A 72089-nucleotide genomic window follows, 5' to 3' on the forward strand; every position below is an offset into this window, starting at 1 on the left:
AAGAGGAAAAGCAAGAAGAACTAGTACAGACCATTCCTCAGTATGTCAAGTTGAATCATGATCCTAAGCAGATCATAGGAGATAAGGATGCATGAATCCTTACAAGAAGAAAGATCAGAGAAAACTCATGTATGATATCTGAATTTGAGCCTAAATCATTCAAAGAGGCTCATAAAGATGAAGACTGGATCAAGGCAATGGAAGAGGAACTTGACCAGATAGAGAAAAATGGTACATGGTCCTTGGTACCCAGACCAGAGCATAAAAATGTCATTGGCACCAAATGGGTGTTCAGAAACAAGCTGAATGAGGATGGCATAGTAATTAGGAATAAAGCCAGATTGGTGTGCAAAGGATATGCTCAAGAAGAAGGAGAAGACTATGGAGAAACCTTTGCTCTTATAGCCAGATTGGAAGGAGTTCGTATGCTTCTTGCATATGCAAATTTTAAAGGATTCAAGGTATATCAAATGGATGTAAAATCTCCATTCCTAAATGGTGTACTTGAAGAGGAGGTGTATATAGAGCAACCAAATGGGTTTTCCCTATATGAAGATAGTGATATGGTGTGCAGGCTACATAAAGCCTTATATGGTCTAAAGCAGACACCTAGAGCATGGTATGAACGTCTACATTCCCATCTTGTGATGATTGGATTTGAGAGAACAAGTGAAGATAATAATATCTACTTGAAGTCTGAAGGAGATCAGATCCTGATCTGTGAGGTTTTTGTTGATGACATTATCTTTGGTGGAGATGACAAGATGAGTCATGAGTTTGTTGATGAGATGAAGAAAGAGTTTGAGATGTCACTCATAGGGGAGATTAAGTTCTTCATTGGACTATAGATCCAACAGATGAAAGATGGAATCTTTATCACTCAGTCCAAATATGTCAAAGAGGTGTTGAAGACCTTTGGCATGGAAGATAGCAAACCGGTTGGTACACAGATGGTGACCAGTTGCAAATTGTCAAAAGAGGATGATTCTGCACTGGTTGATGAGAAGGAACACCGATCAATGATTGGTAAGTTGCATTATGTAGTGCATAGCAGACCCGATATTGCACATGCAGTTGGCATTACTGCAAGGTTCCAGAAAAGTCCAAGAGAATCCCACTTGGTTGCAGTCAAGCGGATTCTTAGGTATCTAAAGGGAACAATTGACTATGGATTGTGGTACCCATACAACAATGATTTCATTCTGAAAGTATTCATAGATGTTGATTGAGTAGGTAATGTGGATGACCGGAAAAGCACAACCGGTGGTGCATTCTTTCTCGATGGTAGACTGGTCTCATGGATGAGTAAAAAGCAAAGTTGTATCTCTAAGTCTACAGCGGAAGCAGAGTATGTTGTAGCTTTCATGAATTGCACTCAGACAATCTAGATGAAGCATGTTTTAAATGGCTTCAAAATCCTTGTATCTGAACCGGTAAGTATATTCTGTGATAACACAAGTGCTATCAATATTTCAAAGAATCCGGTTTCACATTCTAGAACTAAGCATTTTGAGCTTAAGTATCATTTCTTGAGGGAAAAGGTTCAGAATAAAGAGATTGCACTGGAACATGTTTCCAGTAAGGAGCAGTTAGCAGACATATTCACCAAGCCTCTCCCAAAGACTACATTTGTTCATTTAAGAGGTGAATTGGGGGTACTGCCCCTTCAAGAGGTGAACTAAAAGTATTTGTTCCACATCAGTCAGGTATTGCATAGTCAATTTTTTGTTGATTGATGTGTTGAAGGATGCTACTCCTTAGGGGGAGCAGCATAATGGAACAGGGATGCTTGTGCCTCCAATTTGGCATTGTTGTCAAAGGGGGAGAAGGAGTGAAGCAAAAAAGATATCTGTAGAAAATGGGGGAGAAGATGTGAAGCGGAGAGATATCTTTGTATATTGTCGTCAATGCCAAAGGGGGAGATTGTTGGCATTATGTGAACTGGTATGAGGACATAATGATATTGTATGTTGTCATTGATGTCAATATGTGATATGATGTGAACTGGCATATGTGATATGATGTGAACTGGCATATGTGATATGTGAGAAGAGAGAACCGGCTTATGTGTGAACTGGTATATATGCCAAAGTGAAGCAATATATTTGTTCAAGATGAACCGACATGTCAAGGTGAGCCAACATGTAGTTATGGGAACCAACACATGGAAGCATTGTATGACTACCGGTTGGTAAGTAGTTTCCACTTCAGGATTTCTGGTTGGAGTACCTCAAGCCTATGTGACTCAATCGGTGATCTTTGTGTGATGAGTTAGCAGTATAACAGAGAACAGATCATGTTTCCATGTAAGCCCTATGCGCGTGAAGGATCTTGCATGAAGAAGACTATCCCTATCTACCTTGGGAATGTGCGAAGTTTGTCAAATGATGATAATGTGTGATGGGTTATCAGCCGCCATGAAATCGATGGATAATGGATGATGGAGAATGTCTTGAGATCGATTCAAGAATGTTGCATTTAATGTAGTATGATTCAATGATCAGGATTGAACCGTTTGAATTGATTAACCTAACAGGTTTAGGGTTTAGGGTTTTTGCTACCGACCTGTCTATTTCCTATAAGGTCGATGTTGTGTTTCTTTCCAAAGTTGTTGGCAAAAGTTGTATGTGTGTATCCAAGGGAAGTGATTCGTGATTCTTGCCAAAACAAAGGAGAGAAGAGATACCTACAAAGTGAATGTGTAGAAGGTGAAGAGGAGCCAAAATGGATCTACATTAGCATTAAGTGTTGTTACCAGATCATTGTAATTCCTGTTGATCTTTAACCACTTCAACAGTTGTGAAATCCCTTAACAGGGTAGCCTTAACTGGCTTGATACAAATCCTTTAATAGGGTAACTCTAAGTTATTGAGTTCTGGGATGATATAGAGCTCTGGAGATCCTTTAGCTATTGAGTTCTTGAAATCCTCTAACAAGGTAACCCTAACTGGGTTTAAACCTTAACCGAGTATTGTAGCCATCCCTTGATCGGGTGATCCCTAACAGAACCTATTGTATCTGTCTTTAACAGGACAAGGCTCCTAATAGAGTAGACTTCCAAAGAGTTCAACAACAAGCTTGTGGGTATTCATCCCCACCGTAGTTTTTCCCAGTTGGGTTTCCACGTGAAAATATGTGTGTCATGTGTGATGCTTTTATCTTGTGATGCTTTGTTATTGCATGTTAAGCTTATGATGGTTTAGTGTTTTATGCCTGTCCATAAAACATATTGAACTAACTATTGTGAAGATCTGATGATAGTTTACCTGTTCATGCATGAGGGTGTAATGGTACTATAGTATTGAGCTAAGAGAGTAACCAATTTATGATTGTTTTAGTTGTTCTAGGTCTTATCGGTTGCGCTCTGTTTCAACCAGTATCACTGTTTGCTAGTCATTCGAAGTATTTGCTGTCAAACTAGTTTTGGACTGTATTTTTTCCTATACTGATTCACCCCCCCTCTCAGTATTGGTTTGGTACTATTCATTCATCATTGAGCTATCAAATGTGTCCTACTACCTCCCTCATCAAGTAAAAAATTTCTGGCATAAGATGTTAAGAGTTTTAATGGAATACCTAACGATTGATGGTAGGTTTTCAAAGGTTTACAATTACCATTTTGTCATCCTAAACCATTTTCACCATGGCTCAAAGATCTCTTTGCCTTTCTATTTAGCTTCTTCCCTTAATGATAGCCTAGCCGACCATGCCAAAAAACCTAAATCCTATCCCATTTCTCACCAAGGCCTTATATTGTTAATTTATGAGCATTTGAAGGGTAAAGCTAGGGCTAATAGGGAAGATCCTTTGGTGGAAAATGCCCACATTTTTTAGGGTCATGATGGCTCTGAGTCTGATGAAGATTCATCTTATATTCCTCTGCATAAGAAAGTGAGGATTGGTGATGAAGCTAAAGATGACATAGTCATGGCTAGTTCAAAGGAGGAATAGGGGAAGGTGGTTGATGATGAGGCAGAGAGTGAGAAGAAAGAGGCTGAGGGCAAGGAAGAGAAGGTGAAAAGAAAAGAGTATGTTGAAGAGATAGAAGCAAAGAATTACCCTTATGTCTCAGATAGTAGGAATGAATCTCATCACATTACGAAGGAGGGAAACCCTAGGTCTATGAGCTCTGTTCCGGTTATGGAGACTGCAGATTCCATTTTGAACACTGCCAGAAATAGTACTCTGGAAATTTTCAACTTCCAGAAATGGGTGATTGAAAATATCTCTAGTATTCAGAATAAACAGAGAGATTTGGATTATAAAATTCAAATTTTGATTAAGGATACCAATACTAAAGGTAAAGAGGATGCAACGATGGATACCAGTGAGGCAGAGGATGAAAAAGAAATGTAGGATTGGCCGGAAAAAGATATAATTAAGGGAGATTTGAAGCATCTTGAAGATGTGATCAAAATCATCAAAGAAAAGGGAGAGGTTGATAATGAAATTATTGTCAATCGGATTACTAAAACCGAGAAGGCCTTGAAGAAATTTATGAAACATAGCCTTGAGGTTTTCAAGGTGTCATCTCAAAACATGAATGCTTTGGTTGCTTGTATGGAGAAGAACAAGAAGAACAAAGAGATGGTGATCATTGATGATGTGTCGGCCACTAGTTCTTCTCCTCACTCCTCCAGACAAAGAACTAGGCAAACTACCAGTGATCTAGAGATGAAGACTAAAGACACCCATCAGATGCAAGAAAACAAAGACCTGAAAGAAGAAGATAATGCTATGATGATATTGGTTAAGGATGCAGAAGAGTCTATAAAGTTTTTTATCTAACATGTAATCTGGTCTTTGGTTGCCAGTCTCTTGCTAGCTTTTTGTTGTTCTTTTCCTTAGCTATTGTTTTCTGTGCTGGTCTTTTGCAGCTTTTCTTTCTATGTCCCGTTCTCTCTAGTTTCTTTTATGCTTATCTTCTTGTTTTGTAAGCGGGTTTCGAGTCCCTTAAAACCTGATTTTCTTTAATAAAAAATATAGGAATATATTGACATCAATGACAACATATTCCAACGACTCTAATATCCAACATGGAAATTGTGAAGATATTTGTAAATCCTTCTTAAGTCCTTCTCAAGCTCTCACCTCTCTAGATTTCTCCCTCTCTCCCTCTCTCCCTCTCTAACTCTCTACAGGTCTCCATCCATATTAATTATTTGCAAGTCTCTCCATCCCCCTCTACCTCTCTCACCTTTCTCTCCATGTCTATGTCTCTTGCATCTTTCCCTCCTTTTTTAGGTCTCTCACCTCTCTCTGGGTATCCCCTCTCTACTTTTCTCCCTCTCTCAATATCATCCCCCCTCTCTCTATCTCTATCCCTTTGTTGATACTTCCTCCTCCCCCTAATTTCCTCTCTCTCATTCTCTCTTCCCTCTTGAAGTCTCTCCCTATCATACTCTCTCTCCTCTCTCTAGGTCAACCACTCCCTCCCTCTCTAAAACTTGAAATAGAAAGTTTAGTGATTTTAACATATCAACCTAGTCATTTCCTTAATCTTGACTATTTATAATTACCCCCTCTCTCACACACACACATTCTCTCTTCCCTCTCTAGGTTTCTCACTCCATCCCTCTCTAAAACTTGAAATAGAAAGTTAAGTGATCTTAGCATATCAATCTAGCCACTCCCATAATCTTGATTATTTATAATAGCACAAACTTTTCATCACCATCTATACTTCTCCCCCTCTCTCTCTCCCTCCCTCCCTCCCTTTGTTGATAATTCCCCCTTCACCCTAATTACCCCCCCCCCCCCTCTCTCTCCCTCTCCCTTTGTTGATAATTCCCTCTCCCCCTACACAAACTCTCTAGAATGAGTAAGATCATCATTGATGTAGAAGTGATACTCACTTAATATCATAAGGGTGTCATAAGCATGTACACTTATTTAATTTGGTATTTTTTGTATTATTGTTGCACTAATTAAACAAGGCCTATAAGTTATGAATTAGGGATTTAATATTCATCCCAAAAGATAATGTCACTTAAGACAAAATTGGTCCTATACAAGTTCATGTTTAGATCTCTATTAAACTTAAAGCCTTACATATTATCACACCTAATAAAGAGGATCATTTACATGTTTCATAACATTGCATCTAATCCCAAAGTAAAATAATTTATTATTGGACTTGTTGTAAGGACCATATATGTTGATGTCTATGTTATACACATTGTTTATCATGGCCCAAAACATATTCTTTAGAATTTCCAATAGTAGCTAATTACTTTTGACTAAAAATGACAAGTTAAAACTTAAAGAATGGTAAGAGGCATAAGTATTTGTACACACCTAAATTTATCCTTTAATTAAATAAATATTTATTATTTATTTAGTTATTTTATCCTAATGTTTTCTATTAAGTAAATAAATATTTAATTCAATTAATTAATTAATTCACTAAGCCTCTTCTTTCTAATTTAAATAAAAAATTATTTAGATCTCTCCTCTCCTAAATTAAATAAATTATTTATTTATTCAATTTATGTAACCCTTTCCTCTACTAATTAAATAAAAAATTTATTATTTAATTAGTTCACTTACCTTTTTCCTCTTTTAATCCTATTCCTCCAACTTCTTCACATAGATCATAATCTAAATTTGCAGACATGCAACAAGTGTCTATTGTCTCTTCATGTTCACTTTGTGCTTTTCTGCAAAGTCAACTAACCTCTTTATCTTCTTTCTTTGTATTTACTTACCCTCTAATCCTATTGAGTCTTTTTCACCTATTAAATCTTGGTCATTCACAATTTAACCTCTCAATCTAAACCCTTGACTCTATTGGAGATTTCTATAAAAGAGGATTCTTCCTTCCATTTGAACAACACATTGCTTATCATACTTACATAATGCCAAAATCATTCTAAAGAATACCTCATCACAACCACATATGTTCTTCCTTGAGATATTGTGCAAGTGCAACATAAATTTGAGAGCAACACCATCAAATACAAGATCATGGAGACATTGGTAGTTTCTATATTGAGTCTATATTGAGTTTTGTTGAATGCATTTGTAGATCTAGGGTTTAGTTGGACCTTATTAGGGTTTACAAATATGTTCGAATTTGGCATAAACAATATTAAGTAGATTTTAAATTTTGACATTTAATGAGAATGACCTAGATATGTTTAGAGGAATGCAATTAAAATGTTAGATATGCTTAGCTAATTACATTATTGCATATGATGTTTTTTTAATTTTAGAGACATTGTTGCAATTAGGGCTCTTAAGAGAAAGCATTGGTAGGGTATGACATAAAATGTTGGGGCAAATTGGGAAGAAAACTAGGAGCATTCCTAGCATAAATGTGTTCACCTGGATGTGTTGGCACTAATAATTCAACCCCATGACACTAAACAAAAATTAGGCTACCTTATATCTAAACATTTTTGCATCAACAAAAAAATTATCGCCCCAAGAAAATGGATTTGATTCTTAAAAATATGAGAGAAATTATTTTAGAGGTGTCAAGGTATTGATAGATGTCTGAGTGCAAATAGGTGTCAAATCTAGCATTAGGAACATCCACATTGTAGAACCTCCAAAATTTAGGTCAATTGGTAGGACTATGGTGCTAATTGACACAATCTATGGGCTTTTACCTATTTGAAATCTAGAATTGTGCACATGAGTCTACTCTCTACAAGTATATAACACTTCACTATCAGATATATAACTTGCACACTAAAAAGGAGGCAAAAGTGTTGTGTTGTATAGGGGCTTGCCTAAGTCAAACCCCAAGTAGGAATTAATATTTTCAAAATCCCATTCGTAGGAATATAGTTAAGAGTGAGCACTAAAAGTTGTATTTTGTTTTCAATTTATTGATGGGTTTTTTCTCAATGATATTTTAAATTGGATGCATCTTGAAAATCACATCACTAAGCATGCACATCACATAACTTGCACAAAAATAATCAAAAATAATTTTTTTCAGTGTGTAAAAAATGAATTGCATCTAACAATATTATTATTTTTTTTTTCAAAATTGGACAAGTAGGTCAAAATTTATTAAAAAAATATAGCACGTCTCTGAGAAGTATGAAAATAGTAGCAAAAAAACTAAAAATAAATATGTTATTGTAGTTCAAAATAAAATACATGTGAAATTATGGTGGTAATTTAACTAAGACTTGATATATAATGTGTAAACTTGATGACAAGGAAGTTGAGAAATGGGAATGGAAGAAAAATCATGTTAAAATGACGCAAATGAACCTCCCAAGCCTAAGGATTTTCATCCAAGGTTAACGCTTGTCATCCAAGCCTAAGTACAAAACAAAACATGTGTGTGCTACTTGAGTTAAAAACATGTACATATTTTTATGTAAAAAAACACATGTTTTTATTTAAAATCAAATAAGAAAAACACATGCTAATTCTTTATCTTTTATAATTGACATTGAAAAAATGACTTTTACCTTTCTTATACTTTAAGTTATATTGTATGTATATATTAGCAGGATGTTTGAGAATGGTTTCGAACCTCTATAAAACATAATGTAAAATAGTTTAAAGTTGATCATTCTCTTGCTATCTCTCTATCTCATTCTCTTTGTCTCCCCTAAGCTCTAGACCTATCTATTTTCCTATCACTCTATTCCCCCCCACTCTACCTTTCTCTATCTCACTCTCCCCTCTCTTCCCCAAGCTTTATAACTTATAATTTCTAAAACTTCTAGTCAAATTTCAATAATCACTTAGCTCCTCTCTCTCTCTCTCTCTCTCTCTCTCTCTCTCTCTCTCTCTCTCTCTCTCTCTCTCCCTTTTTCTCTCGTGTTCTCTCTATCTCTCTCCCTATCTCTATCTCACTCTCTCCTCCCTCTCCAATCTCTAAACCTATCTCTCCTACTCATCACTCTACTCTCTATCTCCCCTCTCTTATCTACCTATCTCATACACATTCTATCATCTCTATCTTATCTCTCCCGCCACCTCCCCACCTCTCTTTCTCTCCTTATCTCTCTAAAGGAAGACCACAAAAAATCATGAAGGAACTTTTTCAGCTTCACATTAGAGGCATTGGATAGGGGCCAACAAGAGGAATAATAAACATGGGTGGCTACAAGAACTTTAGAGAAAACCTAGAATTTACAAACCAAAGAAAGAGTATTAGTATTCTAATAAGACAATTTCTTCTCAATTCTAGTGAGGACTACATTCCAAAGCTCCATAGGTGAAGCTTGGAAGGAAAAGAGAATTCTTAGAAAATGAAATATTTCTCGATGACCAATCCACTTCCACCCATACCCCAAAATTTAGGAAGGTGTGGGAGGAAGGATTGATGGTAGCATTGAGTTTTATGCCATTAGATGGTAGAACCAAGGGCCGGACAATAAGTATCTAAGCATCAAAGAGCCTCCTTTATATTTTATTCTCTTTAATAGGTGTGAGAAAAGAGCCATCCATGAAATGCCCATTAACCAGTTGGTAAGGTGACTTATGAAAGTAAATTAATCGAACTCTCCAAAACGAGATAGAGTTTGCCAAAAAATTCCAAAATACTTCAACAAAAAGAACATACAAATATGGAGCAAGGGGACGCCCCTGACAGATGGAACAATGGATCCCAAAAGCAAGAAACTGGTAGCCATTGATAGTGATGCATGTAGAGACATCCCCAAAGAACATTTGAATAGATTCAATAAAGTGTGGGCCAAAACCAAGAGCACCCAACATGGAAAAAATAAAAGGTCACTCAATGCAATCATAGGCCTTAACAAAGTCAATTTTCCAAAAGAAGGCTTGTTTCTTAGAGCGACAGTCCCATTTGAAGCTATATTTAATGGATCCTATTTGTTTTCGATGAACAATCTATGGGAGAAAGTGGTAGAATTTTAGAGCCAAGGCCTTGGCTATATGTTTGTAGGAGACATTAAACAACGTGATTGACTGCAAGTTACAAATGTCCCGTTGTTCACCAAAAGTGATAACCCAAGAACACCTGCAAATCTTTCTATGAAATGGCCAATTTCCGTCTACAAAATACATCAGGGCTTGGACAACATAACATAGGATCCTAATTGATCCTCCTGCACTTCAGGTTCTGCTAGACCTAGGGGGGGACACCCTCTTGATGCACTAAATACAACGATTACAGACACGTAACGGCATCAACATTAAGCAGATAGATCATTTCACAAGCTCAACAGGTTAGGAAACATTACAGATTGGCTAGATCTGTATAAACAATAGGATGAAATAGAGCTTGGAAAGAATGGAACACAAACACCCCTAAACATGAAGGGAAAATAGATTTATCTTTTAAAATGTATATCTGAAAACATCCCCAAACTTGCAAGACCAGTGCCTTGTTCATTGGGCAACAGAGTCACAGACATAACTACAAATATGAATCATAGATGCAAGCTTATTTTCCTTAAACAAGATATTCATGCATCAATACCTTATATTAATGCACTATTTGATTCATTCACAATTTTATCAGATCTGGAAATATATTTCATCATTTATGATTGACTACAGAGTTTAAAACCTTCCTTGAAGGATACCTATAAACAATCACACAATTTCTTTGAAATTGACAAATCTTATCCTCCTTGAGGATTCAATTCATAATAATGAAATACTTACACAGAGACAATACTATGAGGAATTTACTCATGCCTGACACAAGCAAGTCCTGCAACTAAAATCACATTTACAACATTGCCCTGCAATCTCTATACCCTGAAACAAACCAAAAGCAATTACAAATTTGGGTCATGACATTCAGAAATGGAAGCCATCAAATCTGGAGCATTTTTCCAAATTTCTGGAACCCTTACAACTGAGAAGAATTCGGAATTAAAAGAGAGAGGGAACCAAATCAAATCTGTAACTGAATTGCCAAGTGTCCCTTCTCTAACTGAATTTTGTTCCCGTGAAAACTGCATCCAAAATATCTCACATTTTCCAAAATTAACTTCATAATCGGATTCCTCGCTCCGAGAGCTTTCCGAAAATGATGTTAAGCCTGGAGCTTCATCTTTGAAGAGTTCTCTGGGTGACTGTTTAGAAGTTTCGTTTGCCAGTGCGATTTGATTGAAAGTTTCTCATCCTCCCTCCATATTCCAAACACCATGCTTGCAAACTGTGTTGATTCTCCACTTCTTACATTCAACAGTGACAATTGCATCATTACGAAACCCACAAAAAGAAACTGATTGCCAGATTGGTCCAATTGCTGGGAGAAAACATCGTTTTTACTTTGGCATGTACATGATAGTCTTCAATGTTTGTGAAAGGTGAAAATTTGGTTCTGTTGCAAAATTGCATGACAGTCAGAAAATGCACGATGGCCCAACGGCAACCCAAGTTCATTCAATCGTTTCTCAAGAACTTCATATCGCCCTCCCGTTGGCTTCCAGACATCAATACTCCTACCTTTGGAACAAGCACATCCATGGAAGCGACTGTCACTCCATCATCATTTAAGTTTGATGTCCTCGCTTGTGCTCCCATATCTGTCTCCTCATGGTACATATTTAGATCCTTGTTGATGAATTGAGTGCTTTGGAAAATTTTTATTATCATAGCTTTGGGGCTTGCACTGAAGATATCTTCCGTATCGATCTGAAGCTCTAGGTACCAGAGTTGGGGATTAATAAAAAGAACACAAGATATTCCCCCAATCATTGACATCACGAAAAGCATCCCAAACAGGAAATATATGAGTATATCAATCTTCTTATCCAATCTACTTCTCTTTGAAGGAACATTCAAGGCATTCATCATGACCTTTGTTTCATGTCCTGTAAAAGTCACAATTCCAATAATCCAACTGGTGTTTTGTAAGCTGCAGCCTCTTAGCAAGATTTGTTCAGCTGAAATAGGAAATGTTTCTTCATCCATTACAAGGTTTCCCGTGAAAGTATACAACGAATCATTTGGATGCTCACAGTGAATTTCCTCTCTAAAATTTTGGGCTTCATATGGAGTAGCATACTTCCAAGTATTCTCTAGAGCCCTTCGCGTTTTTAGATTTGACTCGCCATCAAGATTGGATGTCTCTATGTAGCAGAGTCCCTCATCATTGGAGCTTGACAAAAGCAACATATCTGCAGGAAAATACTCTTTGGACTTAATCTTTACAATACTGCCAACAACTAACTTGCTCCAAGCAGTGTGCACCCAAGTATCTCCTTCTAAGACCTCAACAAAAGAAGAATTAATTTTCCTGTCATTTTGAAGCGTCTCCAATCTTCAAAGGCTTCCTTTGAAAGTGAAATGGAGAGCACCAGCACCAAAGGAAAAATATTTGTTACAGATTGTACAACACTCTGGAATATCTATCTCCATACTCCATGTCATTGCCTTGAGACGAGGTAGAGAAACCAGAGAGCTATCTCCATTGATGTCATCTTGTGGTGGTTGTTGGGGAACCAATCTTGAAGAATTCAAATTTCCAGAGGGCATTCCCAAAGGAACCCCAAGTTCACAGCGGTTGAAGGGACGTCTGTTGTTTCATATTACCTTAAGTCTCAATGCCTTCTCCAAGCTCACTGTTGCTCAAACCATTTACACAGGCCACGGCTGCATCATGAGTTGAAAAAGAAACGAACCCAAAGTCTCTGCGCTTTGCAGTTGGCATGTTATCAATTCTTCGACTAAGAACGGCCCTCCGAGTGTACAATGATGCCCAGACACGTGCAACTGCACTTGCAAATACCTTTGGGTTTGAAGCCCTTACATTTGGTATAGAGTCATAAAGACCAGCTCCAGACATACCAGCCAAATCCTCAACATTAACACTTGATCTAACAATGAGCCTTGCATCCGATGGGAAACATTTAGCAATGTTTTCTATGATGGACTTTGGTGGTTTTTGAGCTGCAACTAATGCTTGCAATTCAGAGCATAAGTGATCCAACTCGCCCCCTTCTACTTTTGCATTTTCAACCTTTTCAAGAAGCAATTGGAACTTTTCCAAAGATTTACTAGCTTCAAGGGAAGACTCCATGGCCCCAAGAGGTATAACTCTCCCTTCTGGCACACAGAATGATGCAGGAATACCCTGGTCACTATAGACTTTCCTACTGAGGTCAGCTAATGTTGCTAGCTTCCCACAAGAAGCAGCCTTTGCACCAGCTCTGTCAATATCAGCTTTAGAAAGATCTAGCATGACACCTCCAGGACTTGCAACTACCTGGTTTTGAAAAAATGGACGTGTTTTGGGTGAGTTGGTAGAATGAAGTTCAGTGAATTTATCACCCACAGTTACTACCTCTTTCTGTACTTCATCATTTATCAAAAGGAAAATTGCACACTCTGAGAACTGGACAATTCGCCACAAAAATTAGTGCACAAGCATGGGCCAGGTCGGGCCCCAAAGTGGGTCCGACTAAAAAATTTTCGTTTTCAAGCTACTGGCCTCTGGAATATCTTCACGGACCTCAAATATATCTCTGGGAACGATCGGCATCGTTTTCGGATCATAAAATTGCATTTTACATCCTTCAGGCAATTACGCCACAATTTTCGCATTTAATCGCGAAGACGTAATTTTCAAACCTGTCAAAACACCTTTCTGGAGCTCGCCATCTGACAGGCGTGTACTCTGATATACAAGGATGACTTCTACCAAACGGTTTCTCAAGAAGAGTCCCGAGCAAAGAAATATTAATTTCCAAAAACGGCCAATTGGCTTTGTCGACACTGCGGACCTGATGAAGTCAATGTTCTGGCAACACATGATGCCTTTCTCAAAAATATCAAACGACCTCTGTAGGCTCTCAAATTCGGAACATAGGTACCTTTAAGTACATATTAAATCTTTGAATTCTCAATTCAATCACCAGACTGACAGGATGCAAATGGCGTGCACACAAAAATGGCAACATTAACTGATCTAACACTGGAGTGCGGATAACTGAAAATGATGGCAAAATGAGCTCTTTCGAAAACCGATCAAACGGATTGGTAGAGCCTTGAAATTTGAAATGTAACTCATCATTTATACCAACATCAGCCCGGAACAAACATTATGGCATGACGCTTACTGAGGCAACTTTTACACTTATGCGAAACAGGGCTCCGACTAGCTGTCAAAACAGAGACTTGCCGAAACACACAGACTGCAAACGGAATCGGCTTCAAAAACTAAGCAAATGGATTCGTTAAGACTTGAAAATTTGCAGGGTGACTCACATTAATGCATACAATTGAATCCATTTTGAATTTTTTCATGATGATCAATAGGGCAAAAGATGTAATCGCTCAAAGTAGGCTACTCAATAAAATCTGCATTTGTGCCTAAAATGCACTTCCAGCTCACCCCTCAAAACGGGTACCTCATAAACTTATCCAAATTGAATTCTGAAAGTTGCACATCACTGAATAGGCCAAATGAAAGGTGTGGGACATGAATCCCGAGCCTTACCCTCTGAAAATCAACTAGCTCCACTCTACCCTCTCGCAAACTAAGCCATTCAAACTGACTTCATTTAGGTATGCAGAGCAAAAATTTGAAATGGGCCTATAAAATTGACTCAATTTTAATCAGTCCCAACATGTCCTTTAGGCCACCAGGTTTAGGTATGAGCTTAATATTGCCCTTGTTAATCAATTTACCTAATAACTAGTTATGAAAAGCTTTAAGGTATACCTTATGGAGGTCAATGTTGTATATTGATACTACTAGGATATGTTTTTATCATTGATGTCAACATGTTCCTGTGTTTTGGTGTTGTAGAGAAATGTTTTGGTGATCTAGTGGTTGCAGTAAGTTGATCTAGTTGGTTTATTTGTTTAGGATGTTGAATCAACTAGAGATACTTCATTCTTTATTTATTTCATGATTTTATGTGAGGATTTGATCAATTTGAGGATTCTGGTATGGGGATTGGTTTTCAGTGTTCAGTGTTGTAGTGTTTTGGTATTTGATCCATTGTGCTCTTGTATGATCATATCTTGTGTTGTAGATTTGGGAGAGTGTTTGGGATGTTCGTATGTATCTTCATTTCAGATGGTTTGTGATTTGATGCTCTGCAAGCTATATTTCTTGTTTGAGTTGTTGTTGTTAAGTGTTCTTGAGTGTTAGCGTGATGATCGATGAAGATTTGAATATATGGTATTGTTCCAGCTATTGCAGATGGTTCTAACATGCTTGTTAGTGTTTCCTAACCATGTCCTATTTATCTGATGGTTTACATTGATCATTGTGCATGTTCTTGATGACCTTATGGATTCAGTGATATTCTTCGTGTTATGCGATATTTTTGCTGGTGTAATGTGTTGCGATTGATCTTGGTGAGATTTCTTGTGGTGGTGCGTGTTTGAGGAGTTGATTTAGGTCCATGTTATGTTGTCTATGACATTGTATTGGTCTATGGTTGATTTATGTATTGTCTAATGTAATTTTGTAATTAGGTGTTAAGGGTTTGGCTGACCTTGTATTCAAGGTTGATGATTTGTATAAATAGGTGTAATATTCATGTAATTTGGTGGTTGTTGTTGAGTCTACATTATCAGAGTGGTGTATGTGCAATCAAGTGAATTCATCTCGCAATGTGGTGTGTTGAGAAAATATTGGTGAAGGGAAGACATATGAACTTAATCAAAACTGTCATCAGGCATTAGCAGATGTTATTTTTGTAGTTCATCCTTGCCAGATTGTAGTCCGAATATTTTGCTAAGTTTTCCTTCCTTGTTGTTGCCAACAAGTGGTATCAGAGCTAGATCCTCCAGAAGAATATTAACCACTTGAGGAGATCCGGGATGAAAACCTATGTGTTCAAGAAGGAAAGTCCTAGATTTGATGGAAATAATTATACTGTATGGAAGGACTAGATGGAAGTTCATTTGAAATGTCTTGGAGAAGATTATTATAAGATTACAAAGAATGTCTATAATGTTCCTCTGAATGGACCAGTTACTACTGATAAAATCAAGGAAGCTGAAAATAACATAAGAGCTAAGGAAGCATTGTTGAGTGCCTTTACCGATTCAAAGATGACTAATGTGATGGGACTCTACACTGCACATGAGATATGGAAAAAGCTAGAGGTCTTGTATGAAGGAGATGCACAAGGTAAAGTTGCTAAGTTGCAGATTTTGAAGGGAAAGTATGAAACATTGAAGATGGGAGAAGATGAGAACATAAATTCCTTTATGGCTAAAGTGAATGAACTTATTATGAACAACAGATGTGCCAGTGAAACTCTTGAGGATGATGAGATTGTTGCTAAGGTGCTGAGATCCTTGCATACTGCTTATAAAGGTAAAGTTGCTGCTATCGATGAGATCCAGAGTGTGACTACTGTGACACGACATATGTTGGTTGGCAAGCTAGCTACATTTTAATTGAGTGAATTCAAAGAATCACATGGTAAATATGAGACTGCATTTAAAGCCTTTGTATCCTGAAAGCAATTGTATGATCCGGGAGAGAGTTCATCTAGGGTTTCAAGATATGAAATAGAAATGAGAGAGATGGAAGAGAAGTAGAAAGAGTTGGATGAGCTTGAAGAACTTATTGCTCAAAGATTGCCTAAGGGAGAAGGTAAGTATGATGGAAAGTTACCGTTGAAATGTTTCACTTGTAATAAGATAGGACATTTTCTTCTAGGTAACCTGAAAGAATGTCTAGATATGATAAGCATGAAAGATATTATGCAATTAATAAGCATGATAATCATGATAAGTATTACAAGCCATACCAGAAGTACTAAAATCAAAAGAGATGCTATTGTTGGCAATATTACATTATAACAGACAATGAAAGATTGTTGACATTTCAATAAGGATATTGAGAAGGTTGTTGATGATTATGGACATAACTGATTAAAGATGTTTTACTATCTTGATATTATTATTTTGTCATTGATGTCAAGAAATTGATTTTCTAATTCAGTATGATGTTGCCATATCTTGAGAAGTATGATATGAAGATTATAAAGAAGTTGGTAAAAGACACAGGAAAGAATATGATGAATAAGGGGATAAGTTATTCAATGGGCAACTACTACCGAGTCAGACAATGATGAGATCATGATGTTTTAGATTGTTTTAACATCATACATATGTTGTAAAATGTAAAGGTTAATACTATACTATGTTACCAGGCAAAGAACCTAGTTGGTAAACCCTAAGGTTATCGCTATCAGTTAATGAAGGCAAAATGTCTACCGAGTGAAGTTTAGTATTCACAGAGTTACAACCGAGCTATAACATAATGCATTAAATGTTTACATGTGATATTTAATGAAGGAAGTTGATGAGCTGGAGTGAATTAAATGATTGGTAAACCATGTATGAATATTGTTAAAGAATCTATGGTAAAGAAAGATCGGCAGGAAGATCTACAGCTCAGATTGAACCGCAATACCCTAACACAAGTTCCAAGGTAAATATGCAAGTTCCAAGGTGGGGTAAAACATTTTCAGATCGAAGAGTACATTGAACCTGGACAAGATTGAAGATCTGATGGCTATGATTGATCATTGGAAATGTGATCAATAAGATTAAGCGGTTGGAAGATTGTTTATAAATAGGAAACTGTTGATAAACAATGTATGCGGGCAAGTGTATGCACATGGATGCTGCATAGTGATTACCGAGCACAGAAGCTTGAAGACCTGTTAGAATAACAGAGTATAGATTCCTAGCAGAGGGACAAGATAAGTTCTATGTCTAGATTGTATTGAACAAATAGGAATCTACTTTAGCATTTTAGATGTGAAGTTGCAGATAGATTTTTATTACTATTATTTGTGAAAGTGACAGAAAATCTCTTAACCGAGTGGACTTAACAGTCTTATATGTAAATCCTCTAGCAAGGTGACATTCTTATTAAGTGTTTGAAATCCTTTGACAAGGTCACTTCTAACAAAGTGAAGATCCTAACAGATCTGAGGGAAGTCCCTTAACCGGGTCACATCTAGCACTGTGTTTGTAATCTTTAACAGGATTTGCTTTTAACCGAGCATACTCTAGAAGAGTATATTTCTTAATGGGCCCAAAATCCCACAGTGGTTTTTCCCTATTTGGGTTTCCACATTAAATCTGGTGTTATGAGGTTTATATTTTTTATATGCTTTTGAGTTTGCATGTTTGATAGTTTTTGGTTATATGACTGATATATATGTTACCAAGGTTGAATCTAATGTTTTTATGGATGATTCACCCCCCCCCCTCTCATCTTGTTGGCTATTGGATCTGTACTTATATTTAGTATCAGAACTATCAAAGGGTATCAAAGCTTTGGACTCCGAAAGGAAAGTTTAAAGGCACTTGAGTTAAAGATTCAAAGATGTATAAGAGGGATGCACCAAAGCTGAACAAGTCAAGTTTCTCTACATGGTAGAAAAGGATGAAGCTACATCTATCAGGAGTAGGAGAATATGCTATATACTATCTAGAGAATGATTTTGTTGTACCGAGCACCTATCCATTGACTATGGAAGAGATAAAGGAAAATCAAGAACATATTCAAGCAATGATTGAAATAACATATGCATTGACCAACTCAAAGTTTAATGACCTAGAAGGATGTACTGATGCAAAGGCAATGTGGACTAAGCTCATATCTATATATGGAGGAGATGAACATGTTCAAAGAGGAAAAGTAGATAGTTTAAGAGGACAACTTGAATCTATGAGGATGAATGAAGGTGAGAACATAACCCAGTACAGTACAAGACTAAAGGAGATTGTAAATCAAATCAAATGAGCATGAGGAACTATTGAAGAAAAGGATGTAACAAGTAAGTTGTTAAGAACCCTTCTACCTGCCTATGCAATCCGAGTCTCTGCAATCAATGAATTGAGGTCTGTACCTAATATGCCACTTTCTTTGGATGCTACTATTGGTAAGCTACATGCATTTGAGTTAAGTAATTTTGATAACAGTGGGCCATCGGTAAATAAAGTTGAATCTACATTTAGTTCTTTTCATCTGAATGAATCTAATGATTACAATGAAAGAAATTATAAGTACTCTGAAGGACATCACAGTGGAGCAAGTGAAAGATTTCGGAAGAACATGGAAGAAGTACACAAACTGTATGAAGAAATTAGAAAGGAAGAAGAGTTTGAAGCACTATTGGCCAAAAGGTTACCGAGAGGCAAAGGTAAGTATAAAGGAAAACTACCTTTGAAATGTTTCAATTGTGATAAGATTGGACATATGACTTCTAACTATCCTGACAAAGATTTTACTAAAAAGAGAGATTACCGAGATGACAGACAGAAAGATAACCCTTATAGAGGACACCGAGACTTCAGAAGAAGAGATAGAAAGACATGCTTAATAGCTGATGAGGAATCTAACGATGATAAATCAGATGAGACTGATACAGAGGAAGTTGTTTATGTGGCTATCAAGGATGGATCAGATGAAGAAAGGTATGAAGAAAAAGCCCTAATATCTCACATAAACACTAATGATTCTTGGATTATAGATAGTGGATGCTCACATCATATGATAGGAGATAAACACAAGTTTGCTATGTTAGAAGATTATGATGGAGGCTATGTTAGATTTGGTAATGATGCACCATGTCCGGTAAGAGGTAAAGGATCCATAACACTTCTTGATAATGCAAGATGCAATGATATTTATTGGGTTGAAGGTTTGAAATACAATTTGTTGAGTGTAGCACAGCTAAACAACATAGGTTACCGAATAGAATTTCAGAAAGGAATTGTCAAAGTTCATGACAAGAATGGAAAGTTAGCTGCTACCGGGACACAAACAAAAGGTAATACATTTCACCTTGATTCAACTCACAATAAGTGTTTGTATGCAAAGATTGATGATACCTAGTTATGGCATAAAAGCTTTTGTCATGTTAATTTTGATAATCTGATCAAGATAAGTAAGAAGCACCGAGTAAGAGGTCTACCAAGTCTTGAAAAACCTGAGAATGCTATGTGCCGAGGATGCCAGATGGGTAAGATGACAAGATCAAGCTTTACAAGTAAGTCCTACACTTCTAAGGGAATTTTAGATCTTGTGCACACTGATCTTTGTGGTCATATGAAAGTTCAAAGTTATTATGGTGATAAATATTTCATATTATTTGTGGATGATTATTCAAGGATGATGTCAATAATGTTTTTAAAAGAAAAATCATAAGCTTTTCAAATGTTTAAATGGTACAAGGCTAGAGTTGAAAATGAAACAGGAAGACAACTGAAATGTCTTAGATCAGATAGAGGAGGAGAGTTCACATCTAATGAGTTCAACCTATTTTGCAATGATCATGGTATAAAAAGACAAGTCTTTGCACCGAGAACTCCACAGCAGAATGGAATAGCTAAAAGAAGAAACAGATCTATTGTGGATTGTGCTAGAACACCGATGATTGAAAAGAAAGTTCCACAAACATTTTGGAGAGAAGCAATAAGCACAGCTGTTTACACCTTAAACCGAGTTCAATTGAAGAAAGGTACTTTGAAGACACCTTATGAAATCTAGTATGGCAAGAAACCTAATGTAAGTTATTTTAAAATCTTTGGAAGTAAATGCTATGTTCATAAAGATGATAGAAATGGCAAGTTTGATCAGAAAAGTGAAGAAGGAACATTTCTAGGATATTCTTCTACAAGCAAAGCATTTAAATGTCTAATCAAATCATCTAACAAAATAGTAGAAAGTGCAAATGTGAAAATTGATGAATTTGCAAAAAGAAATGATGAAGGAAATTCCAAAGAACCAGAAGACTATGATGGATTTGTCTATGTGCAACCGAGAAGTCCTACCGAGAAAACTATTGAAGAAAATGAAGAAAATATCCAGTTACCGAGTGATGAAGAAGATCATACAGAGCCTACCGAGCCTGTATTAGCCAAGTATGTCAGAAGACATCATGCACCAAGTCAGATTATAGGAGATAAGAATGATCCAGTGATGACAAGGAACAAACTAAGACAGAACACATGTTTGATATCTAACTTTGAATTGAGAATAGTGAAAGAGGCATTTAACAGTGAAGATTGGATAAATTCTATGACAGAAGAGATTGATCAAATCAAGAAGAATGACACATGGACACTGGTCCCAAGACCGAAGGACAAAAATGTAATCGGTACAAAGTGGATCTTCATAAACAAGCTAAATGAAAAAGGGGAGGTCATTCAGAATAAAGCAAGATTATTTTGCAAAGGTTATGCCCAAGAAGAAGGAATTGATTATGATGAGACTTTTGCACCTGTTGCTATACTTGAAGGAGTAAGAACATCGTTGGCATATGCTTCTTTCAAGAACTTCAAGGTATATCAAATGGATGTCAAATCTGCATTTCTGAATGGAATATTAGAAGAAGAAGTTTTCATTGAACAACCTAAAGGATTTGTTGAAGACAATAATAAAGATTAGGTATGTAAATTAAACAAAGCTTTATATGGTTTGAAACAAGCACCTAGAGCATGGTATGAGAGATTGCACTCTTATTTGATTAAGATTAGTTTTATAAGGACAAGTGAGAACAACAACATGTACATGAAGAATGATGAAAATGGAATACTGATCTCAGCCATATTTGTTGATGATATTATATTTTGTGGAAATGACTCTTTATGCAAGAACTTTGGAAATGAAATGAGCAAAGAATTTGAGATGTCATTAATTGGTGAGATAAAGTATTTTATAGGTTTACAGATACTGCAAATGAAAAATGAGATTTTCATTACTCAATCCAAGTACATAAAGGAAATCTTGAAGAAATTTGGAATGGAGGATTCAAAACCAGTAAGTACTCCTATGACTACCAACTGTAAACTATCAAAGAATGATGAATCTGAATCTATTGATGAGACACTTTATTGATCTATGATTGTAAAGTTGCAATATGTTGTTCACAGCAGGCCAGATATAGCACATGCAGTAGGTATTGTTGCAAGATTTTTTGCAAATCCTAAGGAAACACACATGACAACAATCAAAAGAATTTTTAGATACTTAAAAGGCACTGAAGATTATGGCTTAGTATATCAGAAAGGAAATGATTTTGATTTAAAAGTTTATACTGATGCTGATTGGGCAGGCAACATTCATGATAGGAAAAGCACAAGTGGAGGAGCTTTCTTTTCAGGAGAAAGACTAGTGAGTTGGCTTAGCAAGAAACAAGGATGTGTTTCTCAGTCAACAGTCGAAGCTGAATATGTTGCTGCAGCACTGAATTGTACCAACATTGCATGGATCAAACAACTATTGGAAGGTATAAATGAGAAAGTTACCGAGCCAGTAACTATATTCTATGACAATACTAGTGCCATTAATATTTCAAAAAATCCTGTTATGCACTCTAAGACAAAGCACATATCTATCAAATATCATTATCTTAGAGAAAAGCTCAAGAGAAGAAAGTGGTGCTGGAATATGTTAGCACAAAGAAGCAAATTGTAGATATCTTCACCAAGCCACTACCAAAGGACACTTTTGAATATCTCAGAAGTAAGTTAGGGGTCCTACCCCTATCTTCTACTCACTGACCGAGTTCAGTGAAAGCATCAATCTGATGACTCTATTGAAAATCTTTTGGGATTTGATGCTGGAGTTATACACTGTAGAATGTTTTCTAAAAGTGTACTGGAACTAATACTGGAATAATATAGAGAATGATACAGGGAACAAGAATTGAAGACAAATGCTCTGACCAAGACTCGGTTGATACACAACAGCAGGAAATAACTTCTTACAGAAAGAAATTATGTTTTAGTTCTTTTCTTTTTGGCATTGTTGTCAAAGGGGGAGAAGACCTACCAAGGGGGAGAAGACGAGAAGACCTACCAAATATGGGAGAAGACTGAGAGAAGACTACAGATTGAAATAAAGACTGAAAACAGAAGAGAAGTCTAATGTATGGGGGAGAGCATTTCAAGCATTTCAGAATCACAGCAATCTAAATCTTTTAAAGGTCAAATCAATAGGTTTTGCCATCAATGCCAAAGGGGGAGATTGTTGGCAATATTACATTATAACAGACAATGAAAGATTGTGGACATTTCAATAAGGATATTGAGAAGGTTGTTGATGATTATGGACATAATTGATTAAAGATGTTTTACTATCTTGATATTATTATTTTGTCATTGATGTCAAGAAATTGATTTTCTAATTCAGTATGATGTTGCCATATCTTGAGAAGTATGATATGAAGATTATAAAGAAGTTGGTAAAAGACATAGGAAAGAATATGATGAATAAGGGGATAAGTTATTCAATGGGCAACTACTACCGAGTCAACAATGATGAGATCATGATGTTTTAGATTGTTTTAACATCATACATATGTTGTAAAATGTAAAGGTTAATACTATACTATGTTACCAGACAAAGAACCTAGTCGATAAACCCTAAGGAACCTAGTCGGTAAACCCTAAGGTTATTGCTATCAGTTAATGAAGGCAGAATGTCTACCAAGTGAAGTTTAGTATTCATCGAGTTACAACCGAGCTATAATAGAATGCATTAAATGTTTACATGTGATATTTAATGAAGGAAGCTGATGAGCTGGAGCGAATTAAATGATCGGTAAACTGTGTATGAAGATTGTTAAAGAATCTATGGTAAAGAAAGATCGGCAGGAAGATCTACAGCTCAGATTGAACCGCAATACCCTAACACAAGTTCCAAGGTAAATATGCAAGTTCCAAGGTGGGGTAAAACATTTTCAGATCAAAGAATATATTGAACCTAGACAAGATTGAAGATCTGATGGCTATGATTGATCATGGGAAATGTGATCAATAAGATTAAGCGGTTAGAAGATTGTTTATAAATAGGAAACTGTTGATAAACAATGTATGTGGGCAAGTGTATGCACAAGGATGCTACATAGTGATTACCAAGCACAGAAGCTTGAAGACCTGTTAGAATAACAGAGTATAGATGCCCAGCAGAGGGACAAGATAAGTTCTATGTCTAGATTGTATTGAACAAATAGGAATCTGCTTTAGCATTTTAGATGTGAAGTTGCAGATAGATTTTTATTACTATTATTTTGTGAAAGTGACAGAAAATCTCTTAACCGAGTGGACTTAACAGTCTTATATGTAAATCCTCTAGCAAGGTGACAATCTTATTGAGTGTTTGAAATCCTTTGACAAGGTCACTTCTAACAAAGTGAAGATCCTAACAGATCTAAGGGAAATCCCTTAACTGGGTCACATCTAGCAATGTGTTTGTAATCTTTAACAGGATTTGCTTTTAACCGAGCATACTCTAGAAGAGTATATTTCTTAGTGGGTCTGAAATCCCACAGTGGTTTTTCCCTATTTGGGTTTCCACGTTAAATCTGGTGTTATGAGGTTTATATTGTTCATATGCTTTTGATTTTGCATGTTTGACAGTTTTTGGTTATATGACTGATATATAAGTTACCGAGGTTGAATCTGATGTTTTTATGGATGATTAAGTTTGTATGATTCACCCCCCCCTCTCATCTTGTTGGCTATTGGATCTGTACTTATATTTAGTATCAGAACTATCAGCTATTGTGTTGTTGATGAAGGTGTGACAAATGAGGAATCAAACAATAGAATTCAAGAGATGAATTTGTATTTATTGCTATCAAGGCAGATGATCTAGTACCAGTGAATCCTACCAGCGATTACTTTAGTGGCGAATATTCACCAATGGCAAATTTTTCACGTCGGCCCTATCGGAAATGGCGAATATTTTGTACCATATGGGGGTGGCTATGTCGCTAGAAGATTATCAATTTCCATCAACGTCATGGCCCGATCGCCATATGTTTTATGCAATTAAATGTTTCTATGCGATGATTTCGCCAATACAATATATGGTGGACGCATGGTAAATTTAATTATTTCACCTACACTCTCCGAGGTTGCCTTAATAGATGACCTTAATTCGCCTATAGGCATGTGAAGATTTGTTATCCGAGGGGACCCAATTCGCTCGACATCTTGCCAACGCGTGTCTCCAGTCACCCCAACTTTCGCCAACTATATTGTATTCGCTATTCGCCTATTATTTGGATGACCTATAATTGCCTCGAAAATTACATAAGTCATATTTGGATGACCTATAATTGCCTCGAAAATTACATAAGTTATGTTATAATTACACGGGATTTGCCAAATATTTGTATACTGGTAAATTCCCATGGAATTCACCATATAAGGATTGGTATAAATACATGCAAAGATCAGATCTATCTCAACACAATCTGGTGGGTTCTAGGCTCTGAATTCTGATCAATAGCGAAGTTTTAGACCAAGGAAAGTCATTGTTGTTGATTGTATTGGTGACTGCCTGTTACCTAAAGCCTAAAGGTGAGCGATCATATTTTTGAACTGGTATATTATACATTATAGTCTATTATTGCTTCTTCAGCAAATTGATTTTTTTTGGCAGCCTTTATTTCATTGGAGATGTCGAACAAGAAGAGGGGTAGGAAACCTGAAAGTGGGGAAGGCCAGGAGAGGCCAAAAAAAAGCAGAACATTGTCTTCATACTTTGGCATTGGAAAAGATTGTGGTACTGGTGAAAATCAGGAAGGTACATCATCACAAGTACAAGTACAAAATTCACCACCTACACCGCATGTTGAAGATGGTGGCGAACTTGATATCTCAGATCAGGATGATCTTGAAGAAGATTATCTGGTAGATACCCAAGTTAGCCGGAATGATATAATCGACTTGGGTGATAATTCCATTGATGATAATGCACAGAAGGGGAAAAGAAAAGCCATATCAAAAAATGGTGAACCACAATCAAAAAAGGATCGGGAGTGGGATATGTCAGTCAGGAATTTTCAAATTAATTGGGCATCGAAGTATCCATTCATTGAACCAGTGGAGAATCCAATTGAAGGCGAGCCTCCAATAGAATGCAGGTGTAAGATTTGCACTTGGAAAAATAAGAAGGAAATTAGGTTGCAGCTAAAATTTGACACCATAGAAAAGCATATGGGTAAAGTTTATGAAAAACAAATGATAGACGGGGTTGAAAAATCAGTGATAAGATGGAAAACAAAGAATGAATGTAAGCATGTGAGGAATGCCAAAGAGTATTATTTTCATGAGAAATTATAGATGAAGCCTGCTAAAGTTAAAGGTTCTATTGAAGCTATTTTTGGAAAAGCAATGCAAATAGAACAACTGGGAAAAGTTGTTCAATTAAGCGTTGTTTTTCATATTTTGAGCAGAGGGCATGCTATGACAGATTTCCCATTAACTAGTGGTTTATTACACTTTTTGAAAGTTCCTAACTATCCTAATAGACACTGGTCAGTAAACAGTGGATGGGAATGGGCAAGTTGTCTTGCTAAGGTTGAAATAGAAGATGTACAGAAAAAAATAAGAGAGTCAAACTTCATTGCATTTTTTTTAGATGAAGTTACGGCAATAGACAATACTTCATGGGTATGCATGCATGTTTATACTGTAGAGAATCATACCCGCCAACCTCATCTACTATTTGTTGCTAAAATGAAGGAGAGTGCGACAGTGGAAAATTTATTTCAACTAGTAAAGAGAAGTTTAATTGAATATGGAGGTATGGATGACATGACGGTAGCCAAAAAATTGGTTTGTGTTGGAGCAGATGGAGCTTCAGTAATGCAAGGTCACAGGAACGGTCTTTGTACAAAGATTGAAACTTCATTTGCACCGTACATTACTGCAATTCACTGCATGGCTCACAGAATGAATCTAGCTTTTGGAATTGTGAGCAAGTTTGCTTTGGTTAAAAAAATTGAAATTTTAATTAGAGAGCTCTACTCACACTTTTGTCGAAGTCCCAAGCGATTTATGGAATTTCAACACTTTGCTGATGGATTAATTGATGGGAACAAGCTTCTCAAGGATAATGATACCAGATGGATCTCTTTGGATGGTCCAGTACATCGAGTGTTTTTAGAATATCCATCCTTGATTAGACTATTTCACACAACTCGCAATGAATCAGGTCAACCAAAATTTCCTGAACTTCTTGGCAGGTTAAGTAATTTAGAGACACTCTTAACTTTAGCAACTCTTCTGCCCATGCTAGAGGAAATGAGGAATATTATGAAGGCTGCCTAAAAAAGAGCTTTGTATATTGCAGAATATGCTACGCTGTGTAAGATGACATGCATGACCCTCGACAATCTCTATCGAAATGAACCAACACTATCTGATGAAAAATTTGTTAAGTGGCAGACACTCACAGATTTGAACAATCCTGATAACTTTTTACAAATCGGTGCAGACGGGGAGGTATGTGCCAATGTATGGGGAGTTGAGATACCAATGCACTTCTATGCCACGGTTGACCCCGAGGAACCAGGAAAGCGCCCCAGGAAGAAACTAGCAAGAGTTACAAAGGAAGATTTCGACAAGATTGTTGAGACTGTAACTACTTCTGTGAAGAAAATTGCATATGATCTTTCCTCAGAAATTAGAAGCAGATTCCCTCCTAACAACCTACTCGAAGCCATGTCTATTGTGTTTCCTCATTATTGGAGCCTCAACAGTGCATCTGATTTTCGAGGTAAGCTACTGACTTTGATAAAACAATTTTGCACATCCAGAGATTTGAATGGAGTAACTATAAATGGAATATTAGATGAAACTCATCTTTGAGAGCAATCATCTCATTTTGCATACACTATGAAACAACAATATGCCAAAATGGAGAACCCCCGCAAAGAGGGATCAGTAACAAGGGTTTGGAAATATATAGCTGAGAACGCATCCTTGTGTGATTCAATGTTAGAATATGTGAAGCTTGCTGCTTTATGTCTTACCATGATATTGGGTTCGGTGGAAGATGAGAGAGTTTTTAGTGCTTTGGGGTTCCTAAAATCAAAGCTAAGAAACAAACTAGACAAAAATTTGGAAAATTGCTTGAGGCTCTATACATCTAGGTATGATGTCCACACTTTTCCTTACGATAGGGCATTGCAAATCTAGAGGTCCAAATGTGAAAGAAGAGGTTTGGGCAACACTTCAAACCAAAGTGCCAATGGGACTAGTGGACCTACTGGTAGCATTGAGATGCTATTCGGTGAAGATATGCAGACTCAGTCTCAAAGTAAAGAAACCACAAATGAGAATCAAGAAAGCACTAAATTTGATGAGGATGAATGGCAACTATAAGAGATTAGTATTTATTAATCTTATTACTGTATCTCATCATTCATATTACAAAAGCATATTACTTTTTGCAATTAGAATTTAATATTGATTTGTAATTTTATTTTTCAACTTTCTATTTCCAGATTTAAAATAGCATAATAAAAAAAACCATAATGTGTTTATTGATACAGAGATGTTTATTGTTTATTTATACATGTTTGAGTCTCAAATCTGTGTGATATATTTCAGAACCATATGATAAATTTCATTCAATAGTAATACACATGTCGAGAACTTAGATTTTCATTAATTCTTTCAAAATATAGCCATATGATACATTTCATTCAATAGTAATACACCAATCTATGTGATTCTACATGCCAATTGCAAAAGTGAATACAAAGTTTCAGAACCCTTTACAAATGACCCTGAATTCCCTTTTATAGAAACAAGAGAGCAACAACAACTCCTGTGTGATTCTCCAATGTCCATGCAAAAGTGAATACAAAGTTTCAGAACCCTTTGCAAAATTGCAAATGACCTTGAATTCCCTTTTATAGAAACAAGGGAGCAACAACAGCTTCAGGTCGAATTGCAAGTTTGCAACATGTGAACACTGAACATCAAAATCACAAACTCAGCACATATCTATATGGCCATCATAGGCCATATTAGCAATTTAACATCTGCTACATGTTTGATGTCTCCTATTCAAAAAATAGAGTTCAAAATTAAATATTAATTCACGCCATGAGTCATGACAAATTAAACATAGATACTAGCTATAGGAGTGCCTAAAACCTACTAATCAAAAATAGAGAAATGCATAAATGTTAAAGCAAGGGAGAATTTGAGAAGACAAATTTACTGGTTGAAGTTTTGCAGTGTGCATCATAGATTCATAGGCTGGATTAGCAAAATAGCAATAGCGAGTGCTATTTTTTCCTATTCATAAATTAGATTCATAGGCTGGATTAGCAAAATAGCAAACAGGAAAAAAAAAACCTTGAAATTAAGAATAAAAGAAGAAAATTGTGCAATACATACTATGATTCTTAAGAATTCTATGCCAGTTTTTGTAGGGTGCTCCACTCTTTGTCTGATGGAAGGTCAATATTCTATAAACTATGGAAAGTCAACTCCAACTTCGTCAACATTCCATATTTAGAAGATTTACTTGACATCACTGTTTCATCCAATAGCAAATTTAGAGTTTTAAATGGTTGGAGGAATTCCAGAAAGCTTTTGGGAGTTGTGTCCTTTGGAAGCAAGTCTAAATTAGACTTCATTTTTTTCTCCATGATTTCTTTGTAAGCTTCTTCTCCAATGAATTTATTTTCTGTGTCAACAGGCTTAGGCAAACCAAGTTTAATCAAATTATTTTTCTTTTCCTGCAGCTTCATTATCTTTTTTCCACAACTGTCCATAACTTCTGATGTTTCCCTTAGCTTTTGGCATTTTTGAATGATAGATGATGTCTTAACTGTGGCATCAATGCGGCTCTTAATTCCCTTAGATGCCAAGTAGCTATCACTAGAACTGTAGACTACTTTCAGAATCTTTTTTGCCATTTCCTTTTTTGAATAAACATGTGTGCTCTTCTCATAGTGTCGTTTGATTTTTAAAAAAAATTGTCTCATACTTCTAGTCAATTGAAACCATTCACACAACTTCTCACTCCTCTGCATTATTTCCTGCCAAATGTTTTCTTATATATACTTCGTTGTATTTTTCATATTATCTTTGAATCTATCATCCAAAGTTTTTATTTTATCATTTGCATTGTGCAGGTCTTCTTTCATTTGTGCACATTTTTTTCTTTCTTCCTCTACTTCCTCGTGTAAATGTTTTTCTTTTTCCTTCCCATGATCCAATAGGTCCTATAATTTTTTCATTTCAGCGGCAACAGACTCATAACTTCTGTATAATTTTTGAAAACTGGCTTTTTCCTCAACAATTTTTTACTCCTTTTAGCCAGTTTTTCTATCAAGTCCTTCAATTCTGCATCCTTCTTGTCCTGCTCTGCAATTTCTACTACAGAGCCCAAATTTTTTATCCTTTTCTGTAATTCATTGCACTTGCTATCTACTGCTTCCCTCCTTGATTTTTCATTTTCCAGGTCTGCCTGTAAATTTTCTATTTGTTTCTCCAGTTTATTTTTTTCTCTCTCCACCTTTAGCAGTGAAGTGTAGACCACTTCGTTAGTCCTTTTTGACACACTAATTTTGTCCACATTATGTACTTTGGAAAAATCCATTTGGAGGGTGCTAACTTGAAATTGAGAGGGATCTATCTGACTGTGTGGTGGATTTTTATCTTTAGATGTGTCCGGGGGCATAACAACCATGGACTCCATCATATCTTTCTATGGGTCATACATTGGAAATACCCTGTTCCTTGTAGGTTGTTCATTTACAGCTTCAGACATGGAATTCCTATGAAATGCTTTCTTTTTTTCTTTATTTGTTTTTGTTGTGTGTTCATATTTTTCATAATAATCACGAAATTGAAAATCTGGGCTTGCTGAAGCAATTGAATGTTTGAAAGGTGACATAGGAATACCATAGGCTCCAGTTCCACTTATTCCTGTGGTTTTAACTAATGCTTGACCAGGATTAGGATTACCAACAACAGTTCCTGATGCTGTCCCACTCCCACTGACACTTTCATGTGTAGTTTTCATAGTCTTTTGAGGTGTGTGATCTGAAGCTACAAATGATTGATTTGTAGTGTCAGTGGCACTTGATATAGGATTCTCAATAGTATGAGATTGAGTATCTACCTCTAGTGGCCTCTTGCGAGAGATATTTTGTTGTTGCCCTTGTCCAACACCAAGACAACTAGTATTAGTAGTAGTACCCATGCCAACATCACCAATCACAATGGCACTTGACTAAACAATAATAGGAATACTATCCCCAGATTCCCCACCAGTGGCAGTGGCACTTGATTCACCACCAATGGGAATACCATGATGTGGTGGTGGTTGTGGATTTGAACCTAAAACAAATGTAGGTGGATTCTGAGGGTAATGAGTAGTACCTATCGGTGACGAATCTAAAAAATCAAGTCCAATGTCTGGTTTATAAGGACCTTTTGATTTTGACCCACCAATCACAGCGGCACTTGACTGAACAATAATAGGAATACTATCCCTAGATTCCCCACCAGTGGTAGTGGCACTTAATTCACCACCAATGGGAATACCATGATGTGGTGGTGGTTGTGGATTTGAACCAGAAACAAATGTAGGTGGACCCTAAGGGTAATGAGTAGTACCTATCCCTGATGAATCTGAAGAATCAAGTCCAATGACTATTTTATAAGGACCTTTTGATTTTGACTATGATGGAAGTTGTACCTGAAGTGGATACCAAATGCCCTCTCCTCTGGGACCTAGACCACCACCTTCAAAACCCATTTTTTCCACAAGGTTTGCCCCTTTGCTATATTTGTCTTTCATGGACTCACTGACTCCACCTAATATTTTAGGCACTGTAGTAGTTGTTGGAGGGGGCTCAATGACAACCTCATGCTCATCATCATCACCTTCAATCCCACCATGCTCCATATTCCACAATTTGCTAAACTCCACATCCTCGTCGATGCTCTCAAATTCTGCACTTGTCTTTGGTTCACCGAGATTCCTCCTCATAGTCCAAAAATCATTTATTTTGGTTTGAGTCTAGCAATTCTCTTTACATTCGTGCAAAATTGATTTGGGAATAGTTTTCTTAGATGGATTAGTAGATTTTATGTAGAAATTGTAGGACCTCCTATTTTGGATGCCCTCATTGCCCTAGCCCTCCATAATTTGTGATGAAATTTCTTCATTTGAAATGTTATTGTCAGCTGCAATTTTCTCCTTCTCTTTTTTAACCTCATCCCAGGAGTCCTTGTTTCTAAGCTTTTCTAGCAATGGTTTACTTTCATGTTGACATAATGCTGAAGAGTTCCCATTTTTCTTAAGCCTTGCTTGAACTACACCGATTGGATCATACTGCCAGAGACCCTCATCACCAAAGTTAAAAACTGTCGAGAAATCATGTGCCATAATGAATGCTTTTCTCTCAAATGTGAATCCTCCACATGAGAAAGGCAAGGAAGGAAATATGCTCTTCTTTTGCTAACCATGGAAGTGCCTATCTGTGCTCTCCAATTGCGGTACATACTCTAATGAAAATACCCTCTCTGTCACATGTATTGGAAGTCTGTATGGTTTTACTGTCAATCCGTAAAACCTTAACACAGTGAATTCTTCCATGAAGAGCTAGTCAGCCAATTCTATTTGACTTCCGAGTTGAATGCAACATCTACAAGACATAAGCAACCTAGGCATTGGAGTGCTTGTAATTTCATTATACATTGGTGCCAAAAAGAAGTCTACAAAATGGTTGTAGTTCTTTCTGTTATCATGCATCCTTATCTTTGGGCTCCAATCATATATTGGACAGTCTGTTCTCTTCCCAGTCTTCTCATCAATCTTATAGCTCACAATTTGAAGCTTTTTGGTCTCAAATATTGCACGATACTTGGATAGAAGGAGATAGCACAAGTAGGATGAGAACCTAAATGTCTTACAGGAACCTTTTTTTATCATAAGTAATTGTTTTTGCATGGATTTTACAATGTGATCAATAAAATTATATCTTACTGGCTGACTTGCACAATGGATATTATAAATCATTTCAAGAAGGCTTGCACCCACTTCCCTATCATTTTCCAATCCCAGGCAAAACGACAGCAAGGAAATACTGTCCTCAACCCATGGAACAAAAATTTTAGAATCATAAGGAGGCTTATGATTCTGATCCAACACAATACCAGTACCAATCTTTATTAGACCTTTGATAAATGAATCTCTGTGACTTGGATCGAGACTCTCATAATTCCCTGCTAGATTTTCAAGGTCAATTTGGATGTTTAAATTTTGGGCTTCAAATTCTAGGTTCAACAAATGAGCAAATTCTCCCTCGTTTATGGATAGAATTTCCTCTTTTGTATTTTTATTGACAATTGCTTTTTTATCTTCAACATAATTTTTGGCGCAAACCATGACAAAATCAGGGCAAGGGAATACTTCAGGTAACACCATGCTTCCCAATCCAACATCCCATAATGCGATTTTATTTGTTATTTTTTGTAACATTGGGTTGAAAATAGAAAATTTTGCCCTGGATGCATCTGCCGCCTTACTAGACAATGTATATCTAATATCTATGATACACTTTTCACCATGGATAGCAGGGTCATAAATATCATGGTATTCATCAGTGAAACCTTGTGTTTTAACCAGTTTGGTTAGGTACATTTTGTTTTTCACTTGGCTTCTTGTTGAACTACTACTTCCCATTTTCCCCATCACTATTATTGTTAATAATTCAAAATAATGCTAGGCAGCTAGATAAAAACCTGAAAATGCTAACCCTCGAATTGGACCACGAGATTACCAAAAGCAAAAAAGGTGGGATGTAGGTGTTCTAGATTTTACCAAGAAATTGGAATTTCTATTTCACTAGATTGGCGCAGACAGTCTCTGTTGCAACTTGCATTCCTCAATCTAGTAGCTAGCTATTTCTGAATCTCCCTCGATTTACAGGTTTATCCAAGAAATGAAAGACGATTATGATTTACGAGTCTCTTATTTTGAAAACTCTAAAAAGTAGAAAAGTAAAACCTAAAGGGCAAAATATCAAGAATCATGTTGTAATTTTATTAATTACTATTAATAACTATTCGATGCCGAAGGACAAAACATTCATTACTTCAGTATAAATTCTGAGGAAATTAAGAATCATGTTGTAATTTTATTAATTATTATTAATTATTTGATGCCCAAGGACAAAACATTCAATACTTCAGTATAAATTCTGAATTTCTGAGGACATTAAATGTAATACATTCAATTCTGGGCGAAGTTCTCCCAAATGTGTTCACTTCCCACATTCAGGTCGAAATCCACCCTAAGTCATTGATCTTTGCTCATCCAACGGATGAGGGACCAAGGTACCTGTTGTGACTTTACGGGTGATTTTTTTAAGTCTGTTTAATAATTGTAAACTTCCGTCCGAAAAAGTGCTTTACAGACTTACTTATATTTAATTAAATTTAAAATGTTTCAATTTCGGGCGACGTTCTCCCAAATGTGTTCACTTCCCACATTCGGGCCAAAATCCACCCTAAGCCATTGATCTTTGCTCATCCAACGGACGATGGTACCTGTTGTCAGTTGTCATGGGTCCCATCACTTCTGCCAGTTTTCAGGCACGTCACCATACTCGTGTCACTTTTTCGGTTTGATTTTTAGTCTATTTAATCATTTTAAACCTCCACCCAAAAAAAAGCTTTATAGACTTAATTGTATTTAATTACATTTAAAATGTCCAATTCCGGGCGAATTTCTCCCAAATGTGTTCACTTCCCACATTCGGGCCGAAATCCACTCTAGTCGTTGATCTTTGTTCATCCAACGGTCGTGGGTCGATGTTACCTGTTTTAAGATGTAGTGGGTCCCATGACTTCTGCCATTTTTTTGGCACGTCACCATACTCTCGTCACTTTTCCGATTTGATTTTTAGTCTATTTAATCATTTTAAAATTCTGCTCGAAAAAGAGATTTTCAGAATTAATTATATTTAATTAAATTTAAAATGTCCAATTCTGGGCGAAGTTCTCAGAAAGGTGTTCGCTTCCCACATTCAAGTCAAAATCCACCCTAGTCGTTGATCTTTGTTCATCCAATGGTCGATGGTACCTATTTTTCGATGAAGTGGGTCCCACGACTTCTGCCATTTTTTCTAGTACGTCACCATACTCGTTACTTTTCTGGTCTGTTTTTAAAGTCTACTAAATCATTTTAAAATTCCTCCCGAAAAAGAGATTTATAGTCTATAGAGTCATAGACTATAAGTATTAAGTATAGACTTTCACTTAATTCTATTTAATTAAATTTAAAATGTTCAATTCCGGGCATTGGACAATAGTTTGAGATAACTATTAAAAATAATGTTAATATTATTTGTAAAAATTTTAAATTCAAAAATAGTATTAAACATGAAACTTAGTTTCTAGATTAAAATAAATAACTAAATAAAAATATAAATTTTGATCTGCAATTTGAAAGGTAAAAGTTTAATATTAAAAAGAAAACATTCAATATTAAATCTAAAATATTAATTTAACGTTTAACAAAATTCTTTGAAAATATGTTTACGATATATCATTTTCAAAAATAGATTAAAAATATATATAAAATTTCAACATAAATTTAGTCTATTAATTTAAAAAAATGTGCAACTGCAGTCCTCAACCTGTTAAGGCGAGAAAATTTGGAAAGTACAAATGCCAAGGTGGCGATTAATTGTTGCACAAGAAGTTGTCTACGGCATGCCACACGAAAGGAGGAAGGGGAGGATGGCAGGAAATCTTTTTCATGATCTCATGGCATTAATGTCTTATTGTGCACATTCATTACCTGGCCTATAAGAGTTAAGACGGAGGCAGATTTTTTTACCTTTTCATCTGTGTACCACTTTTTGCTTTGAAGCAGCTGCAAGTGTAGAACAAATCTGTAGTTCGTAGTTTGTAGAATCATACCTTCTGTAAGACAATGGAGGCCAATTTCACACTTCGAACAGACAAGAAGTTGGTGCCCTTTTTGGGCAAAGTATCTAATAAACGAATGCAAGGACTATTCAGGTTTAGGGAGGAGAAGTTGTGGGCGGCAGCTCGACTGATGCTTGCGGAGAAGGTGGCACATATCAGTCTTTGGTATCGAACTAACATGGAGGTTTACTCTCTGATTATGGCGTGGGCCTGTCAATTCGAACCGAAGCTGGAAAAGGTAAAACTCACATTGGTCAAATTGATTGATGGGGAGTTTTTGATTAACCTGGATTCAATCTTGGAGTGGGTGGTGCCAGGAGTTAGCATTCGAATTATGGAAGGGGACGACCAGGAGGAATTGCTTCCTTTTATTCATGGCCCAGAGGATGAAATCAAATACCAGTGCCGTGAACGAGCCCTAGTGGGGTGGGAAGCGGTGAAACTCTTTGTTAAATTAACGAGGATGGATGAAGTCCAGAATGCTTTGCATGTGGTGGCAAGGATGGAGGTTGGTAGGGCATTGAGAGATAGGGCTGAAGAAGGAAGGGCCATACAGCTACTGGCAAGCTTGGAGGGCGACCCTGACTTCGGGTTCCTAAACTTCATTCCAAAAATGAAAGTTGAAGCAGCAAAAGGGAAAGCCAAAGCATCGACCTCTAAGGAGGGAAGGGACTGGGAGGACCAGGGGGATAGTGAGACTAAGTGAGCGGCCTATCGGCAATGAACTAGTTTTTTTGTCTACTTGCTATAAGTTGTGGACAAATTTTGTATCTTGAAACATTTCAATTAATTGAATGAAAAAACCTTGACCGATAAACTTTTGTATCTTGCAACTTTTGAAATTTTGTATTTGGAATGACTATATAGTAATAGTATATATTTATAAAATTATAATCAACCATAATCAATGTACAAATAATTAATGGAATGAATTGAATTTTTTTTTTTTATAGCATTACATAAAAAGATCATGGTATTAAATTTATTTCCATTGTTTAACAAATAATTGAAATAACGTAGCTGGTAGCTCATATGCAAAAAGCATTTGAAAGAAATTAATGAATTAAAATGAAATAGAATTATAGAAAGCATTTTTATATCCATAAGAATGTAAGAGGCAAAGTGAAACAAACTGGAATTTGAAAAATTATCATTAAATTATTTATGCTTTTGAAATTTCCAATTTTTTCGTTAGAGACTTGAGTCCCCCAAAAACTTAAAAGCCAAAATGAGTGAGCCTCTGGCACTCAGCCTGTTAGGGTTCAAGGACATAGGAAAAAAAAACTACAGGTAGTGGAATTGTTTACAATTTTTCCCTATGAATCTGGCCCTCCTTCCATGTAGAATTCTTCAGACAACATAAGCTGAGAGAATTCTTCAAGCCACATGTAGTTTGGAAAGTCGTCCAAGAGGAACCATTTCCGGAGGAAGTCCCTGCCAATCCGCGCCCATTTTCTGTGACGCGTCAGCTGCTCCGCATTCAGGTTTAGGAGAAATGGTTGCCTGGCCACTGGCAGTGTTTGGTCAAGGAGGGGAAGCTTGGATAAATCACTCGCCCAAGGGATCCCCACCCCTACTTCTGCAAGAATGACAAGAGTAATGTTGCCTCCGAGGAAGTCTTCCTTAAAAACCTTCCTCAACAGCATTAGCATATCCACCTTGTCTCCTCCCAAGTCTAGAAGAGACGCTAAGAAGCAGGATGTAATGTCCATGTTAACACGGTACCTATTTTCGTTTCGCAGAAATTCTTTGCCCAGCACCATCTGCACAGCTTCATTGGTGAACGACCCAACCTCCTTGCAGACTGATTGGAGGGTTGGGTCTCTAACGGAGCCTAGAAAGGCCCTCTGGTCCTCTGCAGAAATGCTTCTCAAGTGGATGGGAGTGTCCATCTTGAGAAAACAGATTAACAAATTAAACAACCTGAGTAGTGAGCCTATAAACCTAAAATACCGTGAGCTCTGACGATTTATCTACTAAATGGAAAAGGCTAATTGAAGATGAAAGAAGCAGAGATCGTATATAAATTGTTGAAGCTCTTGATTGTAATAATTACTTCTTTAACAGTATTAACTGCTATAAAAAATTTTAAATCTTTCGTATCTCTGCAAATCTTTCCCATAAATGCATGAGTGTGTGAAATTGGAAATAGCTATGAACTAGTACCAAATTGGCAAGTATCACATTGGAAGTCATGGGGACAGAGTGGATTGTCGTAAGTGAAAAGACATATATTAAATGAACGAAATCATGGATCGTGATTCGTGACATTTGATATGTGTCTATTGAATCCAATTCCATTCCGGGCACTTTCTGGTGAGCTATGTTCTCTTCAAAAAATTGGGCCGAAATAAAACTTCAGCCATTGATATACGATCATCGAATGGTTTAAAATCATTGATAGATTTTAGGTATGTGTCACCCTTTACGTGTCAAAGAGGCCGCGCTTATTGATACATCGTGCAGAGTCCGGATTCAATGTATTATGTGATGTGATGTACTGATGTGATGTGATGTGCCTTGTCTATTAATGGCAATGAATTTATGAAATCGCCAATGAATTATATATTATACCATAAATAACAAAATTTTCGCCAATACATTTAAATAATTTTCAAGTGATGGATAAAAATCGCCAATACATTTAAATAATTTTTCCTTCAGAGTAAAAATTTTCACTCATAAAATTATATATTTGTTCCTTTTAACAATAATTATTCACCTCCCACAATAAATATTTTCCCCATAGAACAAGGTATTATTCGCTAGAAATTTATGGCATTTTCGCACACTAGAAAAAAAATCGTCAATACAAAATAATTTTTTTGTCATTTAAAAATTTTTTTTGCCATCAATATGAAAATTTCCCCTCGAAAATAATGTGTGATTCGCCAGGATTTTACACAATTGCCCGAGGGGGGGGGTTTCTTAAAGTTATCCCTGAATCCTACAAGTTGCATTGTTGAGGAGAAATCTTTGGCTGCTAAGATTGAAGGGAAAAATGAATGGGTAATTGACAATGGTTGTTCATATCATATGACAGGTGATAAAAGTAAATTTGTGAACATGGAAAGGTATGAGGGTGGTATATTAAGATTTGGAGATGATAAAACTTGAGTGATTCGTGGTAGAGGCTCTATATCTTTTGATGGTAAATAATATTGATGATGTCTTATATGTTGAAGGTTTAAAGCATAATATTTTGAGTGTTGGATAAATGGTTGATAAGGAATATGATTTGTAATTCAATAATGGTAAATGCAAGATTTTTAATGCCTCCAATATAGACATTGCAACAGGGACTAAGACTAAAAGTAATATCTTTCCCTTGAATGTTGGTGAGAAAAGTTGCTTGATTGCTTAGATTTATGAAAGTTGGTTGTCATGTTAATTTTGATTGCATGATAAGGATAAGTTCTACTCAAGCTATTAGAGATTTGCCTAATATTGTAAATCCCTCTAATCCGATATGTAAAGAATGTCAATCAGGAAAGAAAACAAGAACATCATTTAAAAGGAAGTTGTATGCATCTAATGGACTGCTAGATCTTGTGCATACTGACTTGTGTGGTCCTACAAGAGTAAGAAGCATGCAAGGTGACAGGTATTTCATGTTGATGATTGACAACTACTCTAGAATGATGTGGGTGAATTTTCTAAGGGAGAAATTAGAAGCATTGGAGAAATTCAAGATATTCAAAGCAAAGGTGGAGATTGAGACTAGGTCGAAGCTAAAGTGTCTAAGATCTGATAGAGGAGGAGAATTCACATATGGTGAGTTTGATACATTTTGTGAGAGGAATGGAATTAGAAGACAATTATCTTCTCCTAGAACCCCTCAGTAGAATGGAGTTGTTGAAAGGAAGAACAAAACAATCTTGGATACTACTAGAATGATGTTGATTGAAGGAAATGTTGCACAAACCATTTGGAAGGAAGTTGTTAGCACTGTTGTCTACATATTCAACCAAGTGCATATCTAAGGTGATTCCGGTAATACCCCTTATGAGCTATGGTTTGATCATGTTCCTACAGTTAGATATTTTAGAGTTTTTGGAAGCAAATGTTATATAAAAATAAATGAGGATATAGGAAATTTTAATGCAAGATGTGATGAAGGAATATTCTTGGGATATTCTACTAAGAGAGGCTTATCGGTGTTACACAAGAGATTGAAGAATATAGTGGAAAGTGAAATTGTGAAGTTTGATGAATGTTTTGGGAAGCAGATCAGAGCGTGTGGATATGAGATTGATGATCAGTTTATTGTTTCTAAGCTTGCACAAATTGAGATCTTAAAGCAGAATAATCTGGTAGAGATAGTTAATCCGAATATTGCTGCTGCTAGTGAAGAAGTTCAAGAGACTGAGAATCAGATCAATCAGAAGACTCTGAGGTATGTGAAATTTAATCATTCTAAGAATCAGATTATTGGCGATAAGAACAAAGGTGTGATGACTAGAAGAAGACTTGTTGTTGAATAAATATGTCTGATTTCTAAGAGTGAACCTAAAGATGTTGTTGAAGCATGTAAGGATGAGAATTGGATAAAAGATATGGAGGAAGAGTTGAATTAGATTGAGAAGAATAGCACTTGGGAGCTTGTTCTAAGACCTAAAGACAATAATGTGATTAGTACTAAATGGGTGTTCCAGAATAAACTGAATGAAGTCGATGAAGTGGTAAGAAACAAAGCAAGATTGGTATGTAAGGGATTCTCTCAGATGGAAGGAATTGATTATGAGGAAACTTTTTCTCCTATAACTATAATTGAAGCTATTAGATTTCTTCTTGAATATGTTTCTTATAAGAATTTCAAGGTTTACTAGATGGATGTCAAGTCAACCTTTTTGAATGGTGATCTTGAGGAGGAAGTTTACATTGAGAAACCAAAAGGATTTTCATTATCAGATGAAGGAGACATGGTATGTAGATTGAAGAAAGATCTTTATGGACTGAAGAAAGCCCCTAGAGCCTGATATGCAAGATTAGATAAGTATTTGATGAAGATGGGATTTTGTAAAGGTATCGCTGACAATAACTGATACTTTAAGGTTGAAGTATTTGTGGATGACATTATTTTTGGAGGAGATGATGATCTGAGTATGGAATTTGCTGATGACATGCAAAAGGAATTTGAGATATCTATGATAGGCGAGATGAAATTCTTCTTAGGCTTGTAGATTAATCAGACCAGTAAAGGTATTTTCATTTCTCAATCTAAGTATGCGAAGGAATTATTGAAGAATTTCGGTTAGCTGATTCTAAACCTGTTGGAACTATTATGGTGATTAGATGCAAGTTGTCTAAGCAAGATGAATCTTAGAAAGTTAGTCAAACCTTGTATAGATCTATGGTTGGTGGACTGTTGTACCTGACTTAGACTGGACCGAATGTCATGCATGTTGTATGCCTTTGTGCCTGATTTCAAGCTGATCCTAAAGAGACTCATGTTACTGCTATGAAGAGGATTTTCATATATTTGAAGGAAACTGTTGACTATGGGTTGTGGTATCCAAAGACTGATGATTTCATGCTATGTGCTTATACTATGTTGATTGGACAGGTGATGTAGATGATCAGAAAAGCACTACCGATGGAGCTTTCTTTTTGGGGAAGAAGTTGGTTTCATGGGAAAGTAAGAAACAAGATGATATATCTCTATCTACTAATGAAGTTGAATACATTATTGTTGCAAGTAATTGTACTTAAGTAGTTTGGATGAAGCAGATCCTGAAAGACATCAGAGTTATGTATGATGAGCCTACTATTATTTACTATGGCAATTCAAGTGCTATTAATATTTCCAAGAATCTGGTACTGCACTCTAAAACAAATCATATATCAATTAAGTATCATTTCTTGGGAGAGAAAGTCAATGATGAAGAAGTAAAACTAGAGTATATACCTACAAAGGATCGGATTGCATATATTTTCACTAAGCCTTTACCTACATATACATTTGTGTATTTGAGAGACAAGTTAGGGGTTTTTGCCCCTCCTGATGAGAACTAGGTGCATGGAGATGCATCAATTCGGTGGACTTCACAGTCTTATCTCCTTATCCGGGTTGATGAGTTGGTGTTGCTACTTAGCTGGAGTAGTCAATGTGTTGTTCAAAGTTGTGAGTTTATCCTAGGGGGAGAAATTATCTAGTTTGTGGGAGATAAGCTTGATCATTTTATATCTTTGGCATTCTTGTCAAAGGGGGAGAGAAGCATGTGAAAAACTGTCTTATCTTTGGAGCTTTGTGTGCATGATCTTATGGGGAGTTTGTTGGTGTTGATTTATTCATTTGCATTGATTTTTTTTCACATTCATATGTTTCCATCAATACCAAAGGGGGACATTGTTGGATATTGTTGTTGCTAGGATATGTTGTTGTCATTGATGTCAACATATTCTTGTGTTTTGGTGTTGCAGAGAAATGTTTTGGTGATCTAGTGGTTGTAGTAAGTTGATCTGGTTGGTTTATCTATTTAGGATGATGAATCAACTAGAGATACTTCATTCTTTATTGATTTCATGATACTATGTGATGATTTGCTCGAGTTGAGGATTGTAGTATGGAGATTGGTTTTCAATGTTCAGTGTTGTAGTGTTCTGGTGTTTGATCTGGTGTGCTCTGGTATGATCATATCTTGTGTTGTAGATTTGGGAGAGTGTTTAGGATGTTTGTGTGTATCTTTATTTAAGATGGTTCATGATTTGATGCTCTGCAAGCTATCTTTCTTGTCCGAGTTGCTACTATTAGTGTTCTTGAGTGTTAGCGTGTTGATCGATGAAGATTTGAATAAGTGGTGTTGGTGCAACTATTGTGGATGGTTCTAACGTGCTTGTTGGTGTTTCATAATCATGTCCTATTTGTTCTAATGGTCTATATTAATCATTGTGCATGTTCTTGATGATCTTATGGATCTGGTGATATTCTTCGTGTTATGCAGTATTTTTGGTGGTGTAACGTGTTGCGGTTGATCTTGGTGAGATTTCTGGTGGTGGTGTGTGTTTGAGGAGTTGATTTAGGTCCATGATATGTTGTACAAACATTGTATTGGTCTGGTGGTTAATTTATTTATCGTGTGATGTAATTTTGTAATTAGATGTTAAGGGTTTGGTTGACCTTGTAGTCAAGGTTGATGATTTGTATAAATAGGTGTAATATTCATGTAATTTAGTGGTTGTTGTTGTGTCTTCATTATTAGAGAGTGGTGTATGTGCAATCAAGTGAATTTATCTTTCGGTGGGGTGTATTGAGAAAATATTGGTGAAGGGAAGACATATGAACTTAACCGGAACTGTCATCAGTCATTAGTAGATGCTATTTTTGCATTTCATCCTTGCCGGATTGTAGTCTGAATATTTTTGTAAGTTTTCCTTGTTGTTGCCAATAGTCAAAACCTACACAAGGGTAAAGGTCTATGTAAAACTTGCATGGGAAACTGTCGCAACCAAGGGCCTTGTCATTTTCCATGGATTTCACAACCTCTTTTAGGGCGTTAAGGGTGAGCAACTGCTCACAAATAGTATGTTGAGCCTTAGAGAGCCAACATTGAACAACTCTGAGACAAACCTAGAGAGATCTTTCTCACTCAGGGAACACATTTGGAGAATTTAAAAATTTCTCATAATGTTGCACAAAAGCCTAGAGAATATCTGGTAGCTTAGAGAGGACCATCTAGCCTTCCTTGATTTTTTTGATGCTTGATGAAGAGTGACATGAAGAGACAAAAAAAAATTGTAGCTTGGCTTTGATTTGAGCCGCTCAAATAGAATGAGCATCAACATTTTCTTCTAAAGATGTAACTAAGCCACCCAAACTTGCAAAATTGTAGACAAAAGGTCAGCAACAAGCACTTTTGTGGCACAACGAAGATCCAAGGTGGTGGCCTAATATAAATGTTAGCTAAAAATAGCATGTTGGCTTCCACAAATGTAAAGGAAGCATGATGTGTACTAGATAGCACAATTCCACCAAGAAATGCACCTAGACTATTGAGTGAGATGATACTCAAGGTTCCAAACCCATTGGATGTAACCAATGTGCTTGTGACTCAACAAATAAGTGTTTAAAAAAAATGTATTTTAGAAGATCGTGTTGGGCCCACTTGTCATTCAATGCCAAACTTAATGACATAGTTCTATAACAAGGTAACCTTGGGGAGAGGCATTACCAAAAGATCTTGACAAGAGGAAAAAAAAGAAAGATTGTGTTGTAATTATGGCACGATCAACTCATTTAAGGACTACCATTTCCTACCCAAAAATTTATTTGTGTATACCAAACTACTTGAGAATGGCACTAGTATAAATTGAGATCATAAAGACCCAATTTATTGCACATATAGAACCATGCCTCCCATTCACTAATTTTCCAACAAAAATGAAATAACCCTTCTTTTTCATATGCCACCTCAACCATATTAAGATATCCACACAGGACCCAAGTGATGGGGGCCATTGAATTTACAATCAATCACTAGAGTGTAAATATTTTCATCATATCATCGGGAGAATAAACGTTAATGACCCTAAAAGAATGATTTTCGGTTGACATGAGGATCCAAATGAGTTGTTGAGTAGGATGAGACCCATGATCCACCACACAAGAATGCCACCATGGCACAAGAAAGGTAACAACCCCTCACAACCAACCTCATGATTGGAGGCAAAAACTAGGTCAACCAGCCAAATAACCTGACATGTTGCAAAATGCATGGAAGAATAAATCTTAATTTCTTGAAGATATAACACATTAATACCAAGATAATTATATTGAGTATCCTACACATAATACATTCCTTGATAGACACATTCATGATCACTATTGATCTAATAATACTTTGCATCTGGTATTGGTTTTATAGGTGATCCTATGAGCATGGGTCCTTGAGTATTTCTGACATGGTATTAGAGCTTCAAATCTACAAATTTCCTTCTTAGATTTAAGAGTGATTTGGGTAATGAGATTTTGGTAGGTTGCAAACCTTAGTGGATCTTGAAAATTTTATTACGATCTTCTCTTGCATCTTATAGTAACCTAGAGAATTTTAAAAAATGATAGAAATGTCATATTTTAGAGGGATTTTTCTTTGTGTATTGGTATTTCAAGTTTATTTTGGAGCTTGTTGGTGCAAATATGAGCTCACATTTGAGTTTATGGTGTCCAAAAAAATTATTTAATCCATTTATTTTTTCCAAATTGGACATAGGAGGCTAAATCTACAAAGGTTTAAAGTTGAGAGGTAGTTGCATTTTTGGAACATTTTGGGTCAAATCTAACCCTACCATCATGGCTAGAAGGTGCAAGAACCCTAATAATAACTATTTGATCATCAAATTTGGAGTTCTTTGTACCAACATATATGGAAATTGTCAACCCCCTTATCACATGATTGTTTGTATGACCATATGGTTGCTACAAGTTGTCGCAAGCATGATGATATGTTATAATGTATGATTAGTTGACAAAAATAAATTTTAATCCTACTATTTAATTTTTTTTTCATAATAAAAAATAATTTAAATATGTGGGATTTATATCATAAATATACTATATTCCACCACAATGTACAATGATGCCCATTGAGCACTACGTGTCACCATTATGGTGAGCCACCGCATCAACCCATGTCACCCCAATAATGCATTTAGCCAACTCTAGTAGGGTATATATGAAAGTGTATGTTGATTTATATGTAACAAAAAAATACTTAATCAATTATAAACCACCCTTTGTACCCCACAAGTGGCTTTTTGTGAATGAAGAAGACAATTTTCCACATTAGACAATAGTTTTGGAACTTGGAGGATAATTTTAAAAATTTTGACAACAGTTATCAACTTTGGTGAGTATTTAGACACCTAAGGAATATTTTTCTATTGACATTAATGGGCTCTTCACCCCAATCGGGTCTCCTCTCCAAGGCAAATTTTTTAATAATATTTTTTTAGAGGCGTGTTCCTTAGTCATCTAGGCTTCTTTTTGTAGCAATTCTTTCTTCTTTTTTTTGGGTAGGATTTCATAGGCTACAAAGTGGTACAAACAACTTTTGGTTTGGCTACTTACTATTTTTAAAGATTATCATGGGTGTTTTTAAGTAATTTTCATTTTTGGGAACTTTTAATTCTCTATTCAAGCTCCTATGATAGTAGTTTTTGGTGCAATTTTTCAAAAAACCGCATAACGTTTTGTACTTTTAGTTGTATCTTATTTATATGGCCAACTTTTTCATTTGTGTGTACCAAGAGAAAGTCTAGTTTTCTATTTTTGGTAAGTGGCTCTTGTAATGGCATTAAATTTAAAGTGCCAAGATCATATCTTATTGGGGGGTCTCATAATTAAGTAATTTGGTAGTTAATCTTGTTATTTTGTTGGATTTAGTTTCTTAATCGATCATATGTGTGACTAAATTTAAGGAGAAATTATAGTTATCACAAAGAATCTAACTACAATTGAATTAAAAATGGGGCTATAATTCTTGGTGAGATGATATGCTAAAAAAATTTAGATGGAAAAATGTGTTTCCCTATCTTGATCAACTTGTTCCTAAACATAAATGATATGAGAAAATCATTGTATGGTATGGAATGAATTTTTAAGGAGCAAGATTTGTTAAATCAAATGTGGAATTTGACACATTGATTATATTCCTATGTGTTTCTTCCCATCATATTATTTGGGACAAACTTTGGGAGATGTATGGTGACTTAATGAATCTTGATTCGTAGAGGATCAAATCATAGAATGTCTAAAATCATCTGATTATTTCTATCATATTATTTTAAAAAAACTAAGGCACTCCATAGATGGGAATAACTTGAATATTCAAATGACATATATACTTCTCTTGATACTCTTCTTTAGAGACTATATGCAATCAAACATTACTTAATACATCATGTTTTTACTTCAACATCTTCTAAGGGCACAACAACATCTGAGGGTGAATAATTTAGTCCAATGACATGAATTGAGATATAATCTCTTCCATCTATTTTTTCTTATGATGATACTTGTGTTGCTACATTCATGGCTAATTGTGATTCAGTGTAGTAGTGCATTCATTTTCTTTTAGATATAACTACTTAAGTTCAATAATTGATAGACATAGTAGGTTTATTTGTATAGTCATGTATTTTAGATTTAGGAGATACTACTGATTTTACTCATCATCTCTTTGATCGAGTTGATTCTTCCCAAGATGTTATAAGGGCACATTCAAACCTGTGTGTTCCTTCGTTGCCTACATCTACTTTTGTAGTGACAAGTTTTACAAATATTCATGAGTCATATTTAACTCAATAATCATTCATATTAACACCTTTTAGAAGAGTATCAAATTCTTATTGGTCCATTTTCTCCCCTATGGTGAGCACCACACATTCATGGTTGCTATACACAAATATTGCATGCTACTTGATTCATCTTATTAGTATATTTAACCATTTGACATGGGCTTGGAGACTTTTGAGAAGCATGGGAGGAGACATTATTTTCTTCAAAAGAGATATCTTTATCTTTTGATCATGTTCTTTATTGATCTCTACTAGATTATGGATTGGCATCTTCATCAATTTGGCCTAGAACACGTAACTTGTTAGTGGTAGCTTATAGAATCAACTTGGAGACACATGAGCAAGTTTTAGAGACTTCATACATATTTATATTTTTTCCTTCATATTCTTATCTAGAACAGGAATCTTACATATACAATTGATTTTATTTCTTCCCAAAGGGAGAAATGTTGCTTGTAGGAATTGTATTGTCTTTTTTCTTCAATAATTTACCATTATTACATAAATAACACATTGTGGGGGACTACATAGTCTCTCTTTTTACCTATTATGGGGGGATAATTCATTGTACATTGGTGACATAAGTAGTCTTTGGGGGGTTATATCGAGTCCTCCTCCTTTTAGTTTCTTATGTTTATCTCTTGTTTAGGAGTAGTTTTATTCCACTAGTTTTCCTCCCGTTCTCTATTTATGAGAGATTACATTTATAAATAGGTACACAATGTTAGTAAAATTGTGTCCCAACCTTTCATATACATAAGGTTATCTCTTTTAGTAATTTTTCATTTAAGCACATATTGGTTTGAAAATTTCCCCAAAGCTTCAAACTGGCTAGATAAGCATGTTGTCAAATTTTATTTGCAAGATCATGTCTAGATTTGAAGATATTAAAGTTTCTATCTTCAATAGTTAAGAATGAAAGTTTCAAAGTCAATTTTGAGTTGAGGGCCTTAAAATTTTGTAACTGACATAGCCAATTATAGATTGATAGAGCACGTCATGAGCTTTCGAGCATTTTAAATGGTTCACCAATCAAACACTCAGTTTAAAAGTTACGACCTCTGAAAGTTGAGTCTCCTGAAATAGAAAATATATAAACGTGTTGGACATATAAATGTGTTGGACATATAAATGTGTTGTAAAAGGGAGTTACATGTGTAGGACATCTTGTATTGGAGATAAGATGGGCATCACTCTTGGGTAGTTTTACCCATGCTTTTGTAATACTATTTGACAATTTCATGTATTGTATCTCCTATATATTAGGTGTGTGAGATGGAGGTTATATGTAAGAGTCTTATAGTTGTTGAGTTGTCTATGGATCTCTATTGGCGATACTCATGTGAGAAGCTTACTCTACAACTATATTGTAATATGTTGTTGATTTATGAATAATATATTGGGTAGCTTTTGGAGTGTGGGATTTTTCTCCCTGAAGGGTTTTCCCCTCGTAAATAACTATGTTGTGGTATGCATGCTATTTATATTTATTTATGTTAAGTTTTTATGATAGTTTTAAAGATCTGTAAAATTTTTGCATCACCCTCCTCTCAAGGTTAGTGTAGGAAGTTGTTCAACTACTTAACTTCCTTACACCTAACATGGCCTCATATCAAAGACTCATCTTTACATCTTTGTATTATTTGCATTTTTTTCATAATCTCCCTAAATTGTACTTATGGGGGTGGTTAGTTTGAACATAGATATTTCCTATCCGATTTCCCCCTTTGTAGTGTGAATAAGACACATCATTTAAATAGTCATTAGCTAGGACCTATTTGCACATGTTCACATGTTAAGTTTTCTTGGGACACTAGAAATATTTCTAGAAGTTTCTTGTACACGTGATGTTATTTTCTAGTTCTCTCATGTCATAGGATTGATAGATTTTTCATCATCCTAGTTTGTTGTTCCTCTCTACCTTACATAAATAAGAAAGGCCCCCCATATGTACATTGTGCACAATCATTAACAAACACATTCATGCTCACTATTGATATAATATTATTTTGCATCCATTATTCAAAAATTCATGTTCTTGATTTTCTCTCTTGTAGAAGGACATTTTAGTTTTTTAGGTGTACCTAGGATATTGATTCCTTGAGTGTCTCTAACAATTCCTCAATATGATTTGTGACTTTTCCTCATTGTTAACCTTCCAAGGTTTCCCTACACCTCTGTACAAAGATCAAATATACATGGAGAGCCTGATTTCCAACAAACAACTTTTATGAATTCACTTAGAATAATTTTTTGACAAGTTCAAATGATCAACTTCACACCTCAACCACCTTTGACATTTAGAACACTTTATATGAACAACTCAACTTATTGTGGAAGAACATAAACTCAAGTGCCAAAAAAAATGATTTATAGAAGATTAAATATATTTTAAGTTGATAATACAATGACCAAATCAATTAATACATGCAATTTCAATGGCAAAGTCCATGTAGTAGGCACCTAAATGGTACTGAGTTCAAATCTTCCATAATACTAAAAAACAAAATTAATACATGCAAGTAGATGCTATTCACCAACAAATGTAGCTAGGAAATTTGGAATAAACATCAAAAGTAGAAAATTAGGCAACCACAAACCTAAAATGCTAATGAAAAGATCCTAATACATTCAATAGAGCTATGAAGATAAGGTAATTAAAATAAATGCAAACCATCACAAACGCGAATGTCTCCTCCATAATTCTCCATTGCTTTTTTTTATGCTTCAAATAGATGTATGTGGATCTCACCTACAAGATGCAAGTGTGATACAAGGAAGATGATAGCAAAATAGAATGAAATCAACAACATAAGGACACAAAAATTTGGTTGTCGAAAATGAGCAATGAGAGCTCAATTTATAGAAAAGAGGATTTTGAATCAACAGAGGAGATTAATTTGGAGATAAGAAGAATCAATGGCTAGGATCAAACACATAGCAGAGTTTCCATTAGGAGACAGAGAAAAAGTAGAAGAAATCCAGAATCAAATCGAGGAAGATGGAATCAAACTAAGGAAGATAATATGGGGTTTTATTAAATAAATAAATTGATTATCGTACATTTTTCCAAATTAGTAGGTTGAAAAGATAAATATGGGATAATTAATAAATAAACTGCATATGAGAATATAAATATGGTATTCATATTTAAGAATTAGTTAATCAAATAAATTGAATTTATTTAATTATTGAGAGGAAATATCAGAATAAGGGACAAATAATTAATTTAATATTATCCTAAGACGCATGATGAAAATTAATGGCCTGACCATAATTAAGTGTTGACACGCATTATCATGACTACCTATCAATTAACATTGTTGCCAAATCAATTTACATAGACAATCAAATATTAACTTTATACTCTTGTTTAATAATAATATATTAACATTATTCTCTTATTTGTTTGTGCTTAAGCTCCACACAACTATTCAACACCTTGATTTCTAACTATATCAACATTCACTTGTGATGGACTTAATCAACAACCAAAAAAAACATCCATATCATTGACCTTTTTGAAATTGCATGATGCATAAGCCCTTACAACTTGCTATATTTAAACAACAATTATTCACCCAAAAGATTGGTAAATATTCAAACTATTTTAAATAAAGGAAAAAAAACCTTTGAGCATTAAACAATGCCTTTAAAAAACGGAAAATAGCTTTGACCATATAACAATGTAGCAATCTATTTAGGACCATTAAAAGACATTTTCAATACCATCAATTGCCCTTAAATAAAGAAAAAAAAATGTTTCATGTTTGTCCTGATTTAGAATGTCTAATAATTAATGTCCTCGATTGGATGGCCCCTTTCAAGCGACCAGTTATTGTCGCGTGTGATATATTCACAAGATAATATCTTTTAAAAATAAATTCCTAATAATTATCTTTTATTCGATTGTTGACCGCAAATCAACCAAAAGGGTAATCGTCCAAAAGCGAAGTCATGATGGAGATTAAAAGTTATTTTACGCCCAACTAATGAAATGGGAATATTTGTCTTACCTCCATCCAATGGAGATAAAGTGGGGGGCATGGGTCTCACACTTACATAGGCAAGAATCATTTGATGGTTGAAATTCATGCTACAAAGTGTATCACTTGAATTCCCCCCCCCCCCCCCCCCCCACCAAATACAATTCTTTTTATCATATCAATATTATAAATAAATAAATTATGGAGATAGTTCCCTAGATTTCACTCTGTTGGATAACCCCACATGACAACATCAAGCTATATGGGCTTTAAAATTGTCATCATTGACATTGAAGATTGTTGGATAACCCCACATGACAACATCAAGCTATATGGGCTTTAAAATTGTCATCATTGACATTGAAGATTGATATTATAGAATTGTGAGGAAGTTATCTAAATTCTACTGTCATTCAAATTAGGTTATGTTGATTTGGATAATCCCACATTACAAATTAAGGTGTATGTTAGATATGATCTAAAATTGACATCGTTGATATTGCACATTGTCATTTTTAGTTTTGATTTTTTTTTTTTTTTATTTCTCGATGTTTCAAATCAAATTCTATGATTTTTCATTAGGAAGTAAAATAAGAGAAGAGAAATTGTTGGTGTAAATAATTATTCATCATGGATATTATTACACTTACTTAAGTTTACTTAGGATAATGCATTTCATAGTAGTTTGGATATGAGACACTTGGGTGTTTGTGCCACATTGGGATAGTGTGTGTAAGAGAAATTCCACCTTTTATGGTGTTGATCTTGTTATTACACTATCATATCCACTTATTGTGGAGTGATAATTCCACCTTCGGTGGGTGATCCACCTCAAGTGGAATATTATATTATTTTTCCTACCTACCCACACCTATTTCCTACTTACCCTTGTTTCTTATTGAGCCACATGTCATGTTTGTGTGCTCATACATATCCCTAGCCTTGCCTATATAAGCAAGCCTCTATTCATTGTATGTAACTATTGAACATCATGTTATTGATCATTTTCTATTGATGAAAATATAGTTTATTCTTGTCCCATATTATGTCTCTATTTTGTACATTTCATTGAGCTCTTGATCTTGGCAAAATCCAACATGGTATCAGAGCCATTGGGGCTTCATTGATTCGTCTTGAAGAGGCATTATTGTGACGTCAAGAGGTAGATCTGAGGAGCAGCATCTTTTGGAGGCGTCCTAGACCAGATCCGACCCCGCCATTGCTTCCAAAAGGCCGTTTCCATGAATTTTGGTTATAAAGTCGGCCTATTTTGGTGAGAAAAATTTTTTCTCCAATTTTGCTAGTATCGTATGGATTTTCAAATTTTTTATATAATTTTCGAAAAAAAAATAATAAATTTATTGTCTGAAAATATTTTTTTCGAAAAATTGTAAAATCAAAAAAAATATCAAAAATTCCGAAAGCAAAAAAATTGAAAAAACAAGTTAAAATTTTTTAAAAAAAAAACAAAGTTTTTGAGGGATCCGCAGACCCCCCCCCCCCGTGACCCGTACTGCAGGTCTGTCCCTGCCGTCCTCGTCGTACCGGCTCTGTAGCGCTGTCAGAACAAACGGCCGCTAGCGTACTTTTCTCGGCGACCGCTGCATCCTCTGGCCATCGTCGCGTACCATCCTCCGCCTCGGCTCTGTCACCGGTCCTCAGCGCCTTTCCCCAGGCCCCCGACACCTCCCGCCGCACTCGTCTGACCAGCGCCGCCGGCTCCTCCCAACACCGCCTGCGGCAGCACCCGGGCTCGTCGGTGTCTCCCACTCCACCGGCGACTACCAGACCGACGAAACTCGCGTCCGCCACGTGGCAGGCGGCCAGTGGCCCGCAGGTAAAACCCATCCGTACGGACACCACGTCATCGTGCCACATCAGCATCCGTACACACAGTCATCTGCCACATGGCTCGCCCAGTCAGCAATTCCGTACAGTACGGATTACACAGTCATCTTGCACAGTCATCCTGTCCGTACAGTACGGACGCCCAGTCAGTAGAGGGCGAAGTTTTTGTGACGGTCATACGACCGTCAAATTTAACCCCGTGACTTTTTGACGTCAGCGCCACATCAACAGGGTTTGAAAATTTTTGGACCCCCTCTCATTTGCATTTTTGATTTTGCAGTTCAACTTCAAATGGCCATAACTTGCTCATTTTTGCTCCTTTTTGGGTGCAATTTTTTTTGAAATGCGCTATAATTTCGTGCTCTCCGCAGTGGTGAAGAATTTTTTTGATTTTGATGCATGGATTTTTCAAAAAATGTAGTTTTTGGTGACTGTCCCTGAGTAATCCCAGTTTTTGCAACTTCAGAGGCTTCGTTTGGGGTCATACGACCTCCTTTTTAGGTGCCGTTTTTTTTGAAAGTGCGTATTTTTTCATCTAATTTCACATGATGCTATCAGATTGATGCCATTGTAAGTATAATTTGTACTTTCAGATCTTGGTCATTTTTGGCTCTCTTGGTACTTGTATATTTGCTTGAATCTCAGTTAGATTCATTGCACTATTGATTGAAGTCTCTTGTATCTCATTTGAGAAGTTGTAAAATTTGCATCATAAGTCCACTTTGCCTTTTTTTGCAAGTGGCTCATTGTAATTGCACTAAGTATAAAGTGCCAAAATCATCACTTTAGGGGGGGTACTTTGATTGTTTGAATTTGGGGGGGTGTCTCTTGTGCTTTTGTGCTCTTGTGTTCCTTCCTTTTTGCTGCTATGGGTTCTTCTAAGTTTCCTCTCTTAACTCCACATAACTATGCTACTTGGAAAACTGATGCATGGAGTAAACTTATGGAGAAAGGACTCACTCATTACATTGATGGAACTATTGTTGCTCCAGCTGATCCTAAGGCTGATCCAGTTGGTCACTTAGATTGGCTCACTAAAAATATCATGGCAATTGGTACCTTAAGAAAGTATGTATCAAAGGATCTCATTTTTCATATTGAGAAATGTACTCTAATCAAGGATGCTTGGCAAAAGTTTCAAGACTTGTATGGTCAAGTTGATGAGATTAGGAGATATCAAATTGATAGTGATCTCACCATGTTAGATCCCAAGAACTTTGATACTATACAAGATTATGTCACTAAGGCAAATGAGTTGAGGGCACAACTCAAAGATTGTGGCATTGATAAAAAGGATACTCAATTGATATTCAACTTGATAGGCAAGCTTCCACAAGAATATGTAGCATTTGTTTCTAGTTTCCAAACCCATAGGATGACAATGGGTTCAAGCTACACAATGCCTACATTTGATGCTTTCAATGAAATGTTGATGATGGAACAAACTAAGTTGATAAGCATGGGCATTCTTAAGGCTTCTAAGTCTCAAGCATTAGTGGCAAATCAAGGGAACAAAGGAAATCAAGGAAAGGACAACTCAAACAAGAAGAAATGGCAATCAAAGCCTAAAGAAAAAGCACCATCTTCTCCACAACAAGGAGATTCATCCTCTTCCAAGAGAGATAATTCACCAAAGAGAGAGAGACCTACTTGTGCTTATTGTAAAAAGATTGGTCATGAGGAGCATCCTTGCTATTCTAAGAAGATTGATGAGCTCACACATATCATCAAAAAGCATAACATTGATTTGCCTAAAGTCTACAAGAAGGATGATTCATCAACTTCCACTTCCTCAAATTCAAAAGGAAAAGGGCAAGCATTCATGGCTTCTACAAGTGGGAAGACTCACTCTTTTGGAACAAGAAAAGGAAAAGCTCTATGTGCTACTACCACTCATGATTCAGAGAGATGGCTTCTAGATTCAGGGGCTTCTCATCATATGGCATCTTTGTAGTCTATGTTCTCTACATTTGAGCCTTGCACCATGCCACAGATTTTGATGGGCAATCATACATACATGGATGTGATTGGGAAAGGATCTATTGACATTGGGGATAACTCCTTCAATGATGTGTTGTGTGTACCCCACTTGACAAACAATCTCCTTTCTATCTATCAAATCACACATGGCGCAGCTAAGAGAGTTGTGGAGTTCACACCTGACTCAGTTTTCATTAGAGACTTGGAGACTAGAGCTATCATTGCGACTAGGGTGGTTGATCATGCATCTCGGTTATACTCCTTTTCAGATTTTGTTGATGATGATGATTTCACATTTGATGATTCTATATTTGATGATCACATTTCTTGTGATGGTTCAGATTTTGAGGAGAACTTTGGACACTTGAACATGGGGATTCTCACATGTGCACCCATTCTTGAGTCTTGCATTTCATCTCCTCATATTGATATCACATCACCTATTGCACCTGATGATGCGGATAGTGCGACAGTTTTGCCTTCATGTGATTTAGTGCAGCAGGATATTCATTGTCTTCCAGCTTCAGATTCATGGGATGATTACTTGACAGACATTGCAGGTTTGTTTGTGGAATCCTACATTGCAGATTTGGGAGACGTCATTGATGACATTCATCTTCTCTTTGATGAAGATGATCCTTCTTCGATTGTTGCGAGGGTACACTCTGACCCTCTTGTTCATTCTCTACATGATCATTCTTTCGAGGTTGACATGATTGTGGATACTTATGTACAGCAGTTGGAGGAGGTCTCTTTATGTTTTGAGGAGACATATGAGTCTTTGGGACATGTTCTACATCCATCTCCACTAGATCTTGGAGTGCATTTTTCAGTAGTGTGGCACAGTTTACCACCTTTGGAAGGGGTATCTTTCAGCATCGACATGGGGACACTTGAGCAATTTTCAGAGATTCCTTTCATCATGAGTTTTCTTCATACATCTTCCCTTCATGATTGGGGAGACTTCATGGATACACCTTTGGTTTTGTTTCTTCCTAAGGGGAGGAATGTTGTTCGACGTTCGTGGAGCAGTTTCTTCATACATCGAGCTTCTATCATTGGTGCAGATTCTTCATTGAGGGAGGATCACAGTTTGACTTCTCTTCTTCTCTCATATGGGGGGGACTTTTTCCTCACATGGGGTTTTGTTCCTCACATTCTTCTATGAGAGTTCTCTAGTATGTTTTTCATCTCTCTTTTGGGGGAGGGTTTTTTCCCATTGGGTTTTTCTCTCTTTCCCCACTTTGTGAGAGATTTCATTGCATTGGTTTGCATGCATTTGCATTTGTACATGGGTACCTAACATGGCCTCGTAGCCGGGACCCATCTAGCATTGCTTAGTTGCATTGTAGACTTAAGTGCATTCCCCTAAGTTTCACTTAAGGGGGGGTGTTGGTGTAAATAATTATTCATCATGGATATTATTACACTTACTTAAGTTTACTTAGGATAATGCATTTCATAGTAGTTTGGATATGAGACACTTGGGTGTTTGTGCCACATTGGGATAGTGTGTGTAGGAGAAATTCCACCTTTTATGGTGTTGATCTTGTTATTACACTATCATATCCACTTATTGTGGAGTGATAATTCCACCTTCGGTGGGTGATCCACCTCATGTGGAATATTATATTATTTTTCCTACCTACCCACACCTATTTCCTACCTACCCTTGTTTCTTATTAAGCCACATGTCATGTTTGTGTGCTCATACATATCCCTAGCCTTGCCTATATAAGCAAGCCTCTATTCATTGTATGTAACTATTGAGCATCATGTTATTGATCATTTTCTATTGATGAGAATACAATTTATTCTTGTCCCATATTATGTCTCTATTTTGTACATTTCATTGAGCTCTTGATCTTGGCAAAATCCAACAGAAATTATGAAGATTAATATTACAAAATTATGAGATGCTTCCCCAAATTGCTTTAGTTGTTGTTGAACAATGTTATACATTATTGTCCACATTAGGTTGCTAGATAACATCATGTATTAATGATCCAAACTAGGTTGCTAGGTAATATCATATATTAATTATCCAAACTAAGAAGTTTGTGATCTTGGTTATTAAATTTTAACCAGAGAGAAAATAAAAAACCCAACCTTTGCACTCTTCTCAAGCAAACTTAAGCAAATGACTTGGATGGTAGTAGAACGCTATGATATCTTCAAATAATGTAATCCATTGTTAGGGAAAGTATAAATTTACTTGTTTGCTTTGACGATAGTGGTTTTAGTCGAATGTGAGAACATTAAAATTGTGTTTAATTAATTTATTATAATTATACATCAACAAAATAAAGTTGATTTAGAGAAAAAAAAATTTATCCTTAAAAATCTTAGCTTCATAGCTAGGTAATTCACATTTTTCTCACATTATATAATATATTTTATTTGATAATCAATGTGGTGATCTAAGGTAACCTCCACCTTGTATCTTCTTGTCTAAAAATTGCATGAAGCATTCGTCTATATTTTCTCTTGTTGCGAGGTACTTTTAAATTTGATAATTGAGGTGGTGGGTATCCAAGTAACCTACACTTTGTATCTTAGCAATACAAATTGTAAGAAAAATTAAATATCAAATATGACATCACTATGAGCCTCATCAAAGGCTTTATTTTTTTTTGTTGCTAAGAAATTTTAAATTGAGCAATAAGATGTAGGCTATGTGATTTAGCAATGTACTTATAATAGTTCTATATAACAATAATAACAATAATTCATCAATCAAATTAAATATACTCAAAATTAGAAGTGAACAAAACTTCATATCTGACAATGAATTGAAGAATAAATTTTTTTGTATTCCTTAAATATTAATTTATTATGTAAAGAAGTGTTCTATAAACCTCACAACTTAAATTTGACATGTATTTACAAAATAAAATAATATTAAATAATAGAATTACTAAAATAATGAATGGTGATTTTTCAAATAAAATAAAATACAAATACAAATAAAAAATAAAGAGCAACAAAATAAAACATAATAATTCTTAAATAATTTCTTTTATGTATTCATGTAATTAATTAATTAATTATAAAGTAAAAAAAATTATGAAATAAGTAGTTATATATACTATTCATATTTTTTATAGATTATTTTAAAATGTATACCAATACTATATAGTTGTTGTTGAATCAGCAGGGTGGCCCCTACTATTCTAAGGCCACCCCCTAATGTCCTCTCTTATTCTATCTCATTTTAGCTTATTCTAGCAGGCTTATTAATTCACTAATTAATGGCTTACTCTAGCAAGTTAATTAATTTTATCACTAAACTCCCTTCACATCGAAGAAGCTAGCTCTGCATTTGGCAACATTGTCAGAATATCACTCTCTAGCACGAGCAACTTTAGGTTTGAAAGTAGTAGACTTCAGAAATTTTGAGTCAATTGGTTCAGTCAAGTATAATATTGGTAGTTTAGAGCCGAAGGTTTGACTATATATTAGTATTTTTTAATTAAAAATATATAAAATATAATTGGTTGTTTAGAGTCAAAGGTGTGTCTAATATAATAGTTGTATCGCAAGTCTTGTACATGCTAAAATTCTCCATTGTAACTCGTATGCTTAACTTTTTATGTTTTCTAATATACTAATTTAAATATGTTTAATAGCATTATATCAATTCAATTAATTTTAAGTTTCCCATTGAAGAATTTTATTAGCTATATCGATCATGATGACTTACAAGTCCTTTTTGGTTGAAAATTGTTTTAATTTTAATTTGATAAATTGTAGAACTTGGAAGTGTTTAGTTGTTAAAAAGGGGTGAACTAGCTATCAACTCATGAAGGACTAAACCCTCTTTTAGCTAAACATTGGAATACAAACCACTAAAGGGGTAATGTGCTTGCCTAAATCTTATCTTAAAAGAGTCAAGCATTTGATAAGGGTCATATTCCTTTGCTACTTTGAAATATTGTTTGTTTGATATTAAATATAAACTAACTAGGTCTAAGCATGCATAAATGAACATATAAACTGATTAATTTATTTGATGCAAGAATTGAAGCCACAAAATAGATACATAAGTGAAGTTGAGACTTAGAAATGCACCTGTGCCTGAAAGTAGAATTGAAACTAGAAGGACAATGTTGTTAGGTGCCTTGGTTTGACTGATGAATTACTGGGAACTAAGACTAGATCTAGAACTTTGATGCTCTATACTAGCTTCCTACCGAATCTAAGCCTGAACTGGGAGGGAAAAGGTGTTAGGCCCCCTAGTCCTTATGGATAGAGGCACTAGGCGCCCTAGTCTAGGTGGTTTCTAACCAAATTTGCAATGTATCTCTATATCTGGGTCTTGAGCAATTTTTTGTCTTCAGTCTCTATGAAAAACCTATAGTTGAACTTGCAAAACAAAGAGAAGGTGTGGTTGTGGTTATATAGGGGTTTGCCTTAGTCAATCCCTCATTTTGGTAATTTACACCTTCATAAACAGCCAATATTGAATCTAAAAATAATGAGTTGTGCTTTGAATATTAAGTGTGTATAAGATTGTTGAGCTAAGATGCATAAAATGTAAACTAGAGTCCTACTCAAGTGTATTAGAGTAATCCCCAAATGAAATGATCAAATGTGAAACAAGAATTAACTCATGAATGCATGAATTGTTGAACACTACTAGATGTTGAGAGGTGGGGAGTGAATCAACATATACTAGAACTTGATCAATTTATATCATTTATTCCTTTGACTCTTTATAACATCATTCATCACATATACATGAAAGTAAATAACTAAAATAGAAAAACCATCCACACAAGAACACCAAGATTTTTACATGGAAAACCCAAATTGGGAAAAAACATGGTGAGAATTATACTCACAATATGTATATGAAGATTGTTAATTTAGGTCATAGGCTAGGGTGCTCATTGCTCCAAACTTGCAGGCTAAGGCACACAACCTTAGGGAAAGATGCAAATGAGGACTTGCATAGTTGAATACCACTTATCCAAGGAAAGATATAAATTACCTGTCTAGATACAACAAAAATAAGAAATTGAACTATAAGAAGATAGCATCTACCAATATGTAAAAAACAGTTCACAACTTAATACTCATCTGATCCAACTTTCATTTTTGTAATGTACCACATCTAAGTCTCTGTATCACTTCATATTAACTTAACACATTACACATCACTTTAAACATGCATCATGCTCGCATCCACATCTTATATCTATATCAATCATAACTCACACCATACTTCATTACCATTACTCAATTAATTCATCCTTTATATATCAACTGGATCTTCAACGTTCTCTATTATGTCAACCTATAAAGATATAGCGTGTATATTCATCATCAACCCTAAAAAAATCTATACAACACATGTAGAAGGAAAAAAGAGACATGTAAAAACTTATACAATGTCGACTCACCATCTAGATCTCTCCAAAAAGATTATACACTTCACCGCATGCAATTGTTTGAACCAAAACACATTAAGTTGGCTTATACCAATCTATCTTTCCTAAAAATTTCAATCCAGGCAAAAAATAGCACTTGAGAACCATCACAAAAGAACCTTAGTGTGCCAAGGATCAAGAATCAATGATTCGCAACACCTTAGAGTACTAGAAAGATGAGCATAGGCATAAAATAGCTCTTGCAACAAGAACACCTGACCACCTAAAGAAATAAAAAGATTAATATTTCATAAGCATTCTTATACAATACATACATCCTTCTTATATATATCTAGTACAATCACAAACCGCTAGATGATGATACTGATTACCAAAGCAGTCACTTGAAATAGTTGTATAGTTCTCAGACCAAATAGTAAGCCACCAGTCCTCCAAAAACACAACACACCAACTATGTTTGCCATCCAGAACACCTCTAGATAGATTTCATATATTCGCACAATATTTGTACATAATATATCCATGCATAAGTTTGACACACCCATTCTAGCATATCCTCATAATCCTGAAAGCACCTTATTTCAACATCATACATATTTGCCAACATACAACCATACACTCTTGCACCATGTCACTTTCAAACCAATATCCAGACTACCAATAAGTTAGTCATAAAGAGTAGAACTCAACCAAAACACTTCTCATATCACTTCCGGACCATCAACAAGTTTGACATGAATGCCAACATAAACTCACATGTGCAACAATCTCCCCCTTTTTCATTGATGGCAACACTTGCATATATATGAAATACTTCTCCCCCTATGACATCAAAGACAAAGGGAAGCTCTACTTGCCATGATATCTACATTTGTAACTCCCCATATCAAAAATAATCACTTACAACATAGATTTCAAAACAAAAAAGATTGGTTTATATAAATGTAACTTCAAAAAAGAGACCATCCAAAAACTGTCCAAGAAACTAGCAAACTCTATGCTCTATTACAAGGCCAAATATCCTTGAATTGTTTTTTTAATTCCATAAGAGAAGAATCCTATGAATGAATAGTAGCATAAATAATTCTACTATGACACTCACACTCAAGACACACATTTACTGGAACATCAAAAATGTCAAAATTCTACACACTTCGTGTTGCAAGTATGATGTTGGCGGTTGTCATTAATGGTTATCATTGATGTCAACATATTGTTTTGGGACTGGTTCCTTAAGTTGGTAATCTAGAAGATGTGTTTCCAGAATGTTTGGTGCTTTGGAAGATGTGCTACAATTGATATCTAGTGTTGATTGACAGTGTTGATGGTGATCTAGATTTCTCTATTTATTGGATATGGTATTGATAGATTGTATTCATGAGTATCCTGGTTCCATTCCTATTTTTTGTTGAGTTGAGTAGTGCTATTTTGGGTCCATTCTGATCCGTAATTAGAGAATGAGTAATAAAATTTGTGTAGTGTATCATTCATGTTTTGAGTCTAGTATTTGTGATGGATGTAACATATTGATCTATTTGAAGAAGTGTGTTGCGGTATGCTCTACTTCTCATTCCCTTCCACCACATGAATGTTTAGTGCTGGCCTATTTCAAATATTTGTTTGTCCAACTTAGTAGATTATGTTGTTTGGAGACCAATTTAAATAAAAGGATGATTTGAATGAATATATGAAATGGATGTATGGTATATGTGCGAGATTGAAAAGGAAAAATTGGATTGATGTTGATGTGTGAAGTGTGTTGTTGTTGAGAGGCACTGGAAGCGGTTCTGCTATTGCAGATTATGTCTCAATGGTGGATTCTCTTTTCTTCTTTCTTCCTTTGGTGGTGAGCCTTTTTGGGCAGTGAACCCTCTTGCAGTGAGCATTCTAGCAGTGAGTCACCCTTTTTGTAAACATCACCTTAACCAGTGTTATATATTGAGAACTAATGTTCTTTGTGGTTTTTCCCTTCCTAGGTTTTCCACATCATATCTGGTGTTTATTGTTTGATCTAATATGTGTGTGTGCTTTCATGTTACATATGTTCTAATTAATTCTGATGGTAATTCCAAATCTGTGAAAGAATCAAGTAAAAGTTTATTGTTAGCTGATTCACCCCACCTCTTAGTTGCCCATATATTTAACAATTGGTATGAAAGCCTTGGTTCCTTGGAAAAGAGATTAACCACTTGAGGTAGATCTTGATCTAATGACACATAAATTATCTATTCCAATCTTTGAGGGATCCAGCTATAGCTTCTGGAAAGTAAAAAATATTGGTTACCTGATCTCCTTGGGCTACAACACTTGGAAAGAAATGTAAACTAAGTATGTTCAACCGGCAAATGGTCTTACCACTACAGATGAGATTCAAACCTATGAAGAAAATGAAATAGCAAGGTATGCTATCTTTAGTGCTATATCAAAGATTGAATTAACAAAGGTTATTTCATTGAATATTGCTCATGAAGTTTGGTAAAAGTTAAGGGATATATATGAAGGAAATGACCGAGCTAAATATCAAAGATGCTGACAGTTAAGTGCAGATATGAGAACTTGAAAATGGAGGAAGGAGAAAATATAAAAATTTGTTTTCAGAAGGTTAACAATGCAGTAAATAAAATCAGAAAACTTGACAACACCTTGAAATATGAAGACATAATTGAGAATTGTGATGTCTCTACTAGAAATCTATAGTGATAAGATTTATGTTATTGAAGAAACTTATGATCTGAAGAAGTTTACTAGGGAACAACTATATGGAACTTTGTTTTCATTTGAAATAAGGAAGTTTGGAAAAGACAAAGCTAAATCTGAGACAATCTTTAAAGCCTCTGTGGAAGACCCGAATGATGAAAGCTTAGATGAAATGGAAGAGAATTTTGTAAGGAAATTGAAGAAAGGCACTGACATATATAAAGTTATGTTACCTCTTAAATTCTTTAGATGTGGAAAGATTGGTCATATAGCTACTAGATGTATGGAAAAAGGATCAAGACAAAAATTCAAGGAAAATAAAGGGAAGTTTAATAAGAAAGCCTATTATGTTAAAGATGATGTTGGTATCTTAGATGATGAATCAGACTATGAAGATGGTGACTGTTTCTTTTTGGTAGAAAAGGATGTACCTGAGATTGATATTTCTAAGACTATTTCTACTGCCTTACATGCTAGGAGAGACAGAAATGAATGGCTGATTAATAGTGGATGTTCAAATCATATGACTGGTGATAAGAGTAAGTTCATAAAACTTAGGAAATATGATGGAGGTTCTGTTAGGTTTGGAGATGATCAAACAACACAAATTGTAGGAATTGGTTCTATTTATTTTGATGGAAAACATAATACTAAAAAATTTTATTATGTGAAGGGTTTGTATCATAATCTTTTGTGTTGTACATATGTACAAAAATGTTTACAATGTTGTCTTTCAAGATGGTGGTTGTGGGATCCGAAAGAGATCCAAAAATATTATTGCAACAATGAAAAAGACCGGTGGAAACATGCATTTACTAGAAGAAGCTACAAGACATTGTTTGTTATCTCATATCAATGATAGCTAGCTCTGGCACCGCAGGATGTGTCATATCAAATTTGATAATTTGGTAAAGATCAGTTCATCAAGTGCAATGAGATATTTGCCAAGGCTGACCAAACTAGATAAAAATATTTGCAAAGAATGTCAAGTAGGAAAGAAGACAAAAGGAACGTTTAAAGGAAAGGAACAATCATCCACCAGATTGTTGGACTTGGTGCACAAAAACTTTTGTGATCCTACCAGAACAAGGAGCATACAAGGTGAGAGGTATTTCATGTTGTTAATTGATGATCATTCTAGAATGTCACGAGTTGCATTTTTTAGAGAGCGATCAAAAGCATTAGAAAAATTCAAGATATTCAAATCAAGAGTTGAGAATTAAATTAATCTAAAGATAAAGTGTTTGAGGTCTAATAGAGGAGGATAATTTATTTCTGATGAGTTTAACAATTTATGTGAGAAACATGGTATTAGAAGGCAATTGTTAGGCCCTAGGACACCACAATAGAATGGTGTAGTGGAAAGGATGAATCGAACTATACAAGATGTGGTTAGAATAATGATCAAAGGAGCAGGACTATCAAAATTTTACTGGAGAGAAGCAATTCACATATCAGTTTACACTCTTAACAAAATTCTATATCGGAAAAGATATGGGAAGACATCATATGAACTATGGTATGGTAGAACTCTGATAGTGAAATATTTCAAGTTATTTGGAAGAAAGTGTTATATTCGAAGAAATGATGATAATCTTTGGAAATTTGACAACAAAGAAGATGAAGGCATATTCCTAAGATATTCCATAAGGAGCAAGGCATACTTGTGTTACAAAAAAAGACTGAACAAGATTGTTGAAATTACAAATATGAAGGTTGATGAAGACATTTCTAAAGACTTTGACAAACTGGCAGGATATGAATTTTATGAGTGCATTGACAGAAAAATAGAAGAGGAAACTAGAGAAGAAGAGAAAGAAAAAGAAACTCGATATGCTTAGCCATCTTCATCTAAAACTCTAATATACATACAGAGGAATCACTTTGAGGATCAGATCATTGGAGATAAGAACAAAGGAATTATCACAAGAAGCAAAGTAGCTCAAGAACAAGGGGCATATGTTTACTATCCGAGACTGAATCAAAAATTGTAGAAGAAGCTTGAAATGATCAAAATTGGATAAAGGCAATGAAAGAAGAGCTAGATCGGATTGAGAAAAATCAGACATGGGAACTAGTTCATAGACCAACAAACAAGAATGTAATTGGAACAAAATGGGTATTCTGGAACAAGTTGGATGAAGATGGAAAAGTTGTGAGAAAAAAAGGCAAGGTTGGTTTGCAAGGATTACACACAAGTTGAAGGCATTGGCTTTGAGGATACATATGCCCCTATTTCCCAGATGGAGACTATAAAGATGTTTTTGTCTTTTGCAGCTATAATTGGTGAAAAAATAGGGTTTCCACCATTAGATGTATGAAAACCACTAATTTACCATTACATTCAAAAGAGGGGTTGAATCCAATATATTTAGTCATAAACCAGTAATGATAAGAATTGAAAATATTGATTGTATTCAAGGGGATGAGTTGATTTGCCCACTTTTGTGAGATGAATTACTAAAATTAAGGAAAATTGCTGAAAATGAAGGTAAAAATGTGGAAATAGTGAGCTACATTCATCAAATTGAGGCACACACTTGGATCTGAGAAATATAAGTAGATTTGGACAGGATCCTTGAAAAGGTTCCAACAATGTCAGGACCGGAATGCCCATCGCTCTGGTCCTCCTAAATTTTTGCACACCAAAAGGGGTTGATTCATCTATATGAATAATGCCTATTTTGAATATCGCAACTTTGTACATGTTTCTTGCACATAGAAAGAAAGGGAAACAGGTTGGGAATAGGGGTTTTCCTAAGTCAAACCTCTGTTCATGAATTAACCATGATTGAAATATTGCAAACACTAAAATAAATGATGGAAGGATATACCTCAAATCTGCAATGACTGGAAATAATGCTTTGCTTCTTGAATGCAATCATAAATGTTGTATGAAATGACATGAACGTGACAAAACCCAAATCACACACACATGCTTGCATATGAATGTTGTAATTTACTCCACAATGGTTGAATGAAGGAAATGCATCCTTGAAGATCTCTAGAAATGCTTGATAATGCTTCACGGATGCAAGAATGTTTGATTGCTTGGAGAGATTGATTGCTTAGAGTCTTAGATTCAAAATGAGTTGAGAAGGATGCCTTATATAGGGATTTTATATTTGAAATCACCTTTAGGCCAACCTATAATTGATATACTTTCACACAAAACTAGATTTAAACATTATAATACCACCCAAAAAAATCTCAAAATTCGGGGAGAAAAATTTGAGACCAGTGTGATTCACACTGGTCTGATCAATTTTTTTCCAATTTTTTAGAGATGCAAGGTATCATGATTATAAGGTGATTCCCAACTTGATGCGACAATTCAAGGTATTTAGATATGCGAAATCAAGCCTTGAAGGTCGAAGTAGGACCTAATCAGTTCTTTAATGGATTAATTGATTAAAAGGATAAAATAAAAAGGGACACACTTAGGGTTAAGGGCCCAATTTTATGATATGTGGAGTGATAAAAGAGAACTTTAGATTTAATTAAATTCTTAAAGGTAATTTAAAATATAGAATGCAACTCACTAAGGCGGGTGCTAACCTAAGCGTGAAATTGTACCACCCAATTAAGGGTGTACAATTTATGATGCTACAACAACCTTTAAGGATTTCAAGGTTTATCAGATCGATGTAAAGTCAACATTTTTGAATGGAGAGCTAAAAGAAGTTTACATTGAACAACCAGAAGGATTTAGGTTGAGAGATGATTTGAACATTGTTTACAATTTGAAGAAGCCTCTATATGGATTGAAACAAGCTCCTAGAGATTGGTATGGAAGGCTAGACAAGTATATGATTGATCAAGGTTTTCAAAATGGGTCTGCTAATAGTAATCTTTATTTCAAAATTAACTCAAGCAAAATCTTATTTATTTAGTTTATGTTGATGACATAATATTTGGAGGAAATGATAACAGGTGTAGAAGTTTTGTTGGTGAAATGTAGAAGGAATTTGAGATGTCCATGATTGGTGAGTTAACTTTCTTTCTTGGTTTGCAAGTTAAACATAATAGAAAAGGAATTTTTATTTCTTAGTATAAATACATTAAAGAATTGTTGAAGAATTTTGGGTTCAAGAATTCCAAACCAATGTGTACACCTATGACCATCGGATGCAAGTTAAAAAAAATGATAAATCCCCTAAAGCCGATGCAAGTCGGTACAAATAAATGGTTGGAGGAATGTTATATTTGACTGCTACCAAACCAAATATCATGTATGTAGTTTATTTAGTGACTATATTTCAAAAATAACCAAAAGAATCACATGTTGTGGTAGTAAAAAGAATTTTTCAGATCTTTAAATGGAATAGAAGAGTTTGGATTTTTGTATCCCAGAAATTTAGATTTCACCTTGATAGCTTATATAGATGCAGATTGGGTTGGAAGTGTTGATCATAGGAAAAGTACAAGTGGTGGAGAATTCTTTCTTGGTTCCCAATTAGTTTCTTGGTCAAGTAAGAAGCGGGATTTTGTGTCTCTATCTACTACTAAGGCTGAATATATTTTGGCATCTTCATGAATTGCACACAAATATTGTGGATGAAGCAGACTTTGAAGGATATCAATGTATTTTTTGATGAAGCCATCTCAATTATGTGTGATAACACTAGTGCCATAAACATTTTTAAGAATCCAGTACAACATTCCAAAACAAAGCATATATCTATTTGTTGTCACTTCTTGAGAGAAAAGGTGTTGGACAACAAAGTAAAGTTTGAGTATGTACTTTTGAGGATCTTCGACAAAAGTTAGGGGTGTTATCCCTTCCTAATTTGATTTGATGTACATTTGGATGTGCATTGGCCTAGTGAACTGCATGAACATTCTTTTTTGGACTGATGCTTGGAGGTTTCCTTTTAGGGGGAGCTGAGTAACTTCCATAGGGGGAGTTATGCCCACCTTTGTCCTTGATGTCAAAGGGGGAGAGATGTTGTAAGATGTGATGACACTGTGATCTAATGATCCAGAGTAAGTTGTGTGTTTGTTGTTGATGAATGTTGTCATCACTAACAAAGGGGGAGATTGTTGCAAGTATGATGTTGATGGTTGTTATTGATGTCAACATATTGTTTTGGGATTGGCTCCTTAAGTTGGTAATCTGGAAAATGTGTTTTAGGAATGTTTGGTGCTCTGTAATATGTGGTACAATTGATATTCAGTGTTTTTTTATAGTGTTGATGGTGATCTATATTTCTCTATTTACCGGATATGGTATTGATAGATTATATTCATGAGTATTTTGGTTCCATTCCTATTTTTTGCTAAGTTGAGTAGTGTTATTTTGGTTTTGGTCTGATTCAAAATTGGAGAATGAGTCACGACATTTGTGTAGCATATGAGTCATATTTCAAGTCCAATGTTTGTGATGGATGTAACATGTTAAATTGTATGAAGAAGTGCATTGTGGTGTGGTCTACTTCTCATTCCCTTCCACCACAAGAATATTTAGTGTTGTCTATTTCAAATCATTGTTTGGTCGACTTAGTAGATTATGTTGTCTGGAGATCGGTATAAATAAAAGGATGATTTGAATGAATATGTGAAATGGATGTATGGAATATGTGCGAGACTGAAAATAAAAAATCTGATTAATGTTGATGTGTGAAGTGTGTTATTGTTGAGAGGCACTAGAAGTAGTTCCAGTATTGCAAATTATGTCTAAGTGGTTGATTCCCTTTTCTTTATTCTTCCTTTAGCAGTGAGCCTTTCTAGGTAGTGAACCCTCTTGTAGTGAGTATTATAATAGTGAGCCACCCTTTTTATAAAAATCACCTTAATCAGTGTCTCCTTAACCAGTGTTATATATTGAGAACTAACATTCTTTGTGGTTTTTCCCTTCTTGGGTTTTCCATGTCATATCTTGTGTTCATTATTTGATCTAATATGTGTGTGATTTCATGTTACATATGTTTTAATTAATTATGGTGGTAATTTTAGATCTGTGAAAGAATTAAGTAAAAAAATGTTGTCAATTGATTCACCCCCCGTCTCAATTGCTCGGATATTTAACACTTCAATGAACCTTTTTAGCATCTGCAAGCAACTTGATAAAAGAAGATATCTGCAACTCCATTGCATCTTTAAGATCACAAAACTATCTCTTGTACTCACCTCTTTGTCCTTATCATAAGGATAACTAAGAATGAAGCTCTTGAATCCTAGATCTTGCAGCACCATTATTGTCTCTATAAATATCAAACAAGTAGGCTAACCCAATGAGTTGAGGCTCAATTGAGTCTATCTCTTCCTTAAACTTCTTATTAGCAGATAGCCACCTCAAAAAATAGTGGTATAACCATGCAATAGCATCAACAACCTTTCTAAAATTCTCAAAATTAAGTTTGAGATTTTGATGTACCCTTACACATTATTTTGTCATCTTGTCATTCTAGTTCACTTGTATATATGGTTATTCTGAACTACTACTATCAGTACCCTCTAAAGCCACACTCTCAATAAGGATTTCCAATAGTACTTTCACAAGCAAGTCGGCAACATCATTAGGAATAAGATTGTTTCATAACAAATGTGTATTCAATCCTTGCTCAATAACTTCCCAATTATACGTAGGTACCATAAGATACAGACTACAAGCATCCTTCATACCATTAGGTCGCGTAATCAAATCAAGAACTTTGTCAACCTCAAATGATCTTTCCCCAGAAGATGTAGGGGAGGTCACCAATTTCTCAATATCTTCTTGTACATTACCCTTATTTGTTCACCGTCATCACTCTCCACAACTATAGTATATGCACTCTCTTTCTCAACCGGACTCAGATGCTCAAGTTTCAATAACCTATCAACAGAGGAAGATGCCTTTGCAGATGAAGTAGATAATTGTCTATGTCTTTTTACCTTTAAATTACATCCTTTAGAAGTCATGCCAATATCACCTACTATCTTTCCACCATAATTTCCCATGATTTTATCAAATGTACCAAATATTTTCTCACTCAAATCCTTAGGCAACTTATGAAGCATCTCTACAATAGTCATACATTCATCCTCAGGTACTTCATAGGAGAGATTTGATACCCATGAAGTTCGTGACACTACTGCATCCATAAAATAGTTGTCCTTATCCACCATGAAAGTAATCTCATCTCTATACTAATCTAAAACATTAGGAGAAAACCTAGTTCTAATAATCATCTCCTTCTAGAGATCCATGAAGAATTTGTAGCAAGATCCATTATTATTATCCAACTTATCTAAATATTCTTTTATTTGTGCACAAACAGTCATGTATTTTCTCCAAGCAACATTTTTCCTTCCAGGCAATGCATTTAGGAAATATAATACCAAACAAGCAATAAGAGATCATATTGAAAGTGGTACTTTTTATCCTTGGTCATACAAACATTGTCTAGCAACCGACACCTCAAGAGTTCACACAAATCATAGCCCTTATTCTCCTTAGACATTTGATAAGCAACATAGATGACTATCAAGGAGGAGGGTCCCTCCCCATTTCTAAAATAAACCTTGTATGAAATTCCCATTGTTTCATACCTTACACCCAAATCTAAAATGATATCAATTTGAAGAGCTCTCTTATCAAATACAACTATAGTTAGCTTATTCACTTCCTCATTCTTCATAGATTTCAAGATAGGAACCTTTTTGGTAGAACACGGATTGGTTACATCCCTTAGGGCTTCTTTAAAAATTAAATGTGGTTGATCCAACCACAATAAATCTTCATATATTCTTCTCAAAACAACTCTTATTATTCCTTCATTGGAAAACATAGGAAAATTACTCCATGTATCTAACCCCATGTTCCCTAAACTGACACATTTGGATTTAAGATTCTACGAGTCATCAATTAGATAGGTTATCCTAAAATCATTGATTTTACTATGATCATATTCATCCAAAGGAACATGAATGTAATAGTGAATATCTTCCTTGTGAACAAATTTAGCAAGAACAATAGAAAAAGTGGCAATAGTGTCTTCCATCATGGAAATAAATGGATGAGTTCTGAAAATAGTTTAAGGCTCATCAAGAGTACTAATAATCTTAGAATTAGCCATTTGAAAACACACAATCTCACAAATACCTTTGATTAACTACAACAATGCCTTCACTCCTTTCTGAATTCAAAAACTCCTCAATTACAAATGCACAAAAATCAACTCAAGAAAAATAATATATATATCCAACACTTAGAGTTTTCAAAAGTTCCTCAAAAAGATAATACTTTATACACCCAAAAACCTCAATAAATGTTTCGGACCAACAAATCCATGCAAAGACCACCAAAACCAACTTCCTAACTTCTGCCATGTTAAAAGCAATTCAACATCTAAATCTTAAGGGGGTGCAAGGGATCTACATTTACTTCTCCCCCTTAGATAATGTTATCTGAATTAGTTTTTGGAAGAGGGGTCAACACCCACAGTAGATGTGAATCCATATTCAATCTTCTCTACAACTTTATCTTCTGATTTCTTTACCCATGTTATCTTCAATTTCTCCTTCTCCTTTGTAACACCCCACCAAGGAACCCCAAAAGAATAACAACAAATAAACCAAAACACATAGAATTTTTTTTAAAGGAATCATAATACATTAACTATATTTTAACTCAATACGACACTAAGTGAATTTATTACATAACATAGGTGAATCATAACATTGACTAGTGGAGGACTTAATCACAACTCATAACAATCATATAAGGCTTCCCTAACATCGTTACTAAGAAACACTTACTAAGATGCATTAATCATCACTAAGTTAATCACATGAAGATAACTTTAATCCATCACATTATTCCAAATCACATAAACATTCCCAATAGGATCCAATGACTTAACTAGATCAAATAAACTCCTAATCATTAATCATATTGCTCAATTATAAAGTCCTAAGCTAAGTTAATTTTAAAGCACAAAATGGAATATTCCTATGATAACCTTCATCAAGAATAAGAACATACATATAATCCACATGAGTACTATTGTCACGAAGTTGTACCCAGAATGCTTAAGCTGAAAGCTTAGCAATCTTGTGAAGCATGGAAACTCCTTCGAGCCTGTGGGTTGGTCAAATTGAAGTTGAATCTCCAGAGTGAGCTGGTTCTCCTTGATGAACCTCCTAAAAATGACTTTCTCGGTAAAGGGATAGAAGGATAACTAGAATTTAAACCTATCCTAGGAGGAGGTGATGCACCAAACATTCTAACTAAGATTTGCAACTTGCTTAACTCATT

Source organism: Cryptomeria japonica, chromosome 3 (assembly GCF_030272615.1).
Source record: "Cryptomeria japonica chromosome 3, Sugi_1.0, whole genome shotgun sequence".
NCBI lineage: Eukaryota > Viridiplantae > Streptophyta > Pinopsida > Cupressales > Cupressaceae > Cryptomeria > Cryptomeria japonica.